The following is a 72,089-nucleotide window of genomic DNA, read 5'->3' on the forward strand; positions in this document are numbered from 1 at the left end:
GCATCTTTTGTGTCCTACGGATGAGTGGGCCCACCTTGGAGAGCTAAAAGAACCAGAGAGCAAAGAGGTAATTCATCATGAATGTAATAGTCTTATACATCAGATGAACATGGCATGCAGTACAATACATAAAGACTGACTACATATTGCACCATCAATAGATACTACAGGCTATACTACAGGCTACACAAAGCACATATATATACTTGCTTAAAAGCAGGAATAGTAGTTACTGTAGTAATATTTTAAATACATATTGGAGTTTCACTTTGTTTAGCAGTCACATTTTGTACATAGTTTTAAAAATAAAGAAATGTCAACTTTAAAAACAGATTCATTTGGCCAGTGTATTGTTTTCTTTGTTTACTTCAAATACTAAAACATTGGCATCAAATACATCCAGCATTACACATACAATAACACAGTCATTCCTTTCAGTGATTAAAATGAACGTATTTACTGATAAAGGTTTAAAGCGAACGTATAAGGCAGTGAAACAATATAAAAACATGTACTTATTATATTTGGATGAAACTGTATTTGCCATAGGGCCTAATTCAAAATGATACCAGATACTTCCAATACTTCCCCTCACTGGCAAAGCCCAGACATCCTCCATCCTCTCATAGGGGTAGACCATGGATGTTTTTAGGAGGGAACTATGTGCAGTTTGCTCTGCTCTGAGGTGGAGGAGGAGCTTTGCAGGGAGAGAGCATAGGCCGATGACCTCTGACCCCTCCTCCAGACCAGCAGTCTTTGATGTCAGAAGGGTGTCTTTGTCATTGCACCTTCATCAGAGAGGTGTCATAATTGTGACTTCATCAGAGAGGTGTCATAATTGTGACTTCATCATAGTGGCTAACAGTATTCTTTGTAATGACACTCTCGTTATGAAAAGTGAAAAATAAAAATAACTGAATAAACAGTGATGGTAGAGTGACACTGTGAGTCACTTCAAATATCCCGGACCACATCTAACACATTTCCTAACAAAGCAGTTACATTGAAATCTCCATGCACATGAAGGAAAGGGCTGATATACGTACATATACAGTATTGATAAAGAAGGGCTCACTCTTTGCTGTTTGATAAATGGACTGATGAAAGTATTGTAAATTCCTTTTTAGGATATACTGGTTTGTTTGATTCTACATTTACACACGTGTGCTCTGACCGAACAAGGACAAATACTTAAGTAAAAACCTAACATCCAATGTCTTTCCTTTTGTAAAGGGGGTACAGTGTTTGAAGGCAATTCCACATTCCTATGTCTGTCTCTGTATATTCATAGTGGCTGTTTTAACTCCTGCAGTATGTCCTGTAGTACCCTCCTGCATTCTGTCTCTCTAGTGTATGTTCTCTTCACTGTGGTTAGTTGAAACGTGTGGGGCCCTCAGTGATGGGCCATAGCCATGCAGAACCATGTGTGTTGAATGGACGTTGAAGTTGATTGGGGCTAGTGTGTGCTTATAGAGAGAACATGGCTGGGGGATAGGGGGGCAGGGGGCCATCAGAGTGTCCTTTAGGTCCTTGGGATGACAGTCATTGTTTGGCAAAGGGGGTGTAGGTGAAGTGTCACTAGGGGCCTGGTCGCTTAGGGGAGGGGGCTGAGTAGGGTAAGGACGGGGGTTCCTTTCATCAGTGGACGCGGGGTTCCTTCTGATGTAAATCTGGTGGACCAATGGGGATGGGGCCTTATGAGGAACTGCTGCCGCTGCCAGTGGTGGTGGACCCCTGAGAATGAGAGAAGAGGATTAGACAAAGGTGGAAGGGATCTGGGACAATCACAGCCTTGTGATTGGCCAGACTATGACACGTCTCATGCAGCCGAGGTCTGTCAGTCTGACAAGTCATCAGGCAGAATGACAGAGTGGAGGATTCTCGTGGTGGTGGGGCTATCGATGTACACCATGCTTCAAGATTACGTGAGGGAGAGAGTGGTTGCTAAGTAACTGGGTGATACATTTCATTTTCTGTCCCTCTGCACAAAGAATTAGGTCAGGCATCACATCGCAGTGAAGACGAATTCACAAGGATCATTGTGTTATTGTGAACTCATCAAAAGTCAGTCAAACAATCAAACAGTCAATCATTCACACCACAAACAGTACAGTCCAATCCACCAAACAAACAGTCTAAGATACAGTAGAACATGTCCCTGATCTGCATTAGTGATGGGAGTGAAGGACATGAACACATATTAATATTACATGCAGAGGACAGTATAGTTCTGTTTAGGGTTGCAGAAATCCAGGAACTTTCCCAAAATCCCCTGTCTTTCCAGAATCCCAGGTTGGAAGATTACCTGAATCAGGAGGGAAAAGCAGGAAATCCATCATCTTCCAACCAGGATTACTGGAAAACCTAGGGATTTGGGGGACGTTCTGCTACATGCTAACATGTATGTCAGCCTGGGTTGTAATGTGTCTGTGGTGGTTGCAGGGAGGGCCTGGGAGGGCCGGAGTAGGATGCTGTGAGATGCATCAGTCAGGGATCAGTTGTGGTGTGCAAGAGAGGGCCGGACAATTGTCAGATTTCAGTTTTTTTTGTCTGTCATTCTGCGGCCCCCGGGGGCCAGATGCAGGGTTGAGTGCTCAGTAACTGGTTGCAATCAGGAGTTACACACAGGTGTGTGCCCTAAACAAAAAAGAAATTGCAGGAGAGAGGGCATACCGTCATCCATCCCCCTCTTTAATCTGGATTACAACTAAAGCCAGAGTTTCTGCCAAATAGATCACAGATTATTATTATTATCAGCAGCATTATGATTATCACAACGTCTCTGTCTGATGTCCTCTGAGGTCAATCAATGCCATTAGTTTGTTTCCCTGATAGGAAACCGTCCAAAGGTCACTGTCCCGCCAGAGAAGAAAAACCAAATGTACTTTAGAGTTAGGAAACTAGGGCAGCAGAACCTAGATATCAGCATTATAATAATAACATTGCTACAGGATATCATTATGTAGTCAGAGCTGAGACAGGCTCAATAGGATAAGGATATTATAATATATTTAGAGCTGAGACAGGCCCAATAGGAGGAGAATATCATTATGTAGTCAGAGCTGAGACAGGCCCAATAGGAGGAGAATATCATTATGTAGTCAGAGCTGAGACAGGCCCAATAGGAGGAGAATATCATTATGTAGTCAGAGCTGAGACAGGCCCAATAGGAGGAGAATATCATTATGTAGTCAGAGCTGAGACAGGCCCAATAGGAGGAGAATATCATTATGTAGTCAGAGCTGAGACAGGCCCAATAGGAGGAGAATATCATTATGTAGTCAGAGCTGAGACAGGCCCAATAGGAGGAGAATATCATTATGTAGTCAGAGCTGAGACAGGCCCAATAGGAGGAGAATATCATTATGTAGTCAGAGCTGAGACAGGCCCAATAGGAGGAGAATATCATTATGTAGTCAGAGCTGAGACAGGCCCAATAGGAGGAGAATATCATTATGTAGTCAGAGCTGAGACAGGCCCAATAGGATAAGGATATTATTATGTAGTCAGAACTGAGACAGGCCCAATAGGAGGAGGATATTATTATGTAGTCAGAGCTGAGACAGGCCCAATAGGAGGAGGATATTATAATGTAGTCAGAGCTGAGACAGGCCCAATAGGAGGAGGATATTATAATGTAGTTAGAGCTGAGACAGGCCCAATAGGAGGAGGATATTATAATGTAGTCAGAGCTGAGACAGGCCCAATAGGAGGAGGATATTATAATGTAGTTAGAGCTGAGACAGGCCCAATAGGAGGAGGATATTATAATGTAGTTAGAGCTGAGACAGGCCCAATAGGAGGAGGATATTATAATGTAGTCAGAGCTGAGACAGGCCCAATAGGAGGAGGATATTATAATGTGGTTAGAGCTGAGACAGGCCCAATAGGAGGAGGATATTATAATGTAGTCAGAGCTGAGACAGGCCCAATAGGAGGAGGATATTATAATGTAGTTAGAGCTGAGACAGGCCCAATAGGAGGAGGATATTATAATGTAGTCAGAGCTGAGACAGGCCCAATAGGAGGAGGATATTATAATGTAGTTAGAGCTGAGACAGGCCCAATAGGAGGAGGATATTATAATGTAGTCAGAGCTGAGACAGGCCCAATAGGAGGAGAATATTATAATGTAGTTAGAGCTGAGACAGGCCCAATAGGAGGAGAATATCATTATGTATTCAGAGCTGAGACAGGCCCAATAGGAGGAGAATATCATTATGTAGTCAGAGCTGAGACAGGCCCAATAGGAGGAGAATATCATTATGTAGTCAGAGCTGAGACAGGCCCAATAGGAGGAGAATATCATTATGTAGTCAGAGCTGAGACAGGCCCAATAGGAGGAGGATATTATAATGTAGTCAGAGCTGAGACAGGCCCAATAGGAGGAGGATATTATAATGTAGTCAGAGCTGAGACAGGCCCAATAGGAGGAGAATATCATTATGTAGTCAGAGCTGAGACAGGCCCAATAGGAGGAGAATATCATTATGTAGTCAGAGCTGAGACAGGCCCAATAGGAGGAGAATATCATTATGTAGTCAGAGCTGAGACAGGCCCAATAGGAGGAGGATATTATAATGTAGTCAGAGCTGAGACAGGCCCAATAGGAGGAGGATATTATAATGTAGTCAGAGCTGAGACAGGCCCAATAGGAGGAGAATATCATTATGTAGTCAGAGCTGAGACAGGCCCAATAGGAGGAGAATATCATTATGTAGTCAGAGCTGAGACAGGCCCAATAGGAGGAGAATATCATTATGTATTCAGAGCTGAGACAGGCCCAATAGGAGGAGAATATCATTATGTAGTCAGAGCTGAGACAGGCCCAATAGGAGGAGAATATCATTATGTAGTCAGAGCTGAGACAGGCCCAATAGGAGGAGAATATCATTATGTAGTCAGAGCTGAGACAGGCCCAATAGGAGGAGAATATCATTATGTATTCAGAGCTGAGACAGGCCCAATAGGAGGAGAATATCATTATGTAGTCAGAGCTGAGACAGGCCCAATAGGAGGAGAATATCATTATGTAGTCAGAGCTGAGACAGGCCCAATAGGAGGAGAATATCATTATGTAGTCAGAGCTGAGACAGGCCCAATAGGAGGAGAATATCATTATGTAGTCAGAGCTGAGACAGGCCCAATAGGAGGAGAATATCATTATGTAGTCAGAGCTGAGACAGGCCCAATAGGAGGAGAATATCATTATGTATTCAGAGCTGAGACAGGCCCAATAGGAGGAGGATATTATAATGTAGTTAGAGCTGAGACAGGCCCAATAGGAGGAGAATATCATTATGTAGTCAGAGCTGAGACAGGCCCAATAGGAGGAGGATATTATAATGTAGTCAGAGCTGAGACAGGCCCAATAGGAGGAGAATATTATTATGTTGTCAGAGCTGAGACAGGCCCAATAGGAGGAGAATATCATTATGTAGTCAGAGCTGAGACAGGCCCAATAGGAGGAGAATATTATTATGTTGTCAGAGCTGAGACAGGCCCAATAGGAGGAGAATATTATTATGTTGTCAGAGCTGAGACAGGCCCAATAGGAGGAGAATATTATTATGTTGTCAGAGCTGAGACAGGCCCAATAGGAGGAGGATATTATAATGTAGTCAGAGCTGAGACAGGCCCAATAGGAGGAGAATATCATTATGTAGTCAGAGCTGAGACAGGTGTCATGTTTTGTCTTATATCATCTTGTCATTTTGCTTTTCCTTCTGTTCGTTTCCCCCTGCTGGTCTTATTAGGTTCGTTCCCTTTTTCTATCCCTCTCTCTCCCCTTCCCTCTCTCTCCTCTCTCTATCGTTCCTGCTCCCAGCTGTTCCTATTCCCCTAATCATCATTTAGTCTTCCCACACCTGTTCCCGATCCTTTCCCCTGATTAGAGTCCCTATTTATTCCTTTGTGTTCCGTTCCTGTCCCGTCGGTTCCTTGTTTTGCATTCACCATGCTGTGATTGTGTTTCGCCCTGTCCTGTCGTGTTTTTTGCCTTCATCAGATGCTGCGTGTGAGCAGGTGTCTCTGTCTACTACGGCCTGCGCCTACCCGGCGACCTGCAGTCTGTGGCCGCTTCTCTTGTCATTCCCCTCTACAGACTAGAGGATTTCTGTTATTCCCTGTTTGGACTTGAATAAACTCTGTTTCTGTTAAGTCGCTTTTGGGTCCTCTATCACCTGCATGACAGAAGGAACCGACCAAGTAATGGACCCAGCGACTTCAGACGCTCGTTACACTGCCGTCGAGATCCAAGGAGCCATGCTCGGCAGACACGAGCAGGAATTGTCTGCTGCTCGCCATGCCGTGGAGAACCTGGCCGCTCAGGTTTCCGACCTCTCTGGACAGTTCCAGAGTCTACGTCTCGTGCCACCTGTTACTTCCTGGCCTGCCGAGCCTCCAGAACCTAGGGTTAATAACCCACCTTGCTACTCCGGGCAGCCCACTGAGTGCCGCTCCTTTCTCACGCAGTGTGAGATTGTGTTCTCTCTCCAACCCAACACATACTCTAGAGAGAGAGCTCGGGTTGCTTACGTCATTTCACTCCTTACTGGCCGGGCTCGAGAATGGGGCACAGCTATCTGGGAGGCAAGGGCTGATTGCTCTAACAAGTTCCAGAACTTTAAAGAGGAGATGATTCGGGTTTTTGACCGTTCAGTTTTTGGTAGGGAGGCTTCTAGGGCCCTGGCTTCCTTATGCCAAGGTGAACGGTCCATAACGGATTATTCTATTGAGTTTCGCACTCTTGCTGCCTCTAGTGAGTGGAACGAGCCGGCGCTGCTCGCTCGTTTTCTGGAGGACTCCACGCAGTGGTTAAGGATGAGATTCTCTCCCGGGAGGTTCCTTCAGATGTGGACTCTTTGATTGCTCTCGCCATCCGCATAGAACGACGGGTAGATCTTCGTCACCGGGCTCGTGGAAGAGAGCTCGCATCAACGGTGTTTCCCTGCTCCGCATCGCAACCATCTCCCTCCTCTGGCTTTGAGACTGAGCCCATGCAGCTGGGAGGGATTCGCATCTCGTCTAAGGAGAGGGAACGGAGGATCACCAACCGCCTGTGCCTCTATTGCGGAGTTGCTGGACATTTTGTTAATTCATGTCCAGTAAGAGGCCAGAGCCCATCAGTAAGCGGAGGGCTACTGGTGAGCGCTACTACTCTGGTCTCTTCATCTAGATCTTGTACTACTATGTCGGTCCATCTACGCTGGACCGGTTCGGGTGCTACATGCAGTGCCTTGATTGACTCTGGGGCTGAGGGTTGTTTCATGGACGAAGCATGGGTTCGGAAACATAACATTCCTTTCAGACCGTTAGACAAGCCTACGCCCATGTTTGCCTTAGATGGTAGTCATCTTCCCAGTATCAGATTTGAGACACTACCTTTAACCCTCACAGTATCTGGTAACCACAGTGAGACTATTTCTTTTTTGATTTTCCGTTCACCGTTTACACCTGTTGTTTTGGGTCATCCCTGGCTAGTATGTCATAATCCTTCTATTAATTGGTCTAGTAATTCTATCCTATCCTGGAACGTTTCTTGTCATGTGAAGTGTTTAATGTCTGCCATCCCTCCCGTTTCTTCTGTCCCTACTTCCCAGGAGGAACCTGGCGATTTGACAGGAGTGCCGGAGGAATATCATGATCTGCGCACGGTCTTCAGTCGGTCCCGAGCCAACTCCCTTCCTCCTCACCGGTCGTATGATTGTAGTATTGATCTCCTTCCGGGACCACTCCTCCTCGAGGTAGACTATACTCTCTGTCGGCTCCCGAACGTAAGGCTCTCGAGGATTATTTGTCTGTGTCTCTTGACGCCGGTACCATAGTGCCTTCTTCTTCTCCGGCCGGGGCGGGGTTCTTTTTTGTTAAGAAGAAGGACGGTACTCTGCGCCCTGCGTGGATTATCGAGGGCTGAATGACATAACGGTTAAGAATCGTTATCCGCTTCCCCTTATGTCATCAGCCTTCGAGATTCTGCAGGGAGCCAGGTGCTTTACTAAGTTGGACCTTCGTAACGCTTACCATCTCGTGCGCATCAGAGAGGGGGACGAGTGGAAAACGGCGTTTAACACTCCGTTAGGGCATTTTGAGTACCGGGTTCTGCCGTTCGGTCTCGCCAATGCGCCAGCTGTTTTTCAGGCATTAGTTAATGATGTTCTGAGAGACATGCTGAACATTTTTGTTTTTGTCTATCTTGACGATATCCTGATTTTTTCTCCGTCACTCGAGATTCATGTTCAGCACGTTCGACGTGTTCTACAGCGCCTTTTAGAGAATTGTCTCTACGTAAAGGCTGAGAAGTGCTCTTTTCATGTCTCCTCCGTTACTTTTCTCGGTTCCGTTATTTCCGCTGAAGGCATTCAGATGGATTCCGCTAAGGTCCAAGCTGTCAGTGATTGGCCCGTTCCAAGGTCACGTGTCGAGTTGCAGCGCTTTTTAGGTTTCGCTAATTTCTATCGGCGTTTCATTCGTAATTTCGGTCAAGTTGCTGCCCCTCTCACAGCTCTTACTTCTGTCAAGACGTGTTTTAAGTGGTCCGGTTCCGCCCAGGGAGCTTTTGATCTTCTAAAAGAACGTTTTACGTCCGCTCCTATCCTCGTTACTCCTGACGTCACTAGACAATTCATTGTCGAGGTTGACGCTTCAGAGGTAGGCGTGGGAGCCATTCTATCCCAGCGCTTCCAGTCTGACGATAAGGTTCATCCTTGCGCTTATTCTTCTCATCGCCTGTCGCCATCTGAGCGCAACTATGATGTGGGTAACCGTGAACTGCTCGCCATCCGCTTAGCCCTAGGCGAATGGCGACAGTGGTTGGAGGGGGCGACCGTTCCTTTTGTCGTTTGGACAGACCATAAGAACCTTGAGTACATCCGTTCTGCCAAACGACTTAATGCCCGTCAAGCTCGTTGGGCGTTGTTTTTCGCTCGTTTCGAGTTTGTGATTTCTTACCGTCCGGGTAGCAAGAACACCAAGCCTGATGCCTTATCCCGTCTGTTTAGTTCTTCTGTGGCTTCTACTGATCTCGAGGGGATTCTTCCTTATGGGCGTGTTGTCGGGTTGACAGTCTGGGGAATTGAAAGACAGGTTAAGCAAGCACTCACGCACACTGCGTCGCCGCGCGCTTGTCCTAGTAACCTCCTTTTCGTTCCTGTTTCCACTCGTCTGGCTGTTCTTCAGTGGGCTCACTCTGCCAAGTTAGCTGGTCATCCCGGTGTTCGAGGCACTCTTGCGTCTATTCGCCAGCGCTTTTGGTGGCCGACTCAGGAGCGTGACATGCGCCGTTTCGTGGCTGCGTGTTCAGACTGCGCGCAGAAGAAGTCTGGTAATTTTTTTTTCTGCTTCTGCTCCTGGTCTTGCTGGGTCTCAGTCTGTTCCCTGCCATCGCATCTCTCCTGTTCTTGTTCCTGCCCTTGCTGTGTCTCAGTCTGTCCCTAGTTCTCATTTTTTTTTTAGAGTAGTACCCTAGTTTCCCTTTTTATCGTTTTTCGTTACGGTCCTGAGGAGAGGAGTTGGGTTCTTTCTCGGGACGTGCTGGACCGTTTGATCTATGATTTCCTCCGTTGCCGCCAGTGTTCCTCCTCGAGAGCGCCAGGAGGCGCTCGGTGAGTGGGGGGTACTGTCATGTTTTGTCTTATATCATCTTGTCATTTTGCTTTTCCTTCTGTTCGTTTCCCCCTGCTGGTCTTATTAGGTTCGTTCCCTTTTTCTATCCCTCTCTCTCCCCCTCCCTCTCTCTCCTCTCTCTATCGTTCCTGCTCCCAGCTGTTCCTATTCCCCTAATCATCATTTAGTCTTCCCACACCTGTTCCCGATCCTTTCCCCTGATTAGAGTCCCTATTTATTCCTTTGTGTTCCGTTCCTGTCCCGTCGGTTCCTTGTTTTGCATTCACCATGCTGTGATTGTGTTTCGCCCTGTCCTGTCGTGTTTTTTGCCTTCATCAGATGCTGCGTGTGAGCAGGTGTCTCTGTCTACTACGGCCTGCGCCTACCCGAAGCGACCTGCAGTCTGTGGCCGCTTCTCTTGTCATTCCCCTCTACAGACTAGAGGATTTCTGTTATTCCCTGTTTGGACTTGAATAAACTCTGTTTCTGTTAAGTCGCTTTTGGGTCCTCTATCACCTGCATGACAACAGGCCCAATAGGAGGAGAATATCATTATGTAGTCAGAGCTGAGACAGGCCCAATAGGAGGAGAATATCATTATGTATTCAGAGCTGAGACAGGCCCAATAGGAGGAGGATATTATAATGTAGTTAGAGCTGAGACAGGCCCAATAGGAGGAGAATATCATTATGTAGTCAGAGCTGAGACAGGCCCAATAGGAGGAGGATATTATAATGTAGTCAGAGCTGAGACAGGCCCAATAGGAGGAGAATATTATTATGTTGTCAGAGCTGAGACAGGCCCAATAGGAGGAGGATATTATAATGTTGTCAGAGCTGAGACAGGCCCAATAGGAGGAGGATATTATAATGTAGTTAGAGCTGAGACAGGCCCAATAGGAGGAGGATATCATTATGTAGTCAGAGCTGAGACAGGCCCAATAGGAGGAGAATATCATTATGTAGTCAGAGCTGAGACAGGCCCAATCATTATGTAGTCAGAGCTGAGACAGGCCCAATAGGAGGAGAATATCATTATGTAGTCAGAGCTGAGACAGGCCCAATAGGAGGAGAATATCATTATGTAGTCAGAGCTGAGACAGGCCCAATAGGAGGAGAATATCATTATGTAGTCAGAGCTGAGACAGGCCCAATAGGAGGAGAATATCATTATGTATTCAGAGCTGAGACAGGCCCAATAGGAGGAGAATATCATTATGTAGTCAGAGCTGAGACAGGCCCAATGGAGAGAATATCATTATGTAGTCAGAGCTGAGACAGGCCCAGACAGAGCTGAGACCCAATAGGAGGAGAATATCATTATGTAGTCAGAGCTAGACAGGCCCAATAGGAGGAGAATATCATTATGTAGTCAGAGCTGAGACAGGCCCAATAGGAGGAGAATATCATTATGTAGTCAGAGCTGAGACAGGCCCAATAGGAGGAGAATATCATTATGTAGTCAGAGCTGAGACAGGCCCAATAGGAGGAGAATATCATTATGTAGTCAGAGCTGAGACAGGCCCAATAGGAGGAGAATATCATTATGTAGTCAGAGCTGAGACAGGCCCAATAGGAGGAGAATATCATTATGTAGTCAGAGCTGAGACAGGCCCAATAGGAGGAGAATATCATTATGTATTCAGAGCTGAGACAGGCCCAATAGGAGGAGAATATCATTATGTAGTCAGAGCTGAGACAGGCCCAATAGGAGGAGGATATTATAATGTAGTCAGAGCTGAGACAGGCCCAATAGGAGGAGAATATTATTATGTTGTCAGAGCTGAGACAGGCCCAATAGGAGGAGAATATCATTATGTAGTCAGAGCTGAGACAGGCCCAATAGGAGGAGAATATTATTATGTTGTCAGAGCTGAGACAGGCCCAATAGGAGGAGAATATTATTATGTTGTCAGAGCTGAGACAGGCCCAATAGGAGGAGAATATTATTATGTTGTCAGAGCTGAGACAGGCCCAATAGGAGGAGGATATTATAATGTAGTCAGAGCTGAGACAGGCCCAATAGGAGGAGAATATCATTATGTAGTCAGAGCTGAGACAGGCCCAATAGGAGGAGAATATCATTATGTAGTCAGAGCTGAGACAGGCCCAATAGGAGGAGAATATCATTATGTATTCAGAGCTGAGACAGGCCCAATAGGAGGAGGATATTATAATGTAGTTAGAGCTGAGACAGGCCCAATAGGAGGAGAATATCATTATGTAGTCAGAGCTGAGACAGGCCCAATAGGAGGAGGATATTATAATGTAGTCAGAGCTGAGACAGGCCCAATAGGAGGAGAATATTATTATGTTGTCAGAGCTGAGACAGGCCCAATAGGAGGAGGATATTATAATGTAGTCAGACCTGAGACAGGCCCAATAGGAGGAGAATATTATTATGTTGTCAGAGCTGAGACAGGCCCAATAGGAGGAGAATATCATTATGTAGTCAGAGCTGAGACAGGCCCAATAGGAGGAGAATATCATTATGTAGTCAGAGCTGAGACAGGCCCAATAGGAGGAGGATATTATAATGTAGTTAGAGCTGAGACAGGCCCAATAGGAGGAGAATATCATTATGTAGTCAGAGCTGAGACAGGCCCAATAGGAGGAGAATATTATTATGTTGTCAGAGCTGAGACAGGCCCAATAGGAGGAGAATATCATTATGTAGTCAGAGCTGAGACAGGCCCAATAGGAGGAGGATATTATAATGTATTCAGAGCTGAGACAGGCCCAATAGGAGGAGAATATCATTATGTAGTCAGAGCTGAGACAGGCCCAATAGGAGGAGAATATCATTAGTCAGAGCTGAGACAGGCCCAATAGCTGAGACAGGCCCAATAGTATTCAGAGCTGAGACAGGCCCAATAGGAGGAGAATATCATTATGTATTCAGAGCTGAGACAGGCCCAATAGGAGGAGAATATCATTATGTAGTCAGAGCTGAGACAGGCCCAATAGGAGGAGAATATCATTATGTAGTCAGAGCTGAGACAGGCCCAATAGGAGGAGGATATTATAATGTAGTTAGAGCTGAGACAGGCCCAATAGGAGGAGGATATTATAATGTAGTTAGAGCTGAGACAGGCCCAATAGGAGGAGGATATTATAATGTAGTTAGAGCTGAGACAGGCCCAATAGGAGGAGGATATTATTATGTAGTCAGAGCTGAGACAGGCCCAATAGGAGGAGCCTTGAGGATAAGAGTCTAACATGGGCAGCATTGGCTAGTTTGGGGATGAGGTTCTGTTAAAAAGGGGCAAAAGGTTGATGCAGGACAGACCCAATCTGGTGCTTTTCATGGATGAAGCCATTAGGAACGGGGCAGGGGAATCACCAGAGTGACATTTGTGATCATAACCACCGCTCCTCTTAACGAGAGGGGAAAGACACAGAACGAGAAGAACTCCACTGAAACAAAACCAGCCACGAAAAAGAAAACACATCATTTCTGTAAGGTCATTTAAAAAAGGTTCCCGGGGCGGTTGAGTGAGACTCCTCCATACCTCCAGCTGCACAGTGGACTTCCCTCATTTAGGGTACTTAAGAACAGGGAGAAAAGAAAGAAGCATTTCAATGGTCAAGACATTGCAGAACACAAGGAATCTTTCTGTATGCATGGTTATGGCCTATGGCTATACTCTCATTTTGTCATATTAATCACTCCATTTCTACTGAAGCGGTTATCTGATAAATCTTGGGGAAAGTCAATATTTCAAAAATATATAGCCTACAGCTCAAAACAGACAAAACAGGGTAGAAGGAAAAATGTCATGGCAACCTGAAAAGGGTAACATGAGTTGGTTAGGAAAACAACCGTTTCAGCAATCCATTCACACACACACACAGTCTCCCTCACACACAAGCGCACACACAGAAACGTATTCTGCAAATACTTACCTTTTTACAAGAACCAGCCTTGATCAAGTAAAACATTTGTCATACATTGGAACGAGTGCATAAATGTATAATAACATGAGAACAGATATTGCAGAACATGTAGATAGACTATGGATAGGCTAAGGCTGGATTTTGAGAAATGACAGTGCACATTATTAGGTATAGAGAGAGTGGTGCACAGCAAAACAAGTTCACTACAACCCTGACCCCTCTCTTGCTGCAGACCTCCTCCTGTTCTCTCTTCCCTACTGAGTGACGTAAGAGGAGGAGAGACAACCTCTGCAGCATGGAGGAGGGAGTGGCCTCATTGAGGCGTTCAGCTTGACTGGGCTCACTGAGAGAGAGAGGGGGGGGAGGGGGTTATTCTGATGCATTTTAAATCAGGGGGTGGAGATATTTGATGAAATGAAAGTCTATAAACAAATACCGAATTAGAATAGATCGTGTGATGTCAATAATGAGAGGAATCCATTTGGTCCATCTAGACTCATAAAGGACAGGAAGTCTAATGTGAAACCGTAACCTTGTTTGTTTTGAAAGCTCAAGGGGTTTCTGTCTCATTGCCTTGTAGGCTGTACCATATATAAACTACATTGCTGCTGGCGCTGTGTAATCTCCATCACGGTGTGTTAGCTCTACAAGGATGCAGTATGCAGGCACAGTCAGTGCGGTGAAACGTAAGCCACACGCCATTCAACCAAATTAGAGGCCTTTTTCCCAGCAGGTGCTGCAGCTGTTTGTTGAGGTGCTAGAGGGAGAAAATATACATTCATAACAGATGAATGAATTTCATAGATAAAGGAACTAGGCCTGATTACCTGGCAGAGGGGGACCTGTTTTTAGACTGGTAATGTGGTGGAAGGTGGAAATGTAACACCTGCCCTCTCAACAGCTGACACTTTGTATATGGTATAACTGGGTAAACAGTATGCGACAAGTTTGTGTGAAAAGGTTATATGATGCCAAAAACATGATCAAATTTGATCTTACACATTTTAAGTTTCAGTAATTTTCCAAGTTGCTGTTACTGAACAGTATTTGATAAAATCATCATTGCTTCTTCTCAGAAATAAACAGAACTTTTGCCCAAAGTATTATATTTGTGCTATTCACGATGCCATCTTGGATTTACTTGTTGTTCTTACACAGTAGTGTGGTTCTAATGAGCATTTGGTGTTGCTCTCTCATTACTGTAACTTCCCAACAACTTCACTGGGTTCACGCTACTTTACTTGTTGTGGAACTGGAGACGTATGCGTTGCCAATACAGTCATGTCCATAATTAACAGCATCCTTGATAAAGATGAGCAAAAAAGACTGTGTAAAATAAATAATACAAATATTGAGATATATTGTATGCCCCAAAAATATAGATATTGTTGTAACCCAATGATAAAATGTATAGAATTGCAGGAAATAAGCTTTAAAGCTGCTAAATTATTTTTGGCAACAAGAGGGGTGAGAACAGTTTGTGTCATGAGGGGGGATGCAGGATATTTCCCAATGTTGGGGCCCCGAGTAACAGAGTTTGGGAACTTCTGTTTTAGGGCACACACTCTTAGAAAAAAATGTGACAGAAACTTCTGTTCATATGGTCTGCAGCAGCTGACCGGACGTTCTGAGACCTCAAGCAGCGATTCACTACAGCGTCCATCTTCATCCATCCCGTCAGTTCGTGGTGGGGGTCGACACCTTGGACGTCAGAGTGGGGGCTGTCCTATCCCAGCGTTCTGCCCAGTACCAGAAGCTGCATCCCGGCGCCTTCCTTTCCCATTGTCTTAACCCCGCTGAGAGGAACCACCTCAACTCCAGGCAGGCGAGATAGGGAAAAGGAAATGAGTTGCCGCCCGCACTGTGTGTGCGCAGAACAAGACTCCAGGGGAAAACTCCGGCTGGCCTCCTTCAACCACTCCCTGTCCCTCACCGCCACTGTGTGTGTGCGCAGAACAAGACTCCAGGGGAAAACTCCGGCTGGCCTCCTTCAACCACTCCCTGTCCCTCACCGCCACTGTGTGTGTGCGCAGAACAAGACTCCAGGGGAAAACTCCAGCTGGCCTCCTTCAACCACTCCCTGTCCCTCACCGCCACTGTGTGTGTGCGCAGAACAAGACTCCAGGGGAAAACTCCGTCTGGCCTCCTTCAAACACTCCCTGTCCCTCACCGCCACTGTGTGTGTGCGCAGAACAAGACTCCAGGGGAAAACTCCGGCTGGCCTCCTTCAACCACTCCCTGTCCCTCACCGCCACTGTGTGTGTGCGCAGAACAAGACTCCAGGGGAAAACTCCGGCTGGCCTCCTTCAAACACTCCCTGTCCCTCACTGCCACTGTGTGTGTGCGCAGAACAAGACTCCAGGGGAAAACTCCGGCTGGCCTCCTTCAAACACTCCCTATCCCTCACCGCCACTGGTCCCATATATCCTTGGACTTCATCACAATTCTCCCTCCGTCAGATGGCAACACCACCATCCTTACCATCCTTACGGTGGTGGATAGGTTTTCCAAAGCCACGCTAAGTTGCCCTCAGCTAAGGAGATGGCCCAGCTCATGGTGCAGCACTTCTTATGGATCCATGAATTTCCGGACGACATTGTCTCCAATCACGGAGTTCTTATCCCGGTTCTGGAAGGCGTTCTGCACCCTCATTGGGTAGTCGGCCAGCCTGTCTTCTGGTTTTCATCCATCCCCATTTTAACGACCAGTCGGAAGCGAGACAATCATGACCTGGAGACGACTCTTTGTTGCCTCGTCTCCACCAATCCCACCTGTAGCCAGCAATTCGTGTAGGTGGATTGTGCCTGCAGCACCCTTCCCTGTTCTGATACTGGTCTCTCGACTTTTAAGAGTTCCCTGGGATATCAGCCCCGCCCTTCCCAGAGCAAGAAAATGAAGACAGACATACCTTCTGCCCAGATGTTTGTCCGTTGCTGTATCTGGAAGAGAGCCCAGGCCGCTCTTCTCAAGACCACCTCCAGGTATCGATGACAGGCGGACCGCCAACAGATCCCTGCTTCCCGCTACCGTCTTGGGAAAAGGGTATAACTTTCCACTCGGGATCTGCGCCTCCGGGTGGAGTTCCGCAAACTTTCCCCCCATTTTATTGACCTTTTCCCCATCTCTAAGATCCTTCTGTTGCCCCGCACCCTCCGTATACATCCAACTTTCCATGTATCTAGAATGAAACCCCTGTCTCACAGCCCTTTGTCTCCTGTTTCCAGGCCCACCCCTCTCCCCCGTCTCATTGATGGCCATATGGCATACACAGTTTGGCGACTCCTGAGTGTTCGACCGCAGGGCAGGGGATTCCAGTACCTGGTTGACTGGCCCGGAGGAGAGATGTTGGGTCCCCACCAGGAGTATCCTAGACCCAGCCCTCATCTCGGACTTCCGGCGTCGACAACGCGGTCAACCAGGTGTGTCACCGGGTAGGACATCAGTTGGTGCTCCTGGGTGGGGTGGGGGGGAGACTGTCACACCCTGATCTGTTTCACCTGTCTTGTTATTGGCTCCAACCCCCACCAGGGGTCTCCCATTACCTCATGTGTATTTATACATGCGTTTTCTGTTTGTCCGTTGCCAGTTCTTCTTGTCCCGTCAAGTCTTACCAGCATGTTCCTGTGGTTCCTATGCTCTACTTTTTGTTTTTCCTAGTCTTCCCAGTTCTGACCTTTCTGCCTGTCCTGACCCTGATCCTGCCTGCCGTCCGGTACCTGCCTGACTCTGATTTGGATTACGACCTACCGACTGCCTGCTCCTTGAACTAATAAACTCTGAGACTCATACTCTCCACCTCCTGTGTCTCCATCTGGGTCTTAGCCTGAGCCGTGATAATTATGGCGTATTGTGTGTAGATTAATGAGGAAATTAAAAATATATATTTTACAACAAAGCTGTTACGTAACTAAATGTGGAAAAAGTCAAGGGGTCTGAATACTTTCAGGTGGCACTGGAGAACCTAAAAGGGTTATTTGGCATTCCCCATAGGAGAATCCTTTGAAGAACTAGATTTGGTTCCAGGTAAAACCATTTGGGTTCCAGGTAGAATCATTTTCGGTACCATGTAGAACCCTTTCCAAAGAGGGTTCTACATGAAAACCAAAAGGGTTCTACCTGGATCCAAAAAGGGTTCTCCTATGGGAATATCTGAAGAACCCTTTTGGAACCCTTTTTCTAAAATTGCAGTGACTCAGTCATATCGTTGTTGCATTGTGCTTTGCTGTGGAGGTCATTCAGAGGTGGAGGTCCTTCTTACCTGCAGAGTAGAGGCTGCTGAGTCGCTGGTCTCTGTCAGGCCCGTGCTCCTTGGTAAACTGGACACAATGTATCTGGAGCCCGCCTTTGGCACAGGCTGTCTGACTACCAGCTTTCCTTTCCTGGTCTCTGCTAGAAACATACTGTACCAGTAGGCATCGTTGGAGACCAGAGTGGAATCTGCGATGGTCGAGTTCCTCTCGCTGATCACGCTGTTCCTACTAGGAGGAGCCGCTTTGCTGGGCATCGGTTTCTGACACTTCAGCACACAGGTGACCAATATGGTGATCAATAACAGAAAGGACACCGAGCCCAAGCCGATCACCAAATACAGGTTTAAGTCTGAAAATATGTCATATTCTAGAGGGACTTCAGTCATGTCAGAGTAGGCTTTAACGGCAGTCTCCACTGTTGACAGCTTGATGGTAACTGTAGCAGACAGAGCAGGTTCTCCGTTGTCCTTGGCGATGACAACCAGCCGTTGATGACGCGGATCTCTGTAACTGAACATTCTCATGGTCCGGATATCTCCATTGTATTGGTCCAGACTGAATAAGGTGGCGTCAGTAACCTGTAGAAACTGGTATGTAATCCGAGAGTTCTGGACCGAGTCCGTGTCTATGGCTATCACCTTGGAGACCAGGGATCCTTTATCGGTGGATCTGGGAATCTTTTCCTCCACCACGGAGCCGTGCACGCGCCACGGAGAGACTATGACCGGGGTGTTGTCGTTCTGATCAACAATAATGATGTGGACAGTCACATTACTGCTGAGCGGAGGAACACCAGAGTCTCTGGCCTCAATGTGGAAAAGGAATTCTTTCTCTATCTCATAGTCAAACGTCTTTAGTGCGTAAAGATTACCGTTCTCCGGATTGATGGAAAACAGCATGGAAATGGAGGTGTTCACTATCTCCTTCTCTATGATGAAATAAACTAGATACTGGTTTTCATGGAGGTCTGGATCAAACGCAGTGAGGGAACTTAGCAAGGCCCCAGGCGCGTTATTCTCCATAACGGGCATAGTGTAGAACGACTGGGGGAACTGTGGAACGTTGTCGTTAACGTCTAGTAGTTCTAAAGTCATCGTTTCATTGTCAGATAGCGGAGGGGAACCCCTGTCTGTTACGGTAAAAGTTATGTCATATTCTGGGATCTTCTCACGGTCGAGAGGTTCTGATACTACTAACTCATAATAGTTATCGGAATTCTCTCTTAGTGAAAAAGGTAATTCATCCGCAATATGGATATCGACAATCCCATTTTCACCTGAATCTTTATCGCTGACACTGACAACTGCTATCACCGTGTCTACCGCTATATCCTCCTTTATGGGACTTTGATATGATTTGATTGATATTTCAGGATGATTGTCATTCATATCCGTCACTAGAATAGTTATTTTACACTGACCTGATAAAGAGTTGGTCCCATTATCAGTTGCTATGACTTCCATATCATAGATCCTGAAGTCTTCATAATTGATCATTTCTTTCACCGTTATTTCTCCGTTATCAGGGTTTAAACTGAACGTTTCATGTGTTTTCTCTGATGTATACAAACTATATGAATATACTATTACCGAATTGGTTCCCTCATCTAAGTCTGTTGCATTCAATTTAACCACAAGGCTTCCGATTGGAGAGTTTTCCATTATTTTTATATTATATGAATCTTTGTCAAACTGAGGGGCATTATCATTTGTGTCCAGGACACGAACAATTATGTTGGCTGTACCAGAGCGCGCGGGGACTCCACCATCTACAGCGGTGAGTATTAGGTTATGAACGGCGTGCTCCTCTCGGTTTAAAGCCTTTTTCAGTATCAAATCGGCAAACTTCGATCCATCCCTCCCGGTCTGAATTTCAATATCAAAATGATCACTTTCACTGATGTGGTAGGTTTTTACAGAATTCGTGCCCACATCGGGGTCAATTGCATTGCTTAGAGAAAAACGCTCCCCGGCCGGGGTCGATTCAGAAATATCTAGGTTTATGATATCTCTACGAAAACGTGGCGCGTTGTCATTTATATCAACGATTTCCAATTCTATGTTAAATATCCGAACTGGATTTTCAATGATTACCTCCATTTTTAGAAAACAAGTTGTAGCTGTTTTAGAACTACAGAGGTGTTCCCTGTCCATATTTTCAACAATATACAGCTCCCCCGTCTCTTTGTTCACGTCAAGATATTTCTTACCGGCGATGACATCTAACCGCATCTTGCGTTTGCTCAAGGTTTTCATATCTAGTCCCAAATCAGCAGCTAAATTAGCAACAACGGATCCTTCCTCCATTTCCTCGGGAATAGAATAGTGAGTAACAGCAGACGCCGTATTCATGGCTGCAGAGAGAAGAATAAAGGCCGAGACGTACCTTCTCCAGGACTGTCCATTAATACTCGAATCCATTGTTATAAATAGTTTGCTTTACTCCCAGTGTGAAGCAATTCCAAAACATACAATTGCACAGTGAAAATATTGAATCAGACAACACAACGACTGTTTCTAATAAGTGCCAGGTTGTGCTTCAAATGATCCGTTCAAACGTGGTAGTTTCAGCACCATAGAGCTGTCCATATCACAATGCTCCCCTCTCGTCCCTGTGACGCAGCTGCCATGGAGACTATTACATCACAAACTAATGCTTTTCACTGGTGAACAGCGACGCTTTCCGTGTTTAACAAAACTTTGCACCTTTCATTTTAAAGTACTACAGACCTCATAGTATTACTGTATTACCAGTTAATTAAAAGTGTGCACATATAGATAGAAAATGAGGTGTCAGGTATATAAATTCAAACGTTTACTTCAGCAACAAGGAAAACATGCAATGCATGTCAGAGCAAAGAATTTCCAACATTTAAGGTTGTATAAAATGGAGTAAGAATCTACCTGGGGAACACACACTGACAAAGTTATAGCAAATTATGTTGAATTCGAGGTGAAGATATTTCTTACCTGCAGAGTAGAGGCTGCTGAGTCGCTGGTCTCTGTCAGGCCGGTGCTCCTTGGTAAACTGGACACAATGTATCTGGAGCCCGCCTTTGGCACAGGCTGTCTGACTACCAGCTTTCCTTTCCTGGTCTCTGCTAGAAACATACTGTACCAGTAAGCATCGTTGGAGACCAGAGTGGAATCTGCGATGGTCGAGTTCCTCTCGCTGATCACGCTGTTCCTACTAGGAGGAGCCGCTTTGCTGGGCATCGGTTTCTGACACTTCAGCACACAGGTGACCAATATGGTGATCAATAACAGAAAGGACACCGAGCCCAAGCCGATCACCAAATAGAGGTTTAAGTCTGAAAATATGTCATATTCTAGAGGCACTTCAGTCATGTCAGAGTAGGCTTTAACGGCAGTCTCCACTGTTGACAGCTTGATGGTAACTGTAGCAGACAGAGCAGGTTCTCCGTTGTCCTTGGCGATGACAACCAGCCGTTGATGACGCGGATCTCTGTAACTGAACATTCTCATGGTCCGGATATCTCCATTGTATTGGTCCAGACTGAATAAGGTGGCGTCAGTAACCTGTAGAAACTGGTATGTAATCCGAGAGTTCTGGACCGAGTCCGTGTCTATGGCTATCACCTTGGAGACCAGGGATCCTTTATCGGTGGATCTGGGAATCTTTTCCTCCACCACGGAGCCGTGCACGCGCCACGGAGAGACTATGACCGGAGTGTTGTCGTTCTGATCAACAATAATGATGTGGACAGTCACATTACTGCTGAGCGGAGGAACACCAGAGTCTCTGGCCTCAATGTGGAAAATGAATTCTTTCTCTATCTCATAGTCAAACGTATTTAGTGCGTAAAGATTGCCGTTCTCCGGATTGATGGAAAACAGCATGGAAATGGAGGTGTTCACTATCTCCTTCTCTATGATGAAATAAACTAGATACTGGTTTTCATGGAGGTCTGGATCAAACGCAGTGAGGGAACTTAGCAAGGCCCCAGGCGCGTTATTCTCCATAACGGGCATAGTGTAGAACGACTGGGGGAACTGTGGAACGTTGTCGTTAACGTCTAGTAGTTCTAAAGTCATCGTTTCATTGTCAGATAGCGGAGGGGAACCCCTGTCTGTTACTGTAAAAGTTATGTCATATTCTGGGACCTTCTCACGGTCGAGAGGTTCTGATACTACTAACTCATAATAGTTATCGGAAGACTCTCTTAGTGCAAAAGGTAATTCATCCGTAATATGGATATCGACAATCCCATTTTCACCTGAATCTTTATCGCTGACACTGACAACTGCTATCACCGTGTCTACCGCTATATCCTCCTGTATGGGACTTTGATATGATTTGATTGATATTTCAGGATGATTGTCATTCATATCCGTCACTAGAATAGTTATTTTACACTGACCTGACAACGAGTTGGTCCCCTTATCAGTTGCTATGACTTCCATATCATAGATCCTGAAGTCTTCATAATTTATCATTTCTTTCACCGTTATTTCTCCGTTATTGGGGTTTAAACTGAACGTTTCTTGAGTTTTCTCTGATGTATAGAGGCTATATGAATATAATATTTCCGAATTGGTTCCCTTCATCTAAGTCAGTTGCATTCAGTGTAACCACAAGGCTTCCAATTGGAAAGTTTTCCATCATATTGATGGTATAGCTTTCTTTATCAAATTGAGGGGCGTTGTCATTCGTATCTAGAACGCGAACAATGATGTTGGCTGTGCCTGTGCGCGCGGGGACTCCGCCGTCTACAGCCGTGAGTATTAGATTATGAATCTCCTGCTCCTCTCGGTCTAAAGCCTTTTTCAGAATCAAATCAGCAAACTTTGACCCGTCTCGCCCGGCCTGAATTTCTATATTGAAATGATCACTTTCTCTAGATGGTAGGTTTTCACAGAATTAGTGCCAACGTCAGGATCCACGGCATTGTTCATTGAGAATCGTTCTCCTATTGCAGTTGACTCGGATATATCCAAATGCATTTCGTCTCTTCGAAAATAAGGTGAATTGTCGTTGATATCCATGATTTCTAGCTCAATATTAAACATTCGTAATGGGTTTTCAATTGTAGCGTCCAGTTTAAGAAAACAATTGGTTTTAGAGCTGCATAGATGTTCTCTATCCATTTTCTGTAAAATGTAAAGCTCTCCAGTTTCTTTGTTAACCTCCATATATTTTTGATTGGCGACAACATCCAATCGCATCTTGCGCCTATTCAATGTTTTCACATCCAATCCCAAATCAGTAGCTAAATTGGCAACAACGGAGCCTTCCTCCATTTCTTCTGGAATAGAATAATGGGTTACGGCAGACGCCGTGTTCATGGTGCAGAGAGAAGAAGAAAGACCGATACGTACCTTCTCCACCGTTGAACGAGGCAATGCGACTCCATCGCTTGATTGTTGTTATCCGTGGGTAATGCAATACAAAAATCGGGACCTTCTGATGATGATTTGAGAAGCCAAACGAGTCGACTATTGTACCGATGTGTATTTTAGATCATCGTTTTACAGCGATGGATTCAGCACCAGGTAGATGTCCACATACAAAAATGCTTTGCTTTCTTCGCTGTGACGAACTGTCGTGGCAACTGTTACTTAACTGAAGAGTGCCTTTTATTGGTGAGCAGCGACACTTTGCGCATTTTACCAGCATTCACACATTCGAATTAAAACCTTGCAGGCAAGTTTTAATTGCCTAAAATAGGTAGAATATAATAGAGAGTAGGCCTGTTTGTACTCAGTTTTTTTATAAACTTCGGTGATCATACTTTGTTCACAACTACCCCAATATTATATGCATCAATGTCTCACCATGCCTTCACTTTGTACCCTGGTTTTACACCCTAAAGATCCAGCACATTATTGTCAAAACAATTGATTATAAGTAATTTGGTTAAAACAGATGGAGATTGTTTTCTTACCTGCAGAGTAGAGGCTGCTGAGTCGCTGGTCTCTGTCAGGCCGGTGCTCCTTGGTAAACTGGACACAATGTATCTGGAGCCCGCCTTTGGCACAGGCTGTCTGACTACCAGCTTTCCTTTCCTGGTCTCTGCTAGAAACATACTGTACCAGTAGGCATCGTTGGAGACCAGAGTGGAATCTGCGATGGTCGAGTTCCTCTCGCTGATCACGCTGTTCCTACTAGGAGGAGCCGCTTTGCTGGGCATCGGTTTCTGACACTTCAGCACACAGGTGACCAATATGGTGATCAATAACAGAAAGGACACCGAGCCCAAGCCGATCACCAAATACAGGTTTAAGTCTGAAAATATGTCATATTCTAGAGGCACTTCAGTCATGTCAGAGTAGGCTTTAACGGCAGTCTCCACTGTTGACAGCTTGATGGTAACTGTAGCAGACAGAGCAGGTTCTCCGTTGTCCTTGGCGATGACAACCAGCCGTTGATGACGCGGATCTCTGTAACTGAACATTCTCATGGTCCGGATATCTCCATTGTATTGGTCCAGACTGAATAAGGTGGCGTCAGTAACCTGTAGAAACTGGTATGTAATCCGAGAGTTCTGGACCGAGTCCGTGTCTATGGCTATCACCTTGGAGACCAGGGATCCTTTATCGGTGGATCTGGGAATCTTTTCCTCCACCACGGAGCCGTGCACGCGCCACGGAGAGACTATGACAGGGGTGTTGTCATTCTGATCAACAATAATGATGTGGACAGTCACATTACTGCTGAGCGGAGGAACACCAGAGTCTCTGGCCTCAATGTGGAAAAGGAACTCTTTCTCTATCTCATAGTCAAACGTCTTTAGTGCGTAAAGATGACCGTTCTCCGGATTGATGGAGAACAGCATGGAAATGGAGGTGTTCACTATCTCCTTCTCTATGATGAAATAAACTAGATACTGGTTTTCATGGAGGTCTGGATCAAACGCGGTGAGGGAACTTAGCAAGGCCCCAGGCGCGTTATTCTCCATAACGGGCATAGTGTAGAACGACTGGGGGAACTGTGGAACGTTGTCGTTAACGTCTAGTAGTTCTAAAGTCATCGTTTCATTGTCAGATAGCGGAGGGGAACCCCTGTCTGTTACGGTAAAAGTTATGTCATATTCTGGGACCTTCTCACGGTCGAGAGGTTCTGATACTACTAACTCATAATAGTTATCGGAAGACTCTCTTAGTGCAAAAGGTAATTCATCCGTAATATGGATATCGACAATCCCATTTTCACCTGAATCTTTATCGCTGACACTGACAACTGCTATCACCGTGTCTACCGCTATATCCTCCTTTATGGGACTTTGATATGATTTGATTGATATTTCAGGATGATTGTCATTCATATCCGTCACTAGAATAGTTATTTTACACTGACCTGATAAAGAGTTGGTCCCCTTATCAGTTGCTATGACTTCCATATCATAGATCCTGAAGTCTTCATAATTGATCATTTCTTTCACCGTTATTTCTCCGTTATTAGGGTTTAAACTGAACGTTTCATGTGTTTTCTCTGATGTATACAAACTATATGAATATACTATTACCGAATTGGTTCCCTCATCTAAGTCAGTTGCATTCGGTTTCACCACAAGACTTCCGATTGGAGAGTTTTCCATTATTTCTATATTGTAGCTTTCTTTGTCAAATTTAGGGGCGTTGTCGTTTGTATCCAGCACTCGAACAATGATGTTGGCTGTGCCCGAACGCGCTTGTACTCCGCCATCTACAGCAGTGAGTATTAGATGATGAACCTCCTGCTGCTCGCGGTCTAAAGCTGTCTGCAAAATTAGATCAGCAAACTTTGACCCATCTCTCCCGGTCTGAATTTCTAAAGTAAAATGACTACTTTCGCTCAGGTGGTAGGTTTTAACAGAATTGTCTCCGACATCAGGGTCTATGGCATTGTTCAAAGAGAAGCGCTCTCCAACTGCAGTTGACTCCGATATATCCAAATGCATGTTATCCCTTCGAAAATGAGGTGCATTGTCGTTGATATCCATGATTTCTAGTTCGATATTAAACATTCGTATTGGGTTTTCAATTGTAACATCCAATTTAAGGAAGCAAGATGCCGTTTTGATGGGGCAAAACAATTCTCTGTCCATCTTCTCTAAAATGTACAGCTCCCCCGTGTCTTTGTTAATCTGCAAATACTTCTTATTTCCAACAACATCTAACCGCATCTCCCGTTTACTCAAAGTGTTTACATCTAGTCCCAAATCAGCAGCTAAATTAGCAACAACGGAGCCTTCCTCCATTTCTTCGGGAATAGTATAATGGGTAACGGCAGACACGACGTTCAGGGCAGCAGAGAAAATAAGAAAAACCGAGACATACCTTCTCCATGGCTGTCCGCGTCTGTGCGCCTCCATTGTTGTCTTTGTAAACTCTGTTTACAAGAAAGTAATCTCAAACACAATGTCAACCAGCAGAAAACATAGGTAAATTACAATATCGCAAGGCCTTAAGCGTTTTAGAGCGAACAGAGCAGAATAATATATTTTTTGATGGATTCAGCACCAGGAGTAGGTTACACTGCCTTCCTAATGACGAACTGTCATGGCGACCACTGCATCACAAACGTATGTGTTTAGCTAGTAAACAGCGACGCTTTGCGCATATTACGAGCTTGTACATATCTACTGCTGTCAATGTTTTTGGGCTGTCTTCGCAATATAGCTGAATGTCGACGCAAATAAGCAAACATCTGGAGCACTATTGCCTGTAAGATTTTTTATCGATATCAAGATTGAAACAAGACCAAGGAAGCTGGTGGGATTTCATTTGTTTTGCCGAACATATTTTTGAATTTATATTAGACTTGAAAGGTAGGCATATTAACACGATGGCCCCAGAAGTGTCTTCCATTGAATGACGAAGAAAAAAGGCATTTACGCATAAGGTGAATGCGTAAAGAGTCACACACGGACAAATACCACTGATCACAGAGGTCAATTCAACGTCTTTTCCACGTTGGTTTATGTGGAAACAAGGTTGATTCAGCTAGTCGGCTATAGAAACATTTGAGAAGATCTGAAATGAATGATCAAGTCTTACCTGCAGAGTAGAGGCTGCTGATTCGCTGGTCTCTGTCAGGCCGGTGCTCCTTGGTAAACTGGACACAATGTATCTGGAGCCCGCCTTTGGCACAGGCTGTCTGACTACCAGCTTTCCTTTCCTGGTCTCTGCTAGAAACATACTGTACCAGTAAGCATCGTTGGAGACCAGGGTGGAATCTGCGATGGTCGAGTTCCTCTCGCTGATCACGCTGTTCCTACTGGGAGGAGCCGCTTTGCTGGGCATCGGTTTCTGACACTTCAGCACACAGGTGACCAATATGGTGATCAATAACAGAAAGGACACCGAGCCCAAGCCGATCACCAAATAGAGGTTTAAGTCTGAAAATATGTCATATTCTAGAGGCACTTCAGTCATGTCAGAGTAGGCTTTAACGGCAGTCTCCACTGTTGACAGCTTGATGGTAACTGTAGCAGACAGAGCAGGTTCTCCGTTGTCCTTGGCGATGACAACCAGCCGTTGATGACGCGGATCTCTGTAACTGAACATTCTCATGGTCCGGATATCTCCATTGTATTGGTCCAGACTGAATAAGGTGGCGTCAGTAACCTGTAAAAACTGGTATGTAATCCGAGAGTTCTGGACCGAGTCCGTGTCTATGGCTATCACCTTGGAGACCAGGGATCCTTTATCGGTGGATCTGGGAATCTTTTCCTCCACCACGGAGCCGTGTACGCGCCACGGAGAGACTATGACCGGGGTGTTGTCGTTCTGATCAACAATAATGATGTGGACAGTCACATTACTGCTGAGCGGAGGAACACCAGAGTCTCTGGCCTCAATGTGGAAAAGGAACTCTTTCTCTATCTCATAGTCAAACGTCTTCAGTGCGTAAAGATGACCGTTCTCCGGATTGATGGAAAACAGCATGGAAATGGAGGTGTTCACTATCTCCTTCTCTATGATGAAATAAACTAGATACTGGTTTTCATGGAGGTCTGGATCAAACGCAGTGAGGGAACTTAGCAAGGCCCCAGGCGCGTTATTCTCCATAACGGGCATAGTGTAGAACGACTGGGGGAACTGTGGAACGTTGTCGTTAACGTCTAGTAGTTCTAAAGTCATCGTTTCATTGTCAGATAGCGGAGGGGAACCCCTGTCTGTTACGGTAAACGTTATGTCATATTCTGGGACCTTCTCACGGTCGAGAGGTTCTGATACTACTAACTCATAATAGTTATCGGAAGACTCTCTTAGTGCAAAAGGTAATTCATCCGTAATATGGATATCGACAATCCCATTTTCACCTGAATCTTTATCGCTGACACTGACAACTGCTATCACCGTGTCTACCGCTATATCCTCCTTTATGGGACTTTGATATGATTTGATTGATATTTCAGGATGATTGTCATTCATATCCGTCACTAGAATAGTTATTTTACACTGACCTGACAACGAGTTGGTCCCCTTATCAGTTGCTATGACTTCCATATCATAGATCCTGAAGTCTTCATAATTGATCATTTCCTTTACAGTTATCTCACCGCTATCAGGATTTAAATTGAACGTGCCCTGTGTCTTTTCTGATGTATAAAGACTGTATGAGTATATTACTTCTGCATTTGACCCTTCGTCTAAGTCTGTTGCGTTTAACTTCACTACAAGATTTCCGATTGGGGAGTTCTCCGGTACGTTAATACGAAAGCTTTCCTTTTCAAAATAAGGGGCGTTGTCATTTGTATCCAACACATGAACAATGATGCTGGCTGTACCGGAGCGCGTGGGTACCCCGCTGTCTACAGCCGTGAGTATTAGATTTTGAAACGCCTGCTTCTCTCGATCTAAAGCCTTTTTCAGAATCAAATCAGCAAACTTCGATCCGTCTCTTCCAGTCTGAATTTCAATACCAAAATGGTGGCTTTCGCTAAGATGATAGGTTTTCACCGAGTTCGCACCAATATCAGGGTCAACTGCATTGCTTAAAGAGAATCGTTCACCTAACGGTGTCGACTCGGATATATCTAAATGTATTGTATCTCTTCGAAATTGTGGCGCATTATCATTGATATCCATTATTTCTAACTCTATGTTAAATATCCTCAGTGGGTTCTCAAGGACAACTTCCATTTTTAGAAAACAAGTAGCTGTCTTAATGTTGCAAAGCAGTTCCCTGTCTATCTTCTCAGCGATATACATTTCTCCTGTGTCCTCATTAACGTCCACATATTTCTTATTGGCTATGGTATCTAACCGTATCTTGCGGTTGCTTAAGGTTTTCATGTCCAGTCCCAAATCAGTGGCTAGATTAGCAACAATAGAGCCTTCCTCCATTTCTTCGGGAATAGAATAATGGGTAACGGCAGATGCCCTGTTCAGGACTGCAGAGAAAAGAAGAAAGACCGAGACGTACCTCCTCGAGGGCTGAATGATCCGATGTACATCCATTGTTTCAAATGATTGCTTACCATGCGCAGCGCAAAATTGAAAACGCGAGGATTGTGATAATATGGAAATAGTCAACCGTTTGGGAGTAGAAACGAGACGGGTTTCAGATAATCCTTTGTCAAAGAGATGGTTTCAGAACCAGGGAGCTGTCCAGATAAAAAAATACCTTGCTTTCCTCCTTGTTACAAACTGTCATTGCGACTCTTACATCACAAGAGGTGTGTTTTATTGGTGAGCAGCGACACTTTGTGCATTTACCAGCATTTACACATCTCTACATTGAAAACGGTCCACTTTTTGTTGTTGTCTATGAATGGTGTATAATGAGAAAGACAAGTTTACGTGGTTATTTTTAATAAATTGTTTTTAAAGGGCATGGGAATATATATATATATTGTCTATTTCGCTATGTTTGTAAAAAATAATGTTGCCATCATGTTTATAAACATTGCATGGCATTGTATGGTTTAAACGTTTGGTAGAGGGAGTAAAGCGTTATCAGGTTGTTGTTTTGGTCATTCTTGTTGCTCACAGCTACCCCTTATCAGATTTTATTTTTGTACCATATTACGCCCTAAATGATGGCTTTTACGCATTATGATTATCAAAACAAGGATGGAGGTGATTTGTTTAAAACAGATTACGATTGTTTTCTTACCTGCAGAGTAGAGGCTGCTGAGTCGCTGGTCTCTGTCAGGCCGGTGCTCCTTGGTAAACTGGACACAATGTATCTGGAACCCGCCTTTGGCACAGGCTGTCTGACTACCAGCTTTCCTTTCCTGGTCTCTGCTAGAAACATACTGTACCAGTAAGCATCGTTGGAGACCAGAGTGGAATCTGCGATGGTCGAGTTCCTCTCGCTGATCACGCTGTTCCTACTAGGAGGAGCCGCTTTGCTGGGCATCGGTTTCTGACACTTCAGCACACAGGTGACCAATATGGTGATCAATAACAGAAAGGACACCGAGCCCAAGCCGATCACCAAATACAGGTTTAAGTCTGAAAATATGTCATATTCTAGAGGCACTTCAGTCATGTCAGAGTAGGCTTTAACGGCAGTCTCCACTGTTGACAGCTTGATGGTAACTGTAGCAGACAGAGCAGGTTCTCCGTTGTCCTTGGCGATGACAACCAGCCGTTGATGACGCGGATCTCTGTAACTGAACATTCTCATGGTCCGGATATCTCCATTGTATTGGTCCAGACTGAATAAGGTGGCGTCGGTAACCTGTAGAAACTGGTATGTAATCCGAGAGTTCTGGACCGAGTCCGTGTCTATGGCTATCACCTTGGAGACCAGGGATCCTTTATCGGTGGATCTGGGAATCTTTTCCTCCACCACGGAGCCGTGCACGCGCCACGGAGAGACTATGACCGGGGTGTTGTCGTTCTGATCAACAATAATGATGTGGACAGTCACATTACTGCTGAGCGGAGGAACACCAGAGTCTCTGGCCTCAATGTGGAAAAGGAACTCTTTCTCTATCTCATAGTCAAACGTCTTTAGTGCGTAAAGATTACCGTTCTCCGGATTGATGGAAAACAGCATGGAAATGGAGGTGTTCACTATCTCCTTCTCTATGATGAAATAAACTAGATACTGGTTTTCATGGAGGTCTGGATCAAACGCAGTGAGGGAACTTAGCAAGGCCCCAGGCGCGTTATTCTCCATAACGGGCATAGTGTAGAACGACTGGGGGAAGAGTGGCGCGTTGTCATTGACGTCCAACAGATGTATAGTTATCGTTTCATTATCAGACAAGGAGGACCTTCCTCCGTCCGTCACAACGAGCGTGATATCATATTCTGGAACTTTCTCACGATCTAATGTTTCCGAGACAATGAGGTCGTAAAGGAAGTCAGACGACTTGTGCAAAACAAATGGCACCTGTTGGTTTATAGATAGGTTCATTTTTCCATTGTCACCTGTGTCCCTGTCGCTTATACCCACGATTGCTATGACTGTCCCAACTGGAATGTTCTCATTAACTGTACTCTTATATGATTTAACGGTTATCTCTGGATAGTTGTCGTTTGTATCTGTAACGCCAACTACAATTTTACATTGACCCAATAGGGGATGCTGTCCTTTGTCCTTAGCCTCAACATGCATCTCGTAAAACTTCATATCTTCATAATCAGTAGTTCCTTTCACTGTTATCTCCCCTGTGTTTGGATTCAGTGCAAATACGTCTTGTGTTTTCTCTGACGTGTAAAGTGTGAATGAATACTTGATGTCTGCATTTGACCCTTCATCTAAATCTGTGGCGTTTAGCTTCATTACTAGCGTTCCAATCGCGGAGTTTTCTGTCACATTAACGGAATAAACCGAACGGTCGAATCTAGGGGCGTTGTCGTTTGTATCCAGCACTCTAACAACGATATTAGCTCTACCAGATTGCGATGGGACCCCGCCATCTACAGCCGTGAGTATTAAGTTATGAACCGCGTGCTCTTCCCGGTCTAAAGCCTTTGTCAAGACCAGGTCAACATATTTAGTACCATCACTCCCAGTCTGGATTTCTATGGTAAAATGCTCGCTAGCACTGAGCTGGTAGGTTTTGACTGTATTGATACCAACATCCGGGTCCACTGCATTAGGAAGGGAGAATTTCTCTCCTGCCGTAGCTGATTCTGAAACATCAAGCTCTATTTTGTCCCTGCGAAAATGAGGTGCGTTATCATTAATATCTGTTATTCCCAATTCTATGTTAAATATGCGTAAAGGGCTTTCAATGATAACGTCCAATTTTAAAAAACAGTCGGTAGTCTTAGTAGTACAAAGATACTCCCTGTCTATTTTCTCTACAATATACAGCTCACCTGTCTTTTTGATGACGTCCAAGAACTTCTTGCTATGGAAAATATCAAGTTTTACCTCGCGATGAGCCAGACCTGCAAGTTCCAGTCCCAAATCTGCGGCTAAATTGGCCACTACAGAACCTCTCTCCATCTCTTCGGGTATGGAATACCGCGTCACAGACAAAGCGCTGCCCCATAACGCGCAGAACACAAAGACAGACGAGAAAACCCTTCTCTCCCGATGCATCCTGGACGTTGAACTCCAGTCAGATTTAGCTAGACTCCTTATATTCGGATGCTATTAAGGCTTGTATAAAATCCTATATAGTAGCCTGATGTTCAGACCAGTGTTGTTGTTGTAAATTAAATAGCCATGTTTGTTTAAGCTAAAACAGGTCTGTCCTACAGCAGAGATGGATGAGAATGTCATGGCTCCCTCTAAGCAGAGCTGAGATATTTACTGGTGAACAGCGACACCATCTGGCTAACGCAGAAGGGGAGTCAGGGAGAGGCCACGGATTGTTGTGATGTTGCAGCATTGGCTACTTAAGCAAGACAGTATTGATAGATATATAAAGAATAGTAAATATTGTGCTGTATTACTAAGTAGGCTGTTGATATTCATTTTACTAAGAACGAAGGGCATGTTAACACGGTTGATGTGATATAAATCAAAAAGAGTGAAATCAAAACCCCACTTATTTTTCATAGTCCTAGTCCAAATCTAATATGTATTTAGCATCTAGCCCACAACCGTTATTTTATCTTCCTAGACGTTTTTATTGCATATAGTTGTATGTTTTTCAATATAACTCTGTAATGAAAGCGCAATACAAATTACATTTATTATTATTAAATCTGGCACCAAATCCATGTGATTGAAATTATCTGACTTCCATTCACTAATTATGACATACAATGATGAATGAAAGACCTTTTTGCTGTCTAGAATCTTATAATATGACGCAACAATAGACCATTGGCTTGAATTTCAGCACTGCGCCAGTGGACAGCTCCCGGACAACACGCCATAATCACAAGCTAGGTTTCCATCCAATTTGTGATAGATTTTTAAAAATCTGCCTAAAACAATATGCGCATTTCCCCACCAGAGATGTTTTTCCATTGAACTGACTTATTGCGGATTAAAGACTGTGCGTGATGACATTGTGCACCGGATGAAAAATACAAGTTAAATGGGTTTCCATCGCATTTTCAACTCTATTGATGGTTTTGTCACAAAAACGGTTGCATTAAATAGAAAACATGCCCACTCTGGTCTAGGCACGTGCGCTCTAGCTGACACCTTTCAGATACAGTGCTGGTAGGCTACTTGCATAATGAGATTATTATGGATATTATTATGGCTATTCAAATGTTTTTTTTAAATAATAATTGTCAAACGGCAGCCAAGCATCGATCATCATGTCACCAGAATAAGATATTTATTGGCAAGGAGCATCAAGCTCATCACGTGCACTTTAACCACCCTGTGAAGTTCAACATTATGTATTTAATCTGTGGCCTATTAAATCATTTTTGGGATAGGGGGCAGCATTTTCACTTTTGGATGAATAGCATGCCCAGACTGAACTGCCTCCTACTCTGTCCCAGATGCTAATATATGCATATTATTATTAGTATTGGATAGAAAACACTCTGGTCTGGCAGAGTGCCTTGGTCTCATGACGCGCGCTCCCGACATGGTTACCTCTCGTTCCAGTGCTTTTCTGAAGACAAAGGAATTCTCAGGTTGGAACATTATTGATGTTTTATGTTAAAAAACATCCTAAAGATTGATTCCATACATCGTTTGACATGTTTCTAAGGACTGTTACGGAACTTTTCAAATTTTTGTCTAGATGAAGTGCCTGCGCCTCATGAAGATGGATTACTGGGCTGAACACGCGAACAACAAGTGGCTATTTGGACATAAATGACGGACTTTATGGAACTTTATGGAACAAATCAGTCATTTATTGTCGACCTGGGATCCCTGGGAGTGCCTTCTGATGAAGATCATCAAAGGTAAGTGAATATTTATGGTGTTGTTTCTATCTTTGTTGACTCCAAAATGTTGATATTCCTCTGGCTGTTTTGGGTTCTGAGCGCAGTTCTTAGATTGTTTTTTTCTGTAAAGTCAAAAAAAAATCTTACACAGCGTGTCACGCCATGACCTTAGTTATCTTTGTTTTCTTTATTATTTTGGTTAGGTCAGTGTGTGACAAGGGTGGTTTATTTAGTTTTTGTTCTGTCTAGGGTTTTTGTATATCTATGGGGTTTTAATATGTCGCTCCGCATTGGTCTCCTCCTTATGACAACCATGACAGAATAACCCACCAAACCAGGACCAAGCAGCATGTAAAGGAGGAACAGCGCTTAATGGGGAAATGGACCTGGGAGGAGATATTAGATGGAGCAGGACCCTGGACACAGCCGGGGGAGTATCACCGTCCTAAGGAGGAGTTAGAGGCAGCGAAAGCGGAACGGCGATACTACGAGCAGAAACACTGGAGAATAGAGGAACAGCGACGATATGAAGGTACACAGTTAGTCCGGAAGCACGAGAGGCAGCCCCAATAATATTTTAGGGGGGCGGCACACGCGGAGATTGCATGAGTCAGGTCGGAGACCTGAGCCTACTCCTCGTGCTTACTGTGGGGAGCGTCTTACTGGTCAGGCACCGTATTATGCGGTAGAGCGCACGGTGTCTCCAGTGCGTTATTCTAGCCCAGTGCGTTCTATTCCAGATCCTCGCATTGGCCGGGCTAGAATGGGCATCCAGCCAGGAAGGAGGGTGCCGGCTCAGTGCTCCTGGTCTCCAGTATACCTCTTTGGACCAGGATATCCTGCGCCGGCTCTGCATACTGTGTCTCCGGTGAGTCTGCACAGCCCAGTGCGTCCTGTGCCAGCGTGTCCGATTTAAAAAATGCTTTACAGCGAAAGCACCACATATGATTATGTTAGGTCATAGCCAAGTTGAAAAAATACACAGCCATTTTTCCAGCCGAAGATAGGAGTCACAAAAAGCACAAATATAGATAAAATGAAATCACTAACCTTTGATGATCTTCATCAGATGACACTCATAGGATATAATGTTACACAATACATCTGTGTTTTGTTCGATAATATGCATATTTATATCCAAAAATCTCAGTTTACATTGGCGCCTTACGTGCAGTAATATTGTGATTCCAAAACATCCTGTGATTTTGCAAAAATACTCATAATAACATTGATAAAAGATACAAGTGTTATTCACAGAATTAAAGACAGACTTCTCATTAATGCAACCACAGTGTCACGGTTGTCATAAGGAGGAGACCAAGGCGCAGCGTGATAAGCGTAAATTCCATTTTATTAAACGAATTCAAACCCTGAACAAAACTATACAAAATAACAAAACGAACGGTGAAGCAATATGACTAGTACGAACAGGCAACTAAACATAGAATAATAACCCACAGAACCAGTACGCCCTGTTCCTGAGTCTGATAATTATCTGTACAAAACAGTTAATCTGATAATACTTGTGGATTATTAAAAAAACTTGATATACATTACTAGTCAAAAGTTTAGACACACCCACTCTTTCAATGGTTTTTCTTTATTTTTACCATTTTCTACATTTTAGAATAATAGTGAAGACATCAAAACTATGAAATAACACATATGAAATCATGTAGTAACCAAACAATTTTTTAACAAATCAAAATACAGTTGAAGTCGGAAGTTTACATACACCTGAGCCAAATATGTTTAAACTCAGTTTTTTTCACAATTCCTGACATTTAATCCCTGCCTTAGGTCAGGTAGGATCCCCACATTATTTAAAAAATGTAAAATGCCAGAATAGTAGTAGAGAAAATGATTTACTTCAGCTTTTATTTCTTTAGTCACATTCCCAGTGGGTCAGAAGTTTACATACACACAATTAATATTTGGTAGCATTGCCTTTAAATTGATTAACTTGGGTCAAACATTTTAGGTAGACTTCCACAAGCGTCCCACAATAAATTGGATGAATTTTATCCAATTCCTCCTGACAGAGCTGGTGTAACTGAGTCAGGTTTGTAGGCCTGGCACACGCTTTTCAGTTTTGCTCACACATTTTCTATTGGATTGCAGTCAGGGCTCTGTGATGGCCACTCCAATACCTTGACTTTGTTGTCCTTAAGCCATTTTGCAACAACTTTGGAAGTATGCTGGGGGTCATTGTACATCTTGAGATGTTGATTCAATATATCCACATAATTTTCCTACCTTATTATGCCATCTATTTTGTGAAGTGTACCAGTCCCTCCTGCAGCAAAGCACCCCCACAACATGATGCTGCCACCCCCGTGCTTCACGGTTGGTATGGTGTTCTTCGGCTTGCAAGCATCCCCATTTTTCCTTCAAACATAACGATGGTCTTTATTGCCAAACAGTTCTATTTTTGTTTCTTCAGACCAGAGGAAATTTCTCCAAAAAGTATGATCTTTGTCCCCATGTGCAGTTGCAAACCTTAGTCTGGCTTTTTCATGGTGGTTTTGAGCAGCGGCTTTTCCTTGCTGAGCAGCATTTCAGGTTATGTCGATATAGGACTCGTTTTACTGTGGATATAGATACTTTTGTACCTGTTTCCTCCAGCATCTTCACAAGGTCCTTTGCTGTTGTTCTGGGATTGATTTGCACTTTTCGGACCAAAAATACGTTAATCTTAGACGGCGTCTCCCTCCTGAGTGTTATGACGGCTGCGTGGTCCCATGGTGTTTATACTTGCGCACTATTGTTTTTACAGATGAACGTGGTACCTTCAGGTGTTTGGAAATTGCTCCCAAGGATGAACCAGACATATGGAGGTCTATAATTGTTTTCTGAGAAGTTGTCTGATTTCTTTTGATTTTCCATGATGTCAAGTAAAGAGGCACTGAGTTTAAAGGTAGCAATTGAAATACATCCACAGTTACACCTCCAATCGACTCAAATGATGTCAATTAGCCTATCAGAAGCTTCTAAAGCCATAACATAATTATTTGGAATTTTCAAAGCTGTTTAAAGGCACAGTCAACTTTGGTGTATGTAAACTTCTGACCCACTGGAATTATGATACAGTGAAATAATCTGTCTGTTAACAATTATTGGAAAAATTACTTGTGTCATGCACAAAGTAGATGTCCTAACCGACTTGCCAAAACTATAGTTTGTTAACAAGAAATGTGTGGAGTGGTTGAAAAACTAGTTTGAATGACTCCAACCTAAGTGTATGTAAACTTCTGACTTCAACAATATATTTTATATTTGAGACTAAGCAGCCTTGATGACAGCTTTGCACATTATTGGCATTCTCTCAACCAGCTTCATGAGGTAGTCACCTGGAAAGCATTTCAAAAAAGGTGTGCCTTGTTAAAAGTTAATATGTGTAATTTCTTTCCTTCTTAATGCGTTTGAGCTAATCAGTTGTGTTGAGACAAGGTAGGGGTTATATACAGAAGATTCGGTAAAAGACCAAGTCCATATTATGGCAAGAATAGCTCAAATAAGCAAAGATAATCAACAGTCCATCATTACATTTTAAGACATGAAGGTCAATCATTCCGGAATATTTCAAGAACTTTGAGCATTTCTTCAGTCGCAAAAACCGTCAAGCGCTTTGATGAAACTGGCTCACATGAGGACCGCCACAAGAAAGGAAGACTCTGGGTTACCTCTGATGCAGAGGATGAATTCATTAGAGTTACCAGCCTCAGAAATTACAGCGCAAGTAACAGACACATCTCAACATTACTGTTCATAGGAGACTGCGTGAATCAGGCCGTCATGGTCGATTTTCTGCAAGGAAACCACTACTAAAGGACACCAATAATAATAAGAGACTTGCTTGGGCCAAGAAACACGAGCAATGGACATTAGACCGGTGGAAATCTGTCCTTTGGTCTGATGAGTCCAAATTTGAGATTTTTGGTTCCAAACACCTTGTCTGTGAGACGCAGAGTAGGTCAACGGATGATCTCAGCATGTATGGGTCCCACCGTGAAGCATGGAGGAGGAGGTGTGATGGTGTGGGGGTGCTTTGCTGTTGACATTGTAAATGATGTATTTAGAATTCCAGGCACACTTAACCAGCATGGCTACCACAGAATTCTGCACATAATTCAATACGCCATCCCATCTGGTTTGAGCTTAGTGGGACTATCATTTGTTTTTCAACAGGACAATGACCCAAAACACACCTCCAGGCTGTGTAAAGGCTATTTGACCAAGAAGGAGAGTGATGGAGTGCTGCATCAGCTGACCTGGCCTCCACGATCACCCGACCTCAACCCAATTGAGATGGTTTGGGATGAGTTGGACCGCAGACTGACGGAAAAGCAGCCAGCAAGTGCTCAGCATATGTGGGAACTCCTTCAAGATGGTTGGAAAAGCATTCCTAATGAAGCTGGTTGAGAGAATGCCAAGAGTGTGCAAAGCTGGCAAATGATGGCTACAATGAAGAATCTTAAATATTACATATATTTTGTATTTATTTAACACTTTTTTGGTTACTACATGATTCCATCTATGTTATTTCATAGTTTTGATGTCTTCACTATTATTCTTCAATGTAGAAAATAGTAATAATAAAGAATACCCCTTGAATGAGTAGGTGTGTCCAAAGTTTTGACTGGTACTGTGTGATTGAAATTCATTCCTTTTCAGTAGACACTTATTCAGAGCTGATTACAGCAGTGGGTGCTTAGATTCTCATACTTTTCCATACTGCTTCCCCTTGGGAATGGAACCCACAACCCTAGCATTGCAAGTGCCATGCTCTACCAACTGAGCCTCATTATCACATCAACGCAAACAACTTGATGTCTCAATGTATTCAATGCCTGTTTTGTGCATTGTTTTGAATCATGCTGATGGAAAGTCTACAGGTACAAACCTAGATGTACAATACGGTAATGTACATTCGGGAGGTATTCATTTGTGTCATTTTCCACATGTTGTTACCTTGCAGCTTTATTCTAAAAATAGATTAAATTACATGTTCCTCATCTATCGACACACAATACCCCATAATGACAAAGTGAAAACTTTTGGCAAATTAAATTTTGACAAATGTTATTTTTTTAAAGCATTTAAAAAAACTTTATTCAGACCCTTTGCTATGAGACTCGAAATTGAGCTCAGGTGCACCTGCTTCCATTGATCATTCTTGAGTTTTTTTTACAACTTGATTGAAGTCCACCTGTGGTAAACTCTTTTGATTAGACATGATTTGGAAAGGCACACAACTGTCTATATAAAGTCCCACAGGTGACAGTGCATGTCAGAGCAAAAACCAAGCCATGAGGTTGAAGGAATTGTCCGTAGAGCTCCGAGACAGGTTTGTGTCGAGGCACAGATCTGGAAAAGGGTAACAAAACATTTCTGAAGCACTGAAGGTCCCCAAGAACACAGTGGCCTCCATCATTCTTAAATGGAAGTAGTTTGGAACCACCAAGACTCTTCCCAGAGCTGGCCGCCCGGCCAAACTGAGCAATTGGGGGAGAAGAGACTTGGTCAGGGAGGTGACCAAGAACCCGGTGGTCACTCTGACAGAGCTCCAGAGTTCCTCTGTGGAGATGGGAGAACCTTCCAGAAAGACAACATTCTCTGCAGCACTCCACCAATCAGGTGAAGTGGCCAGCCAGACAGAAGCCACACCTCAGTAAAAGGCACATGACAGCCCACTTGGAGTTTTCCAAAAGGCACCTAAAGACTCTCAGATCATGAGAAACAAGATTCTCTGGTCTGATGAACCCAACATTAAACACTTTGGCCTGATTTCCAGCATCATGCTGGGGGGATGTTTTTCAGAGGCAGGGACTGGGAGACTAATCAGGATCGAGGGAAAGATGAACGGAGCAAATTCTAAAGAGATCCTTGGTGAAAACATGCTTCAGAGCGCTGAGGACCTCAGACCAGGGTGAATGTTCACCTTCCTCAGGACAATGACCCTAAGCACACAGCCAAGACAACACAGGAATGGTTTCGGGACAAGTCTCTGAATGTCCTTGAGTGGCCCAGGCAGAGCTCGGACTTGAACTAGATCAAACATCTCCGGAGAGACCTGAAAATAAATGTGCAGCGACGCTCCCCATCCAACCTGACAAAGCTTGAGAGGATCTGCAGAGAAGAAGGGGAGAAATTCACAAAATACAGGTGTGCCAAGCTTGTACAGTCATACCCAAGGAGACTCTAGGCTGTAATCGCTGCCAAAGGTGCTTCAACAAAGTACTGAGTAAAGGGTCTGAATACTTATTTAAATGGGGCTGCTGAGATGAGGACGGCTCATAATAATGGCTGAAACGGAGCAAATGGAATAGCATTGACCACATGGAAAACACGTATTTGATATAGAGTATGTAAATTTGATATTTGCATTTTTTATTTGTAATACATTTGCAAAAATTTATAAAAACACGTTTTTGCTTCGTCATTATGGGGACTTGTGTGTAGACTGATGAGTAAAAAAAACAAATGTAATCCATTTTTGAATAACTCTGTACTGTAACAAAATGTGGAAAACGTCCAGGGGTCTGAATACTTACTGAATGCACTGTATATTAGGAATGTAAAAGTTCAAAATTGGCTGTGGCAATTGCAGATTGCCCTTTTCATTAATATAATGTATTGCAATGCTGTATATATATACACAGCTTTCTTTTCCACTCTGTCACTATCTAACTTGCGCTGTATTCTGTGTTATTTTGTTATCACAGGTCACTTCCTGATGAACCAGAGGATACCTCAGTCAACAGATGACTCTACAGACGACCTCTACAGATTACCGCTACAGATGGCCAGCAAGCCACAAAATCCACAAACTGATATTGCCTTTCTCAAACCAATATCCAACACCTGTTAACTTCAGCAAACATATATGTAATTTCTGAAACACAACTAGGCCTTATGTGCTGTCTGAGAGTTAGCCATGTTTGTTATGTGATCTGTTCCGTTATTATATTGAAGGTGTACTTTACGTAATTAAATCTTTATTGTGAAACGCAACAAGCTCTCCTATTCCATCATGTCTGCTCCTTTTCCATCTTTCTCCCTCTTTGACTGAATGGTGCCCCCTGGTGGAGATACAGCAGGTAGACCACACATACAGATCTACTGTCTTTACACTATACAGATACTGTATGTCTAGATACATACTGTGCCATGCCTGATCACATTGGTCATGCCTTGTGAAACCACAATGTGTTTCATTCAGCTCTCAAAATGGTTTACTATCCTTGTATTCAGTCACAATAACACATATCTAGGTCATGGTGTTCCCTGCTGGTTTGAAAGAGCATTTTTGCATTTACTTTAACTTTATGTACATGTTTTGCTTACATAACTAATGTTGTGGTCTCTGTGTATTTAATGGACTTTTATTGATCCAGTGATCGGAAGGAGGGAAGCTGACATGGAGGAGAATGTGTGGGGGAGGTGAGGATGGGCTATGTATTAGGGGGAGGTGAGAATGGGCTATGTATTGGGGGAGGTGAGGATGGGCTATGTATTAGGGGGAGGTGAGGATGGGCTATGTATTGGGGGGGGAGGTGAGGATGGGCTATGTATTAGGGGAGGTGAGGATGGGCTATGTATTGGGGGAGGTGAGGATGGGCTATGTATTGGGGGAGGTGAGGATGGGCTATGTATTGGGGGTGAGGATGGGCTGAGGATGGGCTATGTATTGGGGGGAGGTGAGGATGGGCTATGTATTAGGGGGAGGTGAGGATGGGCTATGTATTGGGGGAGGTGAGGATGGGCTATGTATTAGGGGGAGGTGAGGATGGGCTATGTATTGGGGGAGGTGAGGATGGGCTATGTATTGGGGGGTGAGGAGGTGAGGGAGGGGGCTATGTATTGGGGGAGGTGAGGATGGGCTATGTATTGGGGGAGGTGAGGATGGGCTATGTATTGGGGGAGGTGAGGATGGGCTATGTATTGGGGGAGGTGAGGATGGGCTATGTATTAGGGGAGGTGAGGATGGGCTATGTATTGGGGGGGTGAGGTGAGGATGGGCTATGTATTGGGGGAGGTGAGGATGGGCTATGTATTGGGGGAGGTGAGGATGGGCTATGTATTGGGGGGAGGTGAGGATGGGACAGGGATTAGAGGGACGTGAGGATGGGACAGGGCTTAGAAGGAGGTGAGGATGGGACAGGGATTAGAGGGACATGAGGATGGGACAGGGATTAGAGGAAGGTGGGGATGTGACAGGGATTAGAGGGACATGAGGATGGGACAGGGATTAGAGGTACGTGAGAATGGGACAGGTCTTAGAAGGAGGTGAGGATGGGACAGGGATTAGAAGGAGGTGAGGATGGGACAGGGATTAGAGGGAGGTGAGGATGGGACAGGGATTAGAGGGACGTGAGGATGGGACAGGGATTAGAGGGACATGAGGATAGGACAGGGATTAGAGGAACGTGAGGATGGGACAGGGATTAGAGGGACATGAGGATGGGACAGGGATTAGAGGAAGGTGAGGATGGGCAAAGTTTTGGGGAGATGAACAGTATGTTTATGGGGAGGAGGTAGGTACAGTATGATGAGAGGAGAAGAACATTGTACCACGCAGAAGAAGCCCCATTGCTCACAGAGCTGCTGGAGGTACACATTGTGTAATGAGACAGACTATAGGTGTTCCCTCTGAGGTTCAGGTGAAGAGACTTGACTAGGCCTCAATAAGGTCAAGACTTTATGTCCTGAAGGGGAATGCAATTTAGCAGCCCTCGTCATTATGAATGTGGGGTACTTTGTTTATTAGACCATGAGAAGAATGCCTGTTTGTTCATGCATCCTATGGAACGCAACACTGCTTCAGAATCATTCGGACCATGAAATTTACCCCAGCATTTTATACCAGGCTATGGTTTCCATTCATAGAGACATCTTGTTTGGTGATATTTTAGTGGGTGTGAAAAATTGTATGCCTCTATTTTTCAAGCTGATACAGTAGCTCCACGTGCCATATCACACTGATTGAAATGATGTCTAGCTGACCTGTAACTCCAGCCCTGCTATACTGTCCCTATGGTTCTCCTCCTCCTCTCCAGCCCTGCTATACAGTCCCTATGGTTCTCCTCCTCTCCAGCCCTGCTATACAGTCCCTATGGTTCTCCTCCTCCTCTCCAGCCCTGCTATACAGTCCCTATGGTTCTCCTCCTCCTCTCCAGCCCTGCTATACAGTCCCTATGGTTCTCCTCCTCCTCTCCAGCCCTGCTATACTGTCCCTATGGTTCTCCTCCTCTCCAGCCCTGCTATACTGTCCCTATGGTTCTCCCCCTCCTCTCCAGCCCTGCTATACTGTCCCGATGGTTCTCCTCCTCTCCAGCCCTGCTATACTGTCCCTAGGGTTCTCCTCCTCCTCTCCAGCCCTGCTATACAGTCCCTATGGTTCTCCTCCTCCTCTCCAGCCCTGCTATACTCTCCCTATGGTTCTCCTCCTCTCCAGCCCTGCTATACTGTCCCTATGGTTCTCCTCCTCCTCTCCAGCCCTGCTATACAGTCCCTATGGTTCTCCTCCTCCTCTCCTGCCCTGCTATACTGTCCCTATGGTTCTCCTCCTCTCCAGCCCTGCTATACTGTCCCTATGGTTCTCCCCCTCCTCTCCAGCCCTGCTATACTGTCCCTATGGTTCTCCTCCTCTCCAGCCCTGCTATACTGTCCCTATGGTTCTCCTCCTCCTCTCCAGCCCTGCTATACAGTCCCTATGGTTCTCCTCCTCCTATCCAGCCCTGCTATACAGTCCCTATGGTTCTCCTCCTCCTCTCCAGCCCTGCTGTACAGTCCCTATGGTTCTCCTCCTCCTCTCCAGCCCTGCTATACAGTCCCTATGGTTCTCCTCCTCTCCAGCCCTGCTATACAGTCCCTATGGTTCTCCTCCTCCTCTCCAGCCCTGCTATACAGTCCCTATGGTTCTCCTCCTCCTCTGCAGCCCTGCTATACAGTCCCTATGGTTCTCCTCCTCCTCTCCAGCCCTGCTATACTGTCCCTATGGTTCTCCTCCTCTCCAGCCCTGCTATACTGTCCCTATGGTTCTCCCCCTCCTCTCCAGCCCTGCTATACTGTCCCTATGGTTCTCCTCCTCTCCAGCCCTGCTATACTGTCCCTATGGTTCTCCTCCTCCTCTCCAGCCCTGCTATACAGTCCCTATGGTTCTCCTCCTCCTCTCCAGCCCTGCTATACAGTCCCTATGGTTCTCCTCCTCCTCTCCAGCCCTGCTATACAGTCCCTATGGTTCTCCTCCTCCTCTCCAGCCCTGCTATACAGTCCCTATGGTTCTCCTCCTCCTCTCCAGCCCTGCTATACAGTCCCTATGGTTCTCCTCCTCTCCAGCCCTGCTATACTGTCCCTATGGTTCTCCTCCTCCTCTCCAGCCCTGCTATACAGCCCCTATGGTTCTCCTCCTCCTCTCCAGCCCTGCTATACAGTCCCTATGGTTCTCCTCCTCTCCAGCCCTGCTATACAGTCCCTATGGTTCTCCTCCTCCTCTCCAGCCCTGCTATACAGTCCCTATGGTTCTCCTCCTCCTCTCCAGCCCTGCTATACAGTCCCTATGGTTCTCCTCCTCTCCAGCCCTGCTATACTGTCCCTATGGTTCTCCTCCTCCTCTCCAGCCCTGCTATACAGTCCCTATGGTTCTCCTCCTCCTCTCCAGCCCTGCTATACAGTCCCTATGGTTCTCCTCCTCTCCAGCCCTGCTATACTGTCCCTATGGTTCTCCTCCTCCTCTCCAGCCCTGCTATACTGTCCCTATGGTTCTCCTCCTCCCCTCCAGCCCTGCTATACTGTCCCTATGGTTGTCCTCTTCTCCAGCCCTGCTATACTGTCCCTATGGTTCTCCTCCTCTCCAGCCCTGCTATACTGTCCCTATGGTTCTCCTCCTCCTCTCCAGCCCTGCTATACAGTCCCTATGGTTCTTCTCCTCCTCTCCAGCCCTGCTATACTGTCCCTATGGTTCTCCTCCTCCTCTCCAGCCCTGCTATACAGTCCCTATGGTTCTCCTCCTCCTCTCCAGCCCTGCTATACTGTCCCTATGGTTCTCCTCCTCTCCAGCCCTGCTATACTGTCCCTATGGTTCTCCTCCTCCTCTCCAGCCCTGCTATACAGTCCCTATGGTTCTTCTCCTCCTCTCCAGCCCTGCTATACTGTCCCTATGGTTCTCCTCCTCCTCTCCAGCCCTGCTATACAGTCCCTATGGTTCTCCTCCTCCTCTCCAGCCCTGCTATACAGTCCCCATGGTTCTCCTCCTCCTCTCCAGCCCTGCTATACAGTCCCTATGGTTCTCCTCCTCCTCTCCAGCAATGCTATACAGTCCCTATGGTTCTCCTCCTCTCCAGCCCTGCTATACAGTCCCTATGGTTCTCCTCCTCCTCTCCAGCCCTGCTATACAGTCCCTATGGTTCTCCTCCTCTCCAGCCCTGCTATACTGTCCCTATGGTTCTCCTCCTCCTCTCCAGCCCTGCTATACAGTCCCTATGGTTCTCCTCCTCTCCAGCCCTGCTATACAGTCCCTATGGTTCTCCTCCTCCTCTCCAGCCCTGCTATACTGTCCCTATGGTTCTCCTCCTCCTCTCCAGCCCTGCTATACAGTCCCTATGGTTCTCCTCCTCTCCAGCCCTGCTATACTGTCCCTATGGTTCTCCTCCTCTCCAGCCCTGCTATACTGTCCCTATGGTTCTCCTCCTCTCCAGCCCTGCTATACTGTCCCTATGGTTCTCCTCCTCCTCTCCAGCCCTGCTATACTGTCCCTATGGTTCTCCTCCTCCTCTCCAGCCCTGCTATACTGTCCCTATGGTTCTCCTCCTCTCCAGCCCTGCTATACTGTCCCTATGGTTCTCCTCCTCCTCCAGCCCTGCTATACTGTCCCTATGGTTCTCCTCCTCCTCTCCAGCCCTGCTATACTGTCCCTATGGTTCTCCTCCTCCTCTCCAGCCCTGCTATACTGTCCCTATGGTTCTCCTCCTCTCCAGCCCTGCTATACTGTCCCTATGGTTCTCCTCCTCTCCAGCCCTGCTATGCAGTCCCTATGGTTCTCCTCCTCTCCAGCCCTGCTATACTGTCCCTATGGTTCTCCTCCTCTCCAGCCCTGCTATACAGTCCCTATGGTTCTTCTCCTCCTCTCCAGCCCTGCTATACTGTCCCTATGGTTCTCCTCCTCCTCTCCAGCCCTGCTATACAGTCCCTATGGTTCTCCTCCTCCTCTCCAGCCCTGCTATACAGTCCCCATGGTTCTCCTCCTCCTCTCCAGCCCTGCTATACAGTCCCTATGGTTCTCCTCCTCCTCTCCAGCAATGCTATACAGTCCCTATGGTTCTCCTCCTCTCCAGCCCTGCTATACAGTCCCTATGGTTCTCCTCCTCCTCTCCAGCCCTGCTATACAGTCCCTATGGTTCTCCTCCTCTCCAGCCCTGCTATACTGTCCCTATGGTTCTCCTCCTCCTCTCCAGCCCTGCTATACAGTCCCTATGGTTCTCCTCCTCTTCTCCAGCCCTGCTATACTGTCCCTATGGTTCTCCTCCTCCTCTCCAGCCCTGCTATACAGTCCCTATGGTTCTCCTCCTCTCCAGCCCTGCTATACAGTCCCTATGGTTCTCCTCCTCCTCTCCAGCCCTGCTATACTGTCCCTATGGTTCTCTTCCTCCTCTCCAGCCCTGCTATACAGTCCCTATGGTTCTCCTCCTCTCCAGCCCTGCTATACTGTCCCTATGGTTCTCCTCCTCTCCAGCCCTGCTATACTGTCCCTATGGTTCTCCTCCTCTCCAGCCCTGCTATACTGTCCCTATGGTTCTCCTCCTCCTCTCCAGCCCTGCTATACTGTCCCTATGGTTCTCCTCCTCCTCTCCAGCCCTGCTATACTGTCCCTATGGTTCTCCTCCTCTCCAGCCCTGCTATACTGTCCCTATGGTTCTCCTCCTCTCCAGCCCTGCTATACTGTCCCTATGGTTCTCCTCCTCTCCAGCCCTGCTATACTGTCCCTATGGTTCTCCTCCTCTCCAGCCCTGCTATACTGTCCCTATGGTTCTCCTCCTCCTCTCCAGCCCTGCTATACTGTCCCTATGGTTCTCCTCCTCTCCAGCCCTGCTATACTGTCCCTATGGTTCTCCTCCTCTCCAGCCCTGCTAAACTAGTCCCTATGGTTCTCCTCCTTCCAGCCCTGCTATACTGTCCCTATGGTTCTCCTCCTCTCCAGCCCTGCTATACTGTCCCTATGGTTCTCCTCCTCTCCAGCCCTGCTATACTGTCCCTATGGTTCTCCTCCTCTCCAGCCCTGCTATACAGTCCCTATGGTTCTCCTCCTCTCCAGCCCTGCTATACAGTCCCTATGGTTCTCCTCCTCCTCTCCAGCCCTGCTATACAGTCCCTATGGTTCTCCTCCTCCTCTCCAGCCCTGCTATACTGTCCCTATGGTTCTCCTCCTCCTCTCCAGCTGGACAGAAGGTTTCATCTGTTGACATTGGGGAACTCATTCCCCGGGATTGTAAAAGGAAAAGTGCATGGAGAAAGGATTGAAGAACTGTTGGCAGATTTCGTCCAGGTGTGGCATTTAAGCTCCCAGCCCAGTCGCACTGTCTTCAATAAAAATTATATTCTGTTTGTTCAGTAAAGGAACCTCGACCATTTTCTGAGGCCAAATGGAAATGCAAGCACTCCAATGGCCATGTACTGGCATTTTACTAGGTTTATTCCTTGCCACAGCTGACCGTGACAGAAAGCTTTCCCCACTGTTAGTGCGCCTTGCATCTTTTTTTTACCCTAAAACAATTTCCCAACTTTAAATTGGATGTGTGACTGATGCTCATTGACATTGAAAAGGTTTTCTCAATCAATTTATCCCATCCCCAGAATTCAACCTGTTTGGGGGAAGCTGACGATGACATGAGCAGGATCCATCCATACTTGATACAGGAGGAAGAAGGGCGTATTATGAGAAAAAATACTTTATTCTCAGAAATGTATATACAATATATGTGTTGGGGAGATGACTGCTTAAGCATGTGTGGATCACCTGCATCACAAATGCAGTTTGCATATCTACAGGTATATTCATACATATTCTCACAAGTTCCGCTGAACAGAACCATACATTTCAATCCGTTTCAGATGAATAAACACAACCTGGTTATTTGTGTCCGTTTTTGTAAACATTCAAAACTAGAATTGACATTTATAACAACGTGCAAAGCGCTGTCCAATCTTAGGCTAATTGGATATTTCTCATCATTTTTCTTTGCTCCAGGCTGATTGTCAAAACAATAAATAATAATAATAACAATAATACATGTTATCAATTGAAAAACAGACCGTGGACAACATGTATACTAAATAACAATGTCCAACAGTGGCCGATCCTAAAGGGTTTAATGATCACTCTTCTTGAATTCATCCAGCTCCCTCTTCCCATTAGCATGGAGGTCCAACGTTGATTTATTCATTCCACATGTTTCATGAATTCAGTCATGAATGAATCCTCTTCATTTAACTCTCTGTCCCTCCCACTATTAATCGTTATACAGGTCGTTGTTGATGACGGCTGCTGCTGCTGCTGCTTCTGTCCGGGGCTCGTAGTTGTGGATGAAGCGCCTCTTCTTGCCGAAGGTGGAGAAGGAGTTGTGGACATCCAGCTCGCTGCGGTGGTGGGTGGCTGCTGGCCTCAGGGTGCACAGAGCCGACGGCGTGCCAGGGATGTACACGTTGTGTTGGTAGTCTGGAGGTGGCTGGGGGTGAGGATGGGGATGAGGGGGGAGTGGAGGATGCTGAGGCTGCTGGGGTTGGGGTTGGGGCTGTTGCTGGGGTGGAGGGGCGCACCGAGGGGTGCAGCAGCGAGGAGGAGGGCCAGTGGCAGGAGGAGACATCTTGTAGTCTATGGAAGAAGAAACATAATGTTGATTAATATACTGTATGACTGAAATCAAGGATAGTACAGACACACACGTAAACGCTGTGGAAGTAGTGCTTATGTAGTCATACCATTTGTTTTAAATATAGGAGAGTCGCACACTCTAGGAGCTCAGATGCTAAAATATTTATGTCCAACGTTTCGACAGACAAGCTGTCTTCATCAGGGTATAACATACCTGCTCATAACATGCTCATTGTCTGTTTGCTATTATCCAGGGAGAGGCATTAGCTCTCTCTCTCTGTGTGTGTGTGTGTGTGTGTGTGTGTGTGTGTGTGTGTGTGTGTGTGTGTGTGTGTGTGTGTGTGTGTGTGTGTGTGTGTGTGTGTGTGTGTGTGTGTGTGTGTGTGTGTGTGTGTGTGTGTGTGTGTGTGTGTGTGTGTGTGTGTGTGTGTGTGTGTGTTTCAAGCCCAGGCCCTCACGTGCCCCTCATGTGGGTGCCCCAGGTCCAGTACTGGCCCGTCATGGGTGTCATGTAGTTCTCTGGGTCTGCATGCATGGCCTTCCTCATCAGAGTTCCGTCCATGTTGATTGAGTTATAGCTGCGGAAGGTATAGATCCATCCATGAAGAATCACATAATATGTTCTGGCATATGACCACACAAGTCATTCATTAATAACATTCTGTCTCAAAGACTGGTATGCTGAGGTAGTTGGAAGTGTACATGTCAAAAGTGACTGTTACCTTTTCAGAGAGGACTTCTGGTTCTTTGGGAGGGTCCAGTCGGTGTTTGGTTGCTTGAGCTATAGATTAAGAGAGAAAATAAGATCTTAAAACCACATGTCTAAAAACCTTGTTAAAGAGATGAGCTTTGACACTAATAGGGATTCAATGTTTGCATATTCTCCATTATATTCATGTCACTCTAAAGGATCAGTGCAGTCAGAAACGTGATGTTCCTGTGTTTTATATATATTTCCAGGTTGGGATAATACTGTGAAATTGTTCAAATGATGATAATGTCCTTTTAGTGTAAGAACTTGTTTGTGGTGGGATGGTTTTTGGCCTGCCAGGTGACATCATCATGTAATAAATTAGTTAATAGACCAATAAGAGAGTTCCAAACCTCTATGCTGACAACAACTAGTTTTTAGTTTCCCCTCCCCAGAAATGTATCTTTGCTAAAAAAAGCTATTTTTGTCTCCTTTTGACCATTTTAATTTAAACAATCAGAGTAAGGTACTTAATTGTAACCCAGAAATGACGTGATATTGAAATTGAATGCTGAATTGGACATTTAAGGAACGGATGTCTAAATGAATTCGGAAAATTATATATTTTTTTCCATGGAGCTTGACTGCCTCCCTGTGGCCTTTTTTCAGAAGGCAGCGAGGATGTGCGAGGATGTGCGCCTTGAGCAATGACTCGCCTGTCATTTATTTCGCTTTCATCCACTGCAGCACAACACAGCAGGGGAGGGGACAGGCACTCCAGAGTGATATGTATTCCGAGAATAAGTCTCATAGTGCGGATTCTATGCTTTATTAATTCACTATTATTAGAATCGGTATTGAAAATACATTCCGCGCCAGCTCTGCACAAAAACAATTAGAACCCAACCAGGATGAAATTAAAACACCATTTTAATATTCAAAGGAAACCGTGGGACTCAGGAAATTCTCAGGAAATTAATACAATTATACATGTAATTGTTTTTTGTGTTTTATGTATAATTTTTCATATGAATATTGCCCTGATTCTCCGAGAAGATCCGCTTTGAATTATGTATTGCTGAGAGGCGAGAAAAGTTGTGCCGTCCTTGCAGCTTTACCCACTTATCTAGGTCATCTCAGCTGATCAGTCTGTTTCACAGACCAGTTGACCTGTGAGTAGGAGAGGCCTAATCTGTCTCCTCTTTCACCTTCAATGTATGTATTTTTATCGCCCTGCTGAGATTACACTGTGCCGACATGTAGGTCTACATACAACATGGATATGGTTGTCAATAGGCTATATAACTATCTCACTGTTTAGTTGGTAAGTCTTCTGGTATCGTGTCATCCGCAGATCCGCGGCATGCTGTGCTCCCATCCAATTTCACTCATATGGGAGAGTAACTCTCGGCGAACTCAGGGCTGATTTAAGGGAACCAATTAACGCCATCAAGGACACCAAGCCCCTGGAGGGCCATAGCTACGAGCAGAACAATCAGCATGACCTCGAATCAAGCTCTTTATATGGCCAGAGGTGTTCCTGCTATGAATGGGACTGACATTGTTAGTCTTCAGTCTATACGGAGATGGGATATTCTAGGAAGAACGGAGATGGGATATTCTAGGAAGAAAAGGGTCCCTTCATCCGTCACTGTCTGCATACATTGTGCCAGATTATAGAGATGTACACTGGGCAATACGCACACATCACATTCACGGTTTGCCGGTCCCATCTAGTGACTCCGACAACAGCAGTCTCGCCTTCCCCTCTCTCTCTCTCTCTCTCTCTCTCTCTCTCTCTCTCTCTCTCTCCGTCCCTCCCTCGGTCCCCCCCACCCTTCCTTCGCTCAGGACAAAACACCGATCCACATCTCTCTCCTCGCCGGGGCAATCTACAGGCGCGCCACGTCCCAGCCAGGGCCATAACCCCCCTCCCCTCATCCCCCCTCCCCTCATCCCCCTACCCCTTCTCCTCCCCAGTACCCCAGAAACCAGCCCTTTGCCATTTCTCATCAATAATGGACGCGACCCCCTTTTGTATGCTCCGCGTTGTGTGCAATATAACGGCTCGACCGTGTCTGTGCCCTTGAGGCATAGTTAGTGAGGTGATCTGTCCAAACAAATGAGAGGTGGACGATTCTCCAGAACGGTCGTTGACAGCATACTTAGAAAAGTGGAGTTCTATTTCCGAGATGGGCTATCATTCACCTTGTCTGTCAGCCGTTAACCTTGTACTTATGGTAAAAACTCTATTCGCAGACAACAAAAAATCAATTCCAACTGGTGGTTTGTGAAGGAAAAGTATGGGCGATGTCTTTCTCGTCGTATCACATAGCAGGAGACAGAACATGCAATGACATTGATTGTATGCTACCACACCAATACACAAGCATACACACGTTATGGGATTTGTCATTTACTATATTACTCGGAAAATGTTTTCAAAATAACAATGGACAAATCATGATCGTAGACAGCTCAAATAGCTTTTATGAACACAAATGGATTAGGGATCGATGTATAAGCATCGAAACAAACAGGACTGAAGTTGATTCATCTCCGTTGCTCTGTGAAACGGATATTTCTGGCAGGTTCTGTTCTGTGCGCGACGAGAGAGAGATAAGACACAACTAGCTCATTCATATTCCTTTCATAGCCTCTGTGAATAGAATATCCACTCTCTTATTATAAAAACAAAATATTTTATCGCGTCATTACTGCAGGTCTATAAGGTATAAACACTAACAGGAATGGAAGATAAGAATGTGTAGGTTGCATTAGTAGAGAATTTGACTCCGCCTGATGAATGTTGACCTCTGAATATTGTGTCGTTCAAGTTCACTCAGATAAAGTCACATTGCCGCATACATGATTTCCCCTTTATTAGATATAATGTGAAGTACTTGATTATCTTTTAAACAAAAATGGGCATTATACCACACAGTATACGTGAAAGTATAAGTGAAGGGGATAAATGATTTCTATAAATGTGCTAACACATTCACTTTCACTTTACCTCATTCGGAGTGGTGGCTCCGGAATTGTTATTCGCGGATGCGCTCCGGTTGTGCGCGCTCCAAGCAAAGTTGTCTGCCCCCTTCGTCTCGTTGTTCCTCGAGGTCCTGCTGGGGCTGCACGGCTTCAGGAACATAAAGTCACTCTTATCTGACTCGGGGGTCAGACACACTTTGTAGCAGTAGGCTTGGGACAGAGTACCGCTGCCATTTACCTCCATGCAGTTGGTAGGCACTTTAGCCCCGGTAGAGATTTGCAGGTTCAGGTTAGATTTTTTGAATACCTCGGGGGGCGGCTCTGGCTGGAAGCCCACGCAGCAGCAGGCGAAGGGAGGGAGGCTGTACCCGCTGAGTGTGTCTTTGTCCTTGTAACATTTGACCGCAGCCAGCACAATAATAGCCACCAGGAAGATTAGCGAGATGGTGCTCAGTGACACGATCAAGTAGAGGGCGAGGTTGGAGGGGGGCTGCGGGCTCAGAGTGAGGTCGCCGAAATCAGACAGGGACTCGGGCACGTTCTCGACCACGGAGAGGAGGATGGAGACGGTGGCGGAGAGAGGCGGCTGGCCGTTGTCCTTGACCAGGATGACGAGTCTCTGCCTTGTAGCATCCTGATCCACGATCCGGCGAATTGTCCTGATTTCTCCTGTGTAGAGGGCGACACTAAACAGCCCCGGGTCCGTAGCCTGGAGCACCTGGTAGGAGATGCGGGAGTTCTGTCCTGCGTCCGCATCTAGCGCAGTGATCTTGATGACTAGGTACCCCGCATCTACTGACCTCGGGACCACCTCTGTTGCTACAGTCCCGTTCTTGTGCAAGGGGGACACAATGACCGGAGAGTTGTCGTTCTGGTCCAATACGAACACATTTACTGTGATATTGCTGCTGAGTGGGGGGAAACCGGCGTCCTGCGCCTGCACCCGTATCTGAAAGTTCCTTAGCTGCTCGTAGTCAAAGGAGCGCAGCGCGTAGATGTTTCCGTTGTCCGAGTTGATGGAGACGTAAGTGGACACGGGCATGCCATGGATCTGACCCTCTAGAATCGAGTAGGACAGATAGGCGTTCTGATTAGAATCGGGGTCGAAAGCAGTGACTGAGCAAATGGATGCGCCCGGGGCGTTATTCTCAGTCACGTAAACTGTGTATGATGGCTGGGCGAAGCGCGGGGGGTTATCGTTAATGTCAGACACATGGACGAGGATGGTTTTCCTCGTGGAGAGCGACGGGGAGCCCAGGTCCCGGGCCGTGAGGGTGATGTTGTACTCGGAGAAAGCTTCTCTGTCGAGAAACTCACTAGTCATCAGAGTGTAGTAGTTCTTAAAGGAGGAGTGGAGCTGAAAGGGGACGTTGCTGGGGATCTGGCAATGCACATTCCCGTTCTCTCCCGAGTCCCGGTCCATGACGCTTATAACGGCTATCACCGTTCCCGGTGGCGAATCCTCCTGGACAGGCGTGGACACGGAGGTGAGGATGACTTCCGGCGCGTTGTCATTCACATCTAAGATATCCACCAGTACCTTACTGTGCACGGCCACTGCGGAGGGACCCCTGTCTTTAGCCTGCACATACAGCTCAAACACACTCGCTTTCTCATAGTCCACAATCCCCTTCACTCGGATCTCACCTGTGTACTGGTCTACGCTGAACAGCTCGCGCACTTTGAGTGGTGCGTGCCCACTGAATGCATAGGACACCTCCCCGTTCGCACCCTCGTCCAAATCAGTAGCATTTAGCTTCAGCACTAATGTCCCTCTCGGTGCGTTTTCTACCAGGCTCGCCCGGTAAACAGACTGGTCGAAAACGGGCACGTTATCGTTGGCATCCAGCACCGTGATGGTGATGAGAGCTGTGCCCGAGCGCTCAGGCGACCCCCCGTCCACGGATGTGAGCACCATCTCTTGCGTCTTCTGTTGCTCCCGGTCCAGTGGGGTCTCCAGAACGAGCTCGGCAAACTTGCTCCCATCATTACGCGTCTGGATGTTCAGCACAAAGTGTTCGTTGGAGCTCAGCTGATAGGAGCGGAGCGAGTTGGTGCCCACGTCCTGGTCCTGCGCACTTTCCAACGGGAACCGAGACCCGGGCGCCGCCGACTCTGTAATCTCCAGATTAAACTCGCTCCAAGGGAAATTGGGAGAGTTGTCATTCACATCCAAAATCTCCACCTCCACTCGGTACAGTTCTAACGGATTCTCGATCACCACTTGCAAGTGCAAGAAGCAGGTCGGACTCCGTTCACACAGTTCCTCGCGGTCAATCTTCTCGTTAACGAACAAAATACCGTTTTCCAGATTCACTTCTAAGTATTGTTTTTTGGCCCCGGATACAATCCGAAACCGACGAGAGGATAGCTTGGCTACATCCAAGCCCAGGTCCTCAGCGATATTACCGACAAAAGCTCCGTGCTCCAACTCCTCGGGGATAGAGTACCGAATCTGTGCGAGAACCAGGTCCACCACACAATTGCACACCAGCAGGCACCCCACCAGCCCGGTTAACGGTGTCCACCGGGTGCTCACGAGCCTGTGCGCCATCTCAAACGCGCACCAGAAAATCGTCAAGAGTAAAAACAGCACAGAATGAGTTTACCCGTCACTGACATTATGCACTTTATACAATTATTTGTCGATTTGTTTCCAGTTGTTGTAGAAACAAATAAAAAGGCCAAACTTCCTATCAGATTACTCCATTGCGCAAGTACAACATACTTTCATCAAATTATTGCATTTTAGAATAATATAAAACGGGAACGTAAACTTGGATGATATGAGTAAAGCGTCTCTGCTCCACGCGCGCAGTAGCAGTGTGTGAGCGGGGGAGGCTCGCACTATGATTTCCCAGTGTATTAGATATTCCGAGAAGCCGATGGGGAGGTGTGTGTGCGTGCGTGTGTGTTAGGAGAGGTACGGGTCCGTGGCTACGCCCAGCACTATATTGGAGGACGACGACATGAGAGCAGCGACTAATCACAGTAGCACGGTTAACCCTTTATCTGGCGCGGCTCCTCGGAGCGATTAGAGACGCGGCAACAGCGTCACTTTCATTCGAGACATCAGGGGCAGATTTGGATTAGGGGTAAATCACTTTCCATCGAGGGTGTCGTTTTCTAGTTATTTCACGCAGATTTCAAAGGTTTCGTCCGGCACATGGTCCTGCAGGCCTTTCAAATAAAACAATTTATAAAAACACAGTGTTGGGAATACAACTATAACAACAACTAAAAAGGCTCTTCTTGTATCATAAAGCTATTGGCCACTGTAGGTCTACATGGGATTGCAAATAGGGTTTCTTTGAAAATTAATGACCAAAATGACCCCATGGATTTATCATCATAGAGTATTTGGGGTTTACAAAAAGAATCCTTAATGGGTTATTCAATTTTAATGATTGTTTGTGAGCATCTATTTTCCAGCTAAACATAATGAAGGCAAAAAAAAGAGGCACTGGTACAAACAAACACGCATTACAACGATCACACAACGAACACGTATCAACTCAATCAACATAAAAACAGCTTCAGGAAACCATAATCACACCGTTTAGTCACAGGAAGGTATTACTGTTGGGATTATATCATAGTCACATTTGACATGATTATTTACAGGGATACTTGCGATCATTTTACGGTGATAACATAAACACGTGGGTAAAGACAGGAGGTTATTTGCACAAACAAGAGGCACAATCTTAGCCAAGGTCATTTGAACAGATGTAAATATGATGGCAGTTTTGGCTCTGAAAGACAAAGAGAGTGTGGCGCATGTTTGCTCAAATCTAATCTTTCCCATTTAATCCTGGTCAGTCAGTCAGACATCAAAAACACACACATTAGGCATACGGAATCCCTCGGCTCGCTCGGCGTCTTGTCTTGACAGACTCAAGTCACATTCCAATTAAACCCCGTGGCTCGAGCTCAAATATCTCCACTTGAGCTGACGACACAGCCACCGAGACCAAAAAATACAAAAAATCCCACCACCCTCTCTTAGCGACAACCCCCTTCACCCCCAGAGACCACCCACACCCTCTCTTAGCGACAACCCCCTTCACCCCCAGAGACCACCCACACCCTCTCTTAGCGACAACCCCCTTCACCCCCAGAGACCACCCACACCCTCTCTTAGCGACAACCCCTTCACACCCAGAGACCACCCACACCCTCTCTTAGCGACAACCCCTTCACCCCCAGAGACCACCCACACCCTCTCTTAGCGACAACCCCCTTCACCCCCAGAGACCACCCACACCCTCTCTTAGCGACAACCCCTTCACCCCCAGAGACCACCCACACCCTCACTTAGCGACAACCCCCTTCACCCCCAGAGACCACCCACACCCTCTCTTAGCGACAACCCCTTCACCCCCAGAGACCACCCACACCCTCTCTTAGCGACAACCCCTTCACCCCCAGAGACCACCCACACCCTCTCTTAGCGACAACCCCTTCACCCCCAGAGACCACCCACATCCTCTCTTAGCGACAACCCCTTCACCCCCAGAGACCACCCACACCCTCTCTTAGCGACAACCCCCTTCACCCCCAGAGACCACCCACACCCTCTCTTAGCGACAACCCCCTTCACCCCCAGAGACCACCCACATCCTCTCTTAGCGACAACCCCTTCACCCCCAGAGACCACCCACACCCTCTCTTAGCGACAACCCCCTTCACCCCCAGATACCACCCACACCCTCTCTTAGCGACAACCCCCTTCACCCCCAGAGACCACCCACATCCTCTCTTAGCGACAACCCCCTTCACCCCCAGAGACCACCCACATCCTCTCTTAGCGACAACCCCTTCACCCCCAGAGACCACCCACATCCTCTCTTAGCGACAACCCCTTCACCCCCAGATACCACCCACATCCTCTCTTAGTGACAACCCCTTCACCCCCAGATACCACCCACATCCTCTCTTAGCGACAACCCCCTTCACCCCCAGATACCACCCACATCCTCTCTTAGCGACAACCCCCTTCACCCCCAGATACACCCACATCCTCTCTTAGCGACAACCCCTTCACCCCCAGAGACCACCCACATCCTCTCTTAGCGACAATAATAATAATAATATATGCTATTTAGCAGACGCCCAAAGCGACTTACAGTCATGTGTGCATACATTCTACGTATGGGTGGTCCCGGGATCGAACCACCCCTGGCGTTACAAGCGCCATGCTCTACCAACTGAGCTACAAAGGACAACCCCTTCACCCCCAGATACCACCCACATCCTCTCTTAGCGACAACCCCTTCACCCCCAGATACCACCCACATCCTCTCTTAGCGACAACCCCCTTCACCCCCAGATACCACCCACATCCTCTCTTAGCGACAACCCCCCTTCACCCCCAGATACCACCCACCAGCCTCTTATTCTAGAAGAAAAAAGGGAAATCCACGGGTTTAAATAACCAAAAAACACAATCTGCTCACAGACTTAACCTCCAGCAGATGGTTAAGCTTCTCCAGAAATGATTACATTTCTAAAAGAACACCAGTTCCATTGGTTTCCTCGTCTTTTTAATTAACGGAGTGGGGGATTAGTGTGTAGCTATCCGGGATCAACCGGTTCCCCAACAGAAGAATACACATGTTTTGTGATAAATAATCCCCAAAACACTCCGTTGGATGCACCGAAAGTCCCTCGGTGCCTGTTACATGAACATGCATTACAGGGCGCATTAAGATCGTTTCATCCACCCTCGCCTCTCCTCCCACTTGCATTGTCCGATGGCAAAAGCACCACCGCATTCTCTGAACTGCTCTCACACTCAACAATCACCTTAACCGTGACCCGGTCGAGCACACACAGAGGTCATTAAATTGCTTTCTCTCTCTCTCTCTACCGTTCCCTCCCTCTATCTCACGTACACACACACACACACACACACACACACACACACACACACACACACACACACACACACACACACACACACACACACACACACACACACACACACACACACACACACACACACACACACACACACACACACACACACACACACACACACACACACACACACACACACACACACTGAGAGAGGAGAGCTGATAGAGAGCCAGGAGAGAGGCAGGAGAGAGAGCGGAGAGACGATTGGCGGCAGTCCGGTGATAGGCTAACTAAACCGAGAGTTAACCGGCTGAACGGCAGTTCGTTCTTATCTATGTTGACAAAGAGGCAAGATGGGGCCATCACTGAGTGGGCTTGGAGTTCAATGAACAACAATCCGTGACAGCAAATATACTTGTTATAAACATTACACGAAGCTGAAGATCATTTGTTTGCAATGATTTCTAGAACGAGAAAAAACATGTTAATGTGTATAGTCTACTATATAGCCTCTCCCCCGTTGAAATCCTCCCTCTGCTCAAGTCATGTTGTTCCATCTTGACTCTCTCAATCTGCTTGAGGCTTGAGGCTTGAAACACACAACGTTCAACTCTGTCGGAAAATCATAGTCCAGACCTGCTCTATCATATCGTATTACTTGATTCTTGTTTGTAGAAGTTGAGGACATTATTATTTAATTAGCCAAATGTCAGTGAAGTAGGTTATAAATCATTTGTCATAACATTACAAATTAATAAGAATATTAACTGAAAAGACTGAAAATCTTAAACTGCGGCTCATTCACTAAATTCTGAATTGCACTGAAATGTTAATGTACAGGCTTACTGACATGCGTTTTTATTCGTGATCCGAGAGCGCCATCTGCCGGATAATTGTTTGAGGAGAAATGTCAGAGTAGACGTACTGCAATACTGTAGCCTACAATCATAATCTTTGTTTTCTTTACATTGAAACAACAAAAACTCTTCAATTTCATATTAAACTATATCCTCAAAACAAAGCTTAAATGTGTATTTTTAAAATACGGCAACGTACAACGTGAAGGCAACGTACAACGTAACAACTCTCGAAGGGGAAATTAATCCCAATCGTCATGCTGAACCCTCACCAATAACAACAATTTCTCATTTGTAGTAGATTTTTTTCATTTTTTGGTGGTTCGTATGTGGGCCCACATGAGGTCTTTTAGATGGTTTCACAGCTGAAGCAACCTCTGTAGTAACCCAGCGCCGAGAGGGGAGCCTGCAAAATGGCGTAAGACCTCCGCTATGATTTAGGCGACGTAAATCAATGTATTGAAAGTCTTCCCTAACCCATAGGTCAATGGGGGACTGCAGGTTCCCAGTGAACGAGATAGAAACTATACTGGGGAAAAAACTCGTATGATTATAAGATTGAAATAATTTGGTAGACCTAATCAGAAATATGTTTTTTTTATGCCCCAGGCCAGGATAAGTACGTTTAACAAAATAAAGATCCCCACAGGGTCACTATTTATTGCTGTTAATTCAGTTACTGCTATTGTTTTAATGTTATTACTAAATGTCCATAGTACAAATGGAAAATGTAACCTATAAACTGAATTGTAATAGTCTACTTTAAATTGAATTAACATATTCGTTTTGGAAAAAAAACGTAATTAAAAACGCAGGACAGCGCCCGTGGTTCGTACTTCTGGCCCGCGGACCGTGAAACAGGATTTTCGATTGAAGTAACCACTGAGCTAAACCAGCGTCGAGAATCTCCGGCTGCAGAAGGACTTTTGTATGAGATAGACCCTATGTTATGATGATCCTCTGCGCCATCTACCGGTTAAACAGCTTACATTCATAAAGACTGCAAAAACAATCTCGTGCTGTACTTAGGCCATGAGAAAGAAGCAGAAACCAAGGCAACCAAACTTGACAATTAAAATCAAGAATTTCAGACTTGAGACTCTATTCAAGTCATAATAAACAGAGTAGGCCAAGGTGTTGAAGAGTCTTAGGCTATAGTTATCACAGTGCTATAAAGGTTTGTCAAATTCGTCTTTCATATATATGGCTTAAAAGCATTGTTCCTTAGATCAATAGTTTATGTAATTCTCTTGATATAACGTCATAGGCTAACTTTTGTGAACAAAATTGAATTTCAATGGAAAAACTCGAGGCAAGCCTGTGGGTTTGAACCATCACAGGGAACATTGAGAAGAAGACAAGTATCTATATATAGTCTTGATGTGCATAGTACAATCAGTCAGAGTAGACATTAATTAATGACTATATATACATTTATTGAGGTCAGATAAATCCATGTGCTGTTAAGCAAGTGCCCAAATCACTTAGCATATGACAGAATACACATCATTTACATAGGAGAAACTCAATACATAATACTCTCTTTATTTTGACCGTTTATAGTTTATTTGCCATTAGTCAGCAACTCCACACGAACACATTTTTTCTGGATGTGCGACAGCTCATGTTTTTTAATCTACAGATCATTTCTCAAACAACGTCAAAAAATATAGAATTGAGTTAATAAAGCCGCATACAAACATGGTCTCGTTTTTTGATTTCTGGAGTAAGGCTCCAAAACGCAGGTGTTTCAGCCTGGCTCAGTGCTTTCTGTGGTGGGGCAGCCAGCGGAAAATACAGAGCGGTGCACACTGAGTGTTCTGTCACTCACTGGGTCACTACGTCACTGCCAAGTCTAGGGGTAGTCTTGATGTGAAAACATTTAATAGGGATTATGGATTACAATTCTTTAAAGATAAATAGATTCAACATAATAAAGATACCACAGGGTCACCATCTATTGCTGTCAATTCTGTTAATGTTATTAATGTATTGCCTTACCTCCCTAATCTTACTACATTTGCATACACTGTATACCGATGTTTCTATTCTGTTATTGACTGTATGTTTTGTTTATTCCATGTGCAACTCTGTTTTTTTGTCGCACTGCTTTATCTTGACAAGGTCGCAGTTGTAAATGAGAACTTGTTCTCAACTAGCCTCCCTGGTTCAATAAAGGTCAAAAATGATTAGTATTATTATTTTTTATTATATGTTGTTATTAAATGTCCAAAATACAAATGAAAAATGTAAACTATCAACTGAATTGTAATTGTCTACTTTAAATGGAATTAACATATCTGTTTTGTAGAGCTTTTTAAAAAAAAAAAAAAAAAAAAAAAAAAAAGCGTTGGACAGCGCCCGTGGTTCGTACTTCATAGCCCGCGGACCGTGAAAGAGAAAACAAGTTGAAGTAACCACTGAGCTAAACCAGCGCCGGAAATCCAGGGCTGCAGATAGACCTTTGTATGAGATATAGCTTACGTCACAGAGCTCTCCAATAACACGGAACTGACAGGTCCTTGTATAAAGCGTTGGTGCTCTTACCTGTGTATTACTCACGCTATGAGAAAAAACTGAAAATAACGCGGCCAAACTTAACAATAAAAAGAATGATTAAGATTGTATTCAAGTTTACTGAGGTCAAGTAACCAACCTGTTTAACTCCATGTGCCATTAACCAAGTGCTTAAATCACTTAGGCATATGACAATATAAAAATAATTTCCAATATACATATCATTTCAATTGAAAAAACCCAATAAATCATTATAATAATTATGTTTTAATTGTGTTTGCAGGTTTCATTATTACTAGGCCCTATATATCTAAAGCTGGTTGCCCAATGGCCTCTCATTTAAAATGCAAGAAATAATTTCAGTTTGTTGATGTTTATTAGGCCTATCTGATATTCCGTGGTCTCAGAGCGACTCCTGCTGGTACATTCAGGTAAATCAGGCAGCCTACACACAGGACAATGTACTGTAGATTCTGGCAGTGCAGATAAGCACAGACTCGGTTTCGTTCAAATGGTTGAGACGGTTTTGTATAGAACTGAAGGATGCAGTGTAATTGTTGGACTAGATAGGCTACTGATATATCACAAACTTTTCAGAAAGTATTTATTTATTTAAGGATAAATACACTTAACAAAATAAAGATACCCACGGGGTCACTATGTATTTCATTATTAAATGTCCATAATACAAATGAAAAATGTAAACTGAATTGTAATTGTCTACTTTAAATGGAATTGAAATATTTGTTTGGGTGATCTTTAAAAAGCAAAACAATAATAAAACGCAGGACAGCGCCCGTGGTTCGTACTTAAGGCCCGCGGACCTTAAAACAGGATTTCAGTTGAAGTAACCACTGAGCTAAACCAGCGTCGAAAGTGTCGGGCTGCAGATTGACATTTGTATGAGATAGAAAATAGGTCAGCTAGATTTTCAATAACAAGGAATTGACACCACACAACTGGCCAAATGGCTTTTCTCACTGACCAGATGGAATAGCCAACCCATTTAAAGACTGTTTTCGTTTTGATAGGCCTACTACTACGGATGGAAAGACATAGGGCCTATAAGACTACAACACATTTACAATAAATACAACTTGGCTAACGTCTGTTTCATAATGAAATGATATCCCAACGAAATAAAAATAACTATAGAGTAAGAGGAGAGCGAATTGAGAGAAACGCAAGACAGCACCCACGGTTAGACCTCTCAACCCGCTGACTGACGAGGAGTGGAAACTTGAGCTGAGGATTATTTTTAAAATTTGATTTAACTTGCCAACTCAGTTAAGAACAAATTCTTATTTACAATGACGGCCTACCCCGGACAAACCTGGACGACACTGGGCCAACAGTGCGCCGCCCTATGGGACTCCAAATCACGGCCGGATGTGATGCAGCCTGGGTCCGTAGAGCTAAGCTGGCAAACCTTTGTCATTAGCTCCACAGTTATATTACTGCTACAGGTGTATTGTCACGTCAAGGGATGAGAATGTGCATTAAGATCCAAGTGCCTTAATCAACTCCAACCAGTGGCGGTTCTAGCTTGTATGGATCCCTGGGCGAACCCCGATAAAAAAGCACCACTCTGCATTAACTGTCATTGTTATTCAGACATTTGGATCAACACAAATAAATAATCAGAACATTTTAAACTATATGAATATAAATCTATATACAAACATAAGACTCAAATATAAAAAAGAAGTAACAAAGACAAATAGAAACAAGTTGTAGTATATAAATACAAATACAAATAATATAATTATTACACTATACCCTATTTCTAACAAAAAAACACACAGATAAGACTGAATTGCACAAATCCTATATCACACAAATACATAAATATAATAACACACTTATAAAGAACAAAACCAGATTATCACACTATAACATTACAAATTAATAAGAATATTAACTGAAAAGACTGAAAATCTTAAACTGCGGCTCATTCACTTCCTAAATTGTGAATTGCACTGAAATGAACTTGACCTGAAGCCATGTGGAAAGTCTAACACAGTTAATGTACCGGCTTACTGACATGCGTTTTTATTCGTGATCCGAGAGCGCCATCTGCCGGATGATTGTTTGAGGAGAAATGTCAGAGTAGACAGTACTGCAATACTGTAGCCTACAATCATAATCTTTGTTTTCTTTACATTGAAACAACAAAAACTCTTCAATTTCATATTAAACTATATCCTCAAAACAAAGCTTAAATGTGTATTTTTAAAATACGGCAACGTACAACGTGAAGGCAACGTACAACGTAACAACTCTCGAAGGGGACGTTATCCCAATCGTCATGCTGAACCCTCACCAATAACAACAATTTCTCATTTGTAGTAGATTTTTTCCCATTTTTTGGTGGTTCGTATGTGGGCCCACATGAGGTCCTTTAGATGGTTTCACAGCTGAAGCAACCTCTGTAGTAACCCAGCGCCGAGAGGGGAGCCTGCAAAATGGCGTAAGACCTCCGCTATGATTTAGGCGACGTTAATCAATGTATTGAAAGTCTTCCCTAACCCATAGGTCAATGGGGGACTGCAGGTTCCCAGTGAACGAGATAGAAACTATACTGGGAAAAAAAAACTCCATGATTATAAGATTGAAATAATTTGGTAGACCTAATCAGAAATATCGTTTTTTTTATGCCCCAGGCCAGGATAAGTACGTTTAACAAACTTAAAGATCCCCACAGGGTCACTATTTATTGCTGTTAATTCAGTTACTGCTATTGTTTTAATGTTATTACTAAATGTCCATAGTACAAATGGAAAATGTAACCTATAAACTGAATTGTAATAGTCTACTTTAAATTGAATTAACATATTCGTTTTGGAGACATTGTTTCGATATCAAAAAATAAAAACGCAGGACAGCGCCCGTGGTTCGTACTTCTGGCCCGCGGACCGTGAAACAGGATTTTTGATTGAAGTAACCACTGAGCTAAACCAGCGTCGAGAATCTCCGGCTGCAGAAGGACTTTTGTATGAGATAGACCCTATGTCATGATGATCCTCTGCGCCATCTACCGGTTAAACAGCTTACATTCATAAAGACTGCAAAAACAATCTCGTGCTGTACTTAGGCCATGAGAAAGAAGCAGAAACCAAGGCAACCAAACTTGACAATTAAAATCAAGAATTTCAGACTTGAGACTCTATTCAAGTCATAATAAACAGAGTAGGCCAAGGTGTTGAAGAGTCTTAGGCTATAGTTATCACAGTGCTATAAAGGTTTGTCAAATTCGTCTTTCATATATATGGCTTAAAAGCATTGTTCCTTAGATCAATAGTTTATGTAATTCTCTTGATATAACGTCATAGGCTAACTTTTGTGAACAAAATTGCATTTCAATGGAAAAACTCTAGGCAAGCCTGTGGGTTTGAACCATCACAGGGAACATTGAGAAGAAGACAAGTATCTATATATAGTCTTGATGTGCATAGTACAATCAGTCAGAGTAGACATTAATTAATGACTATATATACATTTATTGAGGTCAGATAAATCCATGTGCTGTTAAGCAAGTGCCCAAATCACTTAGCATATGACAGAATACACATCATTTACATAGGAGAAACTCAATACATAATACTCTCTTTATTTTGACCGTTTATAGTTTATTTGCCATTAGTCAGCAACTCCACACAAACACATTTTTCTGGATGTGCGACAGCTCATGTTTTTTAATCTACAGATCATTTCTCAAACAACGTCAAAAAATATAGAATTGAGTTAATAAAGCCGCATACAAACATGGTCTCGTTTTTTGATTTCTGGAGTAAGGCTCCAAAACGCAGGTGTTTCAGCCTGGCTCAGTGCTTTCTGTGGTGGGGCAGCCAGCGGAAAATACAGAGCGGTGCACACTGAGTGTTCTGTCACTCACTGGGTCACTACGTCACTGCCAAGTCTAGGGGTAGTCTTGATGTGAAAACATTTAATAGGGATTATGGATTACAATTCTTTAAAGATAAATAGATTCAACATAATAAAGATACCACAGGGTCACCATCTATTGCTGTCAATTCTGTTAATGTTATTAATGTATTGCCTTACCTCCCTAATCTTACTACATTTGCATACACTGTATACCGATGTTTCTATTCTGTTATTGACTGTATGTTTTGTTTATTCCATGTGCAACTCTGTGTTTTTGTCGCACTGCTTTATCTTGACCAGGTCGCAGTTGTAAATGAGAACTTGTTCTCAACTAGCCTCCCTGGTTCAATAAAGGTCAAAAATGATTAGTATTATTATTTTTTATTAGATGTTGTTATTAAATGTCCAAAATACAAATGAAAAATGTAAACTATCAACTGAATTGTAATCGTCTACTTTAAATGGAATTAACATATCTGTTTTGTAGACCTTTTTTCGAAAAAATTAAATAAAAAGCGTTGGACAGCGCCCGTGGTTCGTACTTCATAGCCCGCGGACCGTGAAAGAGAAAACAAGTTGAAGTAACCACTGAGCTAAACCAGCGCCGGAAATCCAGGGCTGCAGATAGACCTTTGTATGAGATATAGCTTACGTCACAGAGCTCTCCAATAACACGGAACTGACAGGTCCTTGTATAAAGCGTTGGTGCTCTTACCTGTGTATTACTCACGCTATGAGAAAAAACTGAAAATAACGCGGCCAAACTTAACAATAAAAAGAATGATTAAGATTGTATTCAAGTTTACTGAGGTCAAGTAACCAACCTGTTTAACTCCATGTGCCATTAACCAAGTGCTTAAATCACTTAGGCATATGACAATATAAAAATAATTTCCAATATACATATCATTTCAATTGAAAAAACCCAATAAATCATTATAATAATTATGTTTTAATTGTGTTTGCAGGTTTCATTATTACTAGGCCCTATATATCTAAAAGCTGGTTGCCCAATGGCCTCTCATTTAAAATGCAAGAAATAATTTCAGTTTGTTGATGTTTATTAGGCCTATCTGATATTCCGTGGTCTCAGAGCGACTCCTGCTGGTACATTCAGGTAAATCAGGCAGCCTACACACAGGACAATGTACTGTAGATTCTGGCAGTGCAGATAAGCACAGACTAGGTTTCGTTCAAATGGTTTAGACGGTTTTGTAAAGAAGTGAAGGATGCAGTGTAATTGTTGGACTAGATAGGCTACTGATATATCACAAACTTTTCAGAATGTATTTATTTATTTCAAGATAAATACATTTAACAAAATAAAGATACCCACGGGGTCACTATGCATTTCATTATTAAATGTCCACAGTACAAATGAAAAATGTAAACTGAATTGTAATTGTCTACTTTAAATGGAATTGAAATATTTGTTTGGGTGATCTTTAAAAAGCAAAACAATAATAAAACGCAGGACAGCGCCCGTGGTTCGTACTTAAGGCCCGCGGACCTTAAAACAGGATTTCAGTTGAAGTAACCACTGAGCTAAACCAGCGTCGAAAGTGTCGGGCTGCAGATTGACATTTGTATGAGATAGAAAATAGGTCAGCTAGCTTTTCAATAACAAGGAATTGACGCCACACAACTGGCCAAATGGCTTTTCTCACTGACCAGATGGAATAGCCAACCCATTTCAAGACTGTTTTCGTTTTAATAGGCCTACTACTACGGATGGAAAGACATAGGGCCTATAAGACTACAACACATTTACAATACATACAAATAGGCTAACGTCTGTTTCATAATGAAAGGATATCCCAACGAAAGAAGAATAACTATAGAGTAAGAGGAGAGCGAATTGAGAGAAACGCAAGACAGCACCCACGGTTTGAGCTCTCAACCCGCTGACCGACGAGGAGTGGAAACTTGAGCTGAGGAGTATTTTTAAAAATTTGATTTAACTTGCCAACTCAGTTAAGAACAAATTCTTATTTACAATGACGGCCTACCCCGGACAAACCCGGACGACGCTGGGCCAACAGTGCGCCGCCCTTTGGGACTCCAAATCACGGCCGGATGTGATGCAGCCTGGGTCCGTAGAGCTAAACTGGCAAACCTTTGTCATTAGCTCCACAGTTATATTACTGCTACAGGTGTATTGTCACGTCAAGGGATGAGAATGTGCATTAAGATCCAAGTGCCTTAATCAACTCCAACCAGTGGCGGTTCTAGCTTGTATGGATCCCTGGGCGAACCCCGCTAAAAAAGCACCACTCTGCATTTACTGTCATTTTTATTCAGACATTTGGATCAACACAAATAAATAATCAGAACATTTTAAACTACATGAATATAAATATATATACAAAATAAGACTCAAATATATAAAAAGAAGTAACAAGTAACACAAACTAAATTACATCAAAACCGATTGCGCAAACCAAACCTTCATGTGCGCTGAAACATTACTACATATACCGGTAACTCCTTTCAGAGAAGGCCTAATCAAAACGTGCCGTACGCTTAGCTTAAGCAACTATGTCGAACTCGCTTTTGCCCAACTGTATAATGTCACCACTATCAGCAGTCGACACAGGTATATACCAGCCTCATGCATGATAATGTAGTGTGTAGTTCATTTGACCAGCAGCACTGTAACGTGAATGGCGTGTTGTTGTACCTATGAGCTATATCCTGTAGGGGGAGACAGAGACCAGTAAAACCCAGCAGTGGGCACAATACGAGAGCTTTCCATAGACTGATATCAGACATGACACACATACACACACACTAGAACCATACGTACTTCATATGTAACACACCTCATTTGGGTGGAAAGGCATAATTAGAACCTCACCAGAAGCGACAGCAGTCTTGCATCATTACAAAAACAAGGGTTTCCCCTAGTGGATGCTGGCTAATACACAGACACCCAGTCTCCTTACTATGTGTGTGTGTGTGTGTGTCCTTGACCATGCACGTGCACGTGTGTGGCCAGGAGTGTGCATGCATGGCCCCTATGGGGAGATAACTGTTGATTACTGCAGCAGATGTTAAGGAGAACAAGAGGAGAGGCAGAGCTTGTAACAAGGAGAGAGACAGACAGTAAGAGAGTGAAGGAGAGGAGACAGACAGAGAGAGAGAGTGAGGGAGAGCCTGTAACAAGGTGACAGACAGACAGACAGACAGACAGACAGACAGACAGACAGACAGACAGACAGACAGACAGACAGACAGACAGACAGACAGACAGACAGACAGACAGACAGACAGACAGACAGACAGACAGACAGACAGACAGACAGACAGACAGACAGACAGACAGACAGACAGACAGACAGACAGACAGACGAAGGGAGGGAGAGCCTGTAACAGGAGAGAGACAGACAGTAAGAGAGGGAAGGAGAGGAGAGAGACAGACAGAGAGAGTGAGGGAGAGCCAGTAACAAGGTGACAGACGGACGGACGGACGGACGGACGGACGGACGGACGGACGGACGGACGGACGGACGGACGGACGGACGGACGGACGGACGGACGGACGGACGGACGGACGGACGGACGGACGGACAGACAGACAGACAGACAGACAGACAAGACGAAGGGAGGGAGGGAGAGGAGAGCGACAGACAGAGAAAGAGATTTAAAAAGTGTGGGAAGAGAAGGAGATGGGAGAATGAGATGGGAGAGAGGAGGAGAGAAGGAGATGGGAGAGAGGAGGAGAGAAGGAGATGGGAAAGAAGAGGAGAGAAGGAGATGGAGAAAGGAGAGAAGGAGTTGGTAGAGAGGAGGCCGAGAAGGACATGGAGAGAGGAGGCGAGAAGGAGATGGCAGAGGAAGAGAGAAGGAGGGGAGAAGGAGATTGGAGAGAGGAGAGAAGGAGATGGGAGAGAGGAAGAGAGAAGGAGATTGGAGAGGAAGAGAGAAGGAGATGGGAGAGAGGAGGAGAGAAGGAGATGGGGAACAGAAGGAGGAGCAAAGGAGATGGGAGAGAGGAGGGAAGGAGATGGAGAGAGTAGGAGAGAAGGAGATGGGAGAGAGTAGGAGAGAAGGAGATGGGAGAGAGGATGAGAGGAGGATATGGGAAAGAAGAGAGAGAAGGAGATGTAGAGAGTAGAGGAGGAGATGGAGAGAATAGAGGAGGAGATGGAGAGAAGAGAGAAGGAGATGGAGAGAAGAGAGAAGGAGATGGAGAGAATAGAGGAGGAGATGGAGAGAATATAGGAGGAGATGTAGAGAATATAGGAGGAGATGGAGAGAATAGAGGAGATGGAGAGAATATAGGAGGAGATGGAGAGAAGAGAGAAGGGGATGGAGAGAGGAGGAGATGGAGAGAATATAGGAGGAGATGGAGATGGAGAGAATATAGGAGGAGATGGAGAGAGGAGGAGAGAAGGAGATGGAGAGAATAGAGGAGGAGATGGAGAGAGTAGGAGAGAAGGAGATGGAGAGAAGAGAGAAGGAGATGGAGAGAATATAGGAGGAGATGGAGAGAAGAGAGGAGATGGAGAGAATAGAGGAGCAGATGGAGAGAATATAGGAGGAGATGGAGAGAGGAGGAGAGAAGGAGATGGAGAGAATAGAGGAGGAGATGGAGATGGAGAGAATATAGGAGGAGATGGAGAGAAGAGAGAAGGAGATGGAGAGAGGAGGAGAGAAGGAGATGGAGAGAATAGAGGAGGAGATGGAGAGAGTAGGAGAGAAGGAGATGGAGAGAAGAGAGAAGGAGATGGAGAGAATATAGGAGGAGATGGAGAGAGGAGGAGAGAAGGAGATGGAGAGAATAGAGGAGGAGATGGAGAGAATATAGGAGGAGATGGAGAGAAGAGAGAAGGAGATGGAGAGAGTAGGAGAGAAGGAGATGGAGAGAGGATGAGAGGAGGATATGGGAAAGAAGAGAGAAGGAGATGGAGAGAATAGAGGAGGAGATGGAGAGAGTAGGAGAGAAGGAGATGGAGAGAGGAGGAGAGAATGAGATGGGAGAGAGGAGAGAAGTAGATGAAGAGAGGAGGAGAGAAGGATATGAAGAGAGGAGGGAGGGAGATGGGAAGGGGAGGATCGGAGACGGAGGGAGGGAGGAGGAGATAAGGATGGGTGAGAGGAGAGAATTAGATGGAGAGGGGAGGAGAGGAGAGAAGGACATGAGAAGGAGATGGGAGAGAGGAGGAGAGAAGGAGATGGTGTGAGGAGGGGAGAAGGAGATGGGAGAGAGGAGGAGATGGGAGAGAGGAGGAGATGGGAGAGAGGAGATAAGGAGTTGGGAGTGGAGGAGAGAAGGAGATGGGGAGAGGAGGCGAGAGGGAGATGGGAGAGAGGAGGAGATGGGAGAGAGGAGAGAAGGAGATGGGGAAAGGAGAGAAGGAAATGGGAGAGAGAAGGAGATGGGAGAGAGGAGGAGATGGGAGTGGAGTAGAGAAGAAGATTGAAGAGAGGAGGAGAGAAGGAAATGGGAGAGAGGAGGAGAGAAGGAGATGGAGAGAATAGAGGAGGAGATGGGAAGAATATAGGAGGAGATGGAGAGAGGAGGAGAGAAGGAGATGGAGAGAATAGAGGAGGAGATGGGAAGAAGAGAGAAGGAGATGGAGAGAGTAGGAGAGAAGGAGATGGAGAGAATATAGGAGGAGATGGAGAGAATAGAGAAGGAGATGGGAGAGAGTAGGAGATAAGGAGATGGAGAGAGGATGAGAGGAGGATATGGGAAAGAAGAGAGAAGGAGATGGAGAGAATAGAGGAGGAGATGGAGAGAGTAGGAGAGAAGGAGATGGAGAGAGGATGAGAGGAGGATATGGGAAAGAAGAGAGAAGGAGATGGAGATAATAGAGGAGGAGATGGAGAGAAGAGAGAAGGAGATGGAGAGAGGAGGAGAGAATGAGATGGGAGAGAGGAGAGAAGTAGATGAAGAGAGGAGGAGAGAAGGATATGAAGAGAGGAGGGAGGGAGATGGGAAGGGGAGGATCGGAGACGGAGGGAGGGAGGAGGAGATAAGGATGGGTGAGAGGAGAGAATTAGATGGAGAGGGGAGGAGAGGAGAGAAGGACATGAGAAGGAGATGGGAGAGAGGAGGAGAGAAGGAGATGGAGTGAGGAGGGGAGAAGGAGATGAGAGAGAGGAGGAGATGGGAGAGAGGAGGAGATGGGAGAGAGGAGATAAGGAGATGGGGAAAGGAGAGAATGAAATGGGAGAGAGAAGGAGATGGGAGAGAGGAGGAGATGGGAGTGGAGTAGAGAAGGAGATGGGGAGAGGAGTAGCGAAGAAGATTAGAGAGAGGAGGAGAGAAGGAAATGGGAGAGAGGATGAGAGAAGAAGATTGGAGAGAGGAGGAGAGAAGGAAATGGGAGAGAGAAGGAGATGGGAGAGAGGAGATAGGAGTGGAGGAGAGAAGGAGATGGGGAGAGGAGTAGCGAAGAAGATTAGAGAGAGGGGGGGAGAAGGAAATGGGAGAGAG

The 72,089-nt window shown here is 45.0% G+C and overlaps 3 protein-coding genes across 9 annotated transcripts; all 3 read right to left on the reverse strand.

Moving 5' to 3' along the window:
* Positions 1 to 1,335: 1,335 nt before the first annotated feature.
* LOC124011256 (protocadherin alpha-C2-like) lies at positions 1,336 to 29,329 on the reverse strand. 5 transcript variants are annotated; one of them, XM_046324448.1, is made up of 3 exons: positions 26,749 to 29,329; positions 13,115 to 13,150; positions 1,336 to 1,734 (listed from the first exon to the last, which is right to left on the reverse strand). In XM_046324448.1, exons 1-2 carry the CDS (start codon positions 29,155 to 29,157, stop codon positions 13,139 to 13,141), a joined length of 2,421 nt encoding a protein of 806 aa, XP_046180404.1. In that variant the 5' UTR covers positions 29,158 to 29,329; the 3' UTR covers positions 1,336 to 1,734; positions 13,115 to 13,138. The 5 variants fall into 5 exon arrangements, 4 of the variants coding, with proteins under 4 accessions (XP_046180404.1, XP_046180403.1, XP_046180402.1 ...); XM_046324447.1 differs by lacking the exon at positions 26,749 to 29,329 and adding an exon at positions 17,758 to 20,651; XR_006834566.1 differs by lacking the exon at positions 26,749 to 29,329 and having other exon boundaries at positions 13,115 to 20,651.
* Positions 29,330 to 29,797: 468 nt separating this feature from the next.
* Positions 29,798 to 32,356, reverse strand: LOC124010658 (protocadherin alpha-C2-like). The gene has a single exon (XM_046323326.1). The coding sequence runs from the start codon at positions 32,204 to 32,206 to the stop codon at positions 29,798 to 29,800; it is 2,409 nt and encodes an 802-aa protein (XP_046179282.1). The 5' UTR covers positions 32,207 to 32,356.
* A 15,541-nt stretch (positions 32,357 to 47,897) lies between these two features.
* On the reverse strand, positions 47,898 to 55,428 carry LOC124011694 (protocadherin beta-8-like). Of its 3 annotated transcripts, none has more exons than XM_046325181.1 (4): positions 52,546 to 55,428; positions 49,561 to 49,619; positions 49,301 to 49,416; positions 47,898 to 48,838 (listed from the first exon to the last, which is right to left on the reverse strand). In XM_046325181.1, exons 1-4 carry the CDS (start codon positions 55,072 to 55,074, stop codon positions 48,477 to 48,479), a joined length of 3,066 nt encoding a protein of 1,021 aa, XP_046181137.1. In that variant the 5' UTR covers positions 55,075 to 55,428; the 3' UTR covers positions 47,898 to 48,476. The 3 variants fall into 3 exon arrangements, with proteins under 3 accessions (XP_046181137.1, XP_046181135.1, XP_046181136.1); XM_046325179.1 differs by having other exon boundaries at positions 49,301 to 49,461; XM_046325180.1 differs by having other exon boundaries at positions 49,297 to 49,461.
* Positions 55,429 to 72,089: the final 16,661 nt, after the last annotated feature.

The sequence above is a fragment of the Oncorhynchus gorbuscha genome, linkage group LG23 (assembly GCF_021184085.1).
Source record: "Oncorhynchus gorbuscha isolate QuinsamMale2020 ecotype Even-year linkage group LG23, OgorEven_v1.0, whole genome shotgun sequence".
NCBI lineage: Eukaryota > Metazoa > Chordata > Actinopteri > Salmoniformes > Salmonidae > Oncorhynchus > Oncorhynchus gorbuscha.

Bases quoted from the DNA above. Each gene is read 5' to 3' on its own strand.
- LOC124010658 (XM_046323326.1), bottom strand. From the start codon at position 32,206: ATGCATCGGGAGAGAAGGGTTTTCTCGTCTGTCTTTGTGTTCTGCGCG.
- LOC124011256 (XM_046324445.1), bottom strand. From the start codon at position 20,169: ATGGATTCGAGTATTAATGGACAGTCCTGGAGAAGGTACGTCTCGGCC. The intron at 1,735-17,757 runs GTAAGAAGGACC...TCTCATTCTCAG, and splicing joins CAGCAGCCTCTACTCTGCAG to GGGTCCACCACCACTGGCAG.
- LOC124011694 (XM_046325179.1), bottom strand. From the start codon at position 55,074: ATGGCGCACAGGCTCGTGAGCACCCGGTGGACACCGTTAACCGGGCTG. The intron at 49,620-52,545 runs GTAAAGTGAAAG...CTTAATCTATAG, and splicing joins GAGCCACCACTCCGAATGAG to CTCAAGCAACCAAACACCGA. The intron at 48,839-49,300 runs GCACGTGAGGGC...CTTCTTCCATAG, and splicing joins CTGGGGCACCCACATGAGGG to ACTACAAGATGTCTCCTCCT.